The 68,126-nt window shown below is 42.0% G+C and overlaps 1 protein-coding gene and 1 long non-coding RNA gene across 2 annotated transcripts; both read right to left on the bottom strand.

The window, feature by feature from the left end:
- Positions 1–8,039: 8,039 nt before the first annotated feature.
- Positions 8,040–21,407, bottom strand: LOC113018123 (NLR family CARD domain-containing protein 3-like). Its single transcript, XM_026161180.1, has 8 exons — positions 21,297–21,407; positions 20,475–20,566; positions 19,787–20,025; positions 18,779–19,494; positions 16,006–17,087; positions 15,339–15,512; positions 10,130–10,303; positions 8,040–10,046 (listed from the first exon to the last, which is right to left on the bottom strand). Exons 1-8 carry the CDS (start codon positions 21,405–21,407, stop codon positions 10,043–10,045), a joined length of 2,592 nt encoding a protein of 863 aa, XP_026016965.1. The 3' UTR covers positions 8,040–10,042.
- A 17,562-nt stretch (positions 21,408–38,969) lies between these two features.
- LOC113018124 (uncharacterized) lies at positions 38,970–40,279 on the bottom strand. Its single transcript, XR_003271713.1, has 2 exons — positions 39,849–40,279; positions 38,970–39,297 (listed from the first exon to the last, which is right to left on the bottom strand). It is a non-coding gene; the product is annotated as an uncharacterized LOC113018124 (long non-coding RNA).
- Between the last annotated feature and the right edge of the window lie 27,847 nt (positions 40,280–68,126).

Here is a 68,126-nt window from a genome sequence, read left to right as displayed (position 1 = left end):
ACTGGCAACCCGGTTCGCTCTCTCGTCTCCCTGGTATTTTGCATCCAGCTCAGCATGTCTAGTTGTGTAATGACGTTTCAAATTGTATTCCTTGTGCAGCGCAACTTTCTCTGTGCAAATAAGACAGGTCGGGGTGCCCCTGTGCTCAACAAAGAAATATTGCATTTCCCACTTTTCCTGAAATTGTCGGTGCTCATCACCAACCTTTCTCTTCACCGCAGGCTTTGAAAAAGACATGTTTGGGGCTATGTGACATTTATAATTCTACTTGGTGTCACTGTCGCATTGAAGTTTCAATCAAGCGTTTAGCCGACGGACGGGGAACGTCTCAACGCGTAGAGAACGTCATTTCTGCTTCTTTTTCTTGCAACCGTAGCACGGCGATCGGCAGATAAAAAGCCGGTAGCAGTCTCCTTTGTTTTTACGCTCGATGTTCATGTCTTTCATGACGACACGAACACCGTGGCGTTTGCAGATGGTAGAAAGTGCAGGGATAGCGAGCGCAAAAAAGGCGACTGCTCACGGCGCCGGGCTGTTGTTACAGGAGAAAGAAGCGGAAATGACACCGTGACATATAACAAATAACATCAGCTGTTTCTGATGTTAGTTGTTTTGACTGCTTTTACATTATATTGAAATATATCCCACCCTGATTGGTGGGTTAATTCAGCTCCGCCCACAACACTGTAAAGTGTCATACATTATCAAACTAACATTACATTTTCATATTAAGGTGGGGCCAAAAACTATCGTCCTACGGGCCGCAATTGGCCCGCGGGCCACGAGTTTGAGACCCCTGTGTGTAGGAGGACACCTACTCTGTGTCTGGTTAAGTATAAGAGCCCTTTGTTAGGGGACCACTGGACTCTTAGCACCAGCTTTGGTGGTCACGGTCACATCTGGAACACATAACACACCACCCCAACACCCCACACACAACCACCCACCACACCACAACACACAGCACACCAGACACCACACACACACAACCACACACACACAGACACACACACACACACACACACAGCACACACACACACACACACACACAGACACACAACACACACACAGACACAACACACACACACACACACACAGACACAGACACACCACACAGCCACAGACAACCACAGACACAACACACACAGACACACACAGACACAGACACAGACACACACACACACAGACACACACAGACACACACAGACACACAGACACACACAGACACACACACACAGACACACACAGACACACACACACACACACACACAGACACACACACACACACACACACACACACACACACAGACACAGACAGACACACACACAGACACACACACACACACACAGACACACACACACACACAGACACACACACACACACAGACACACACACACGCACACACACACGCACACACACACTATGCACAGACTGGTACTCTTTGTTCATACCTGTGTAAGACGTCATAATGAACTTGTGCATATTCATGTAAGCTCAATAAAGAGCAGTGTTACGAGGGAGCAGACGAGAGCGACTGAGGTCAAGTGAAGGAACGGCGCTGTCACAGTTCTCTCCCTCATCAATTGTCTGGTTCCAGCGGTGGGTCTGTGCTAGACGACCCATCACCAGCTTTTTCCACTGGTTACCAGTACGTGGTAGAATCCACTTCCAGATCTGGTTGTCTTTAAATCTGTGAATGGATTGGCTCCATCTTATCTCTCTTTAACAAAAGAATCCAAGTGGAGCCCTCAGGTCTGCAGATAAGCAGCTTCTGACCAGAACTAGACGTAAAAACAGAGGTGAGCTTTATCGATGGCTGCAGCCAAACTCTGGAACAGTCGCCCTTCACATCAGGTCGTCACCAACACTGGACATTTTTAAAAGCCGGTTGGAAACACATTTGTACTCTGTAGCTTTCAATCCTGACCAGTCTTTATAGTCATTACTGTGTATGTTTCCTATTTTCTCTCTACTCTGTGCAGCACTTTGGCTCAAGCTGTTTTTAAATGTGCTGATAAATAAATGTAGATTTCTTTGAATAAAACAGTGGAGCCGAGCTTTGAGCTCAGTGTGTAACAGTGTGTGTGTGAGAGCCATGTAATGTCCATGTGTGCATGCTGACTGTGCTGCTCTGACCCCCCTCCTCCTTTCAGGGTGGAGCCTGCTGGAGTCCGATGGTTGAGACCAGGTCTGAGGAAGTGTAAGTGTGTTTTTAATGGGATTCATGAAAACAAAGCAGCACACATTCAACCATCTTCATCATGTCAGGAGTCATCATCAAAGTGTCAATCAATGAACAGATGATGGATCAATAACTGCAGCTGGATTGTGTTTGTTCTCTCCATCAGATTCCTGTCAACTCACAATCGACACAAACACAGTGTACACAAAGCTCCAACTGTCTGACAACAACAGGAAGGTGACACATGTGGAGGAGGTTCAGTCATATCCTGATCATCCAGACAGATTTGATGTTCGTCAGCTGCTGTGTAGAAATGGTCTGACTGGTCGCTGTTACTGGGAGGTCGAGTGGAGAGGAGACGTTTATATATCAGTGAGTTACAGAAGCATCAGAAGGAAAGGACGCAGCTATGACTGTTGGTTTGGAAACAATGATCAGTCCTGGAGTCTGATCTGCTCTGATGATGGTCCCTCGTTCTGTCAGGCACAATAAAAGAGAACATCCATCTCCTCCTCCTCCTCCTCCTCCTCCTCTGTCTCTAACAGAGCAGCAGTGTATGTGGACTGTCCTGCTGGCACTCTGTCCTTCTACAGAGTCTCCTCTGACACTCTGATCCACCTCCACACCTTCAACACCACATTCACTCAAACTCTTTATCCTGGGTTTTGGTTCAGTCCCTTGTCTCGTGGTGCCTCAGTGTCCCTGTGCTGAGTGGAGTGTAAAGAGTGTCTCCTGTTACAGAAACACTCTGACTGTTGAACAGATAGTTCAGTCTGTACATGTCTGTCTCTTTCACTCACAAACACGTTTTCACATTCATGGATTCAATCAGTTGATGTTTGAAACTCTTCTAAATGATTCCTTGTAAACTTCTTCAGTCACAAACCAAACAGGAAGTGATGTCACATGTTTCCTGTCCACACAGCAGAATGAGTCCTATTGCTGACAGTGATGTACAAACAGAGTGAGCATTTCTGAGGCCCAAAATAAACTGAGTAGTTCACTGAATGAACAATGGACTGTGAGCTCAGTTCCTTCATCATTAGTATGGATTATATATGTATATGTATTATATTAGTATCATATATATCAGGTGCTGCTGCTTTCAGTCATTGTGCAAATGTGCTGTTTGTAAGCTTGTAAAGCTGCAGTCAGCTGAGACTGAAGAAGTCACCTGATCAGTGAGCAAACGTTTCTGAAAACGTCCAGATGAACAGAATCAACCTTTTGGGATCAGCCAGCAATGCAGCATCATTGTTGTTCAGCTTCAGAGTGTTGCAGAATGAACTGATGACCAGAAACAGCTGCAAAGTCCAAGAAAAATACCAGCTGGAGTTCAGCTGCATTTGAAGAAGTCAAAGAAAAGTAAGGATGGCAAAGGGCGACGTTTTTCTTCCAAAGAGCTGCAAACATGGTTGACGCCTCATTAGAAGAATCATCTGGACATTTGTGAGGAACTCTAACCAAGAAAGCAACGTCACACAGATCCAACGACAGTTTCCATGACTGCAAGTGTTGAGTGGAAAAATGCTACATTGCATTATTGCATCCTCTCACCACAGGAGGCGCTGTTGGCACCACTGATTGCTGATCAGCTGTTCTCTGATGATCTGATTGATACTGTGAATAACGGGACTCACTGAACTCTGTGACACAGTTAAGATTACAGAGTTTAACTTCACCCTTTAAGACTGACCACAGAACCAAGTCCGCCAGAGCTTTTGTTATATTTTTACAGCTGTGGAGCCATTTGTGGGAGCATTTCAAGTTGCTATACATCAATACAACTGTTATAGCCCTAATTTTAAATAATATGTATGCATTAAGTCCATAGTAAACTACATAAACTGCAAAACAACCTCTGCTCATCCACTCTTGTGTGTATCAGGATACATTTGGTTCATAATACACAGAAAAATCAGAGTTATTACCTGTAATAAATGTGAAAGATTCCTGCAGTGATAACCAGGCAGGACTGAAACACATCCAAAGCTGTCACCACGGTAACAGCACCGCCCATCCACAGGTGAGGGAGGAGCAAAAAGAGGGACTTGACCATTTTATACTAAAAACACTCAACTAATGTTTCTAATATGAAACAAATAAGCCCACATTAATGTGAGCGTTTATTAAATAAATAATAATGATGAATCTCTCTTCCTTTTCTTTTTTTTTCCAGTCTTAAAACAGATCTACTGAGGCAGCAAGATTTCTCCAAGAAAGCAACCAAAGAGAATAATGCAGCAGTCGGAGCCACGTGGTTAGTGAGATGATTGCTAAAGCAGGGAAGCCATTCACAGAAGGTGCATTTGTCTAAAAGTGCATATTGCAGGCTGCAAATATAGTCTGTCCGGGAAAGAAAGGTCAGTTTAGCAACATCAGCCTTTCTGCCAACACCGCAGCAGATCGCATTTCTGACCTGTCAAGTGACATTTATGACCAACTGTGTGAGAAAGCCAAATGTTTCAGTGTAAACTCAGTCGCTCTTGATGAGACCACAGACATCACCGACACTGCCCAGCTCCCAATGTATGTCCGTGGTGTTGATGACAGTTTTGAAGTGATGGAGGAGCTGCTCACAGTAATTCCAATGCATGGCCAGACCACCGCTCAGCAGATATTTACAAGCTGTGTGATGCCATTGAGAATGTTGGTTTGTCATGGAAGAGGTTTGTTGGAATAACAACAGATGGAGCGCCATCAATGACAGGGAGGAAACATGGACTGGTGGCACAAAACAAACTGGAAGAGGAAGGCGTGGAGGAGGCCATTGCTCTGCACTGCATCATCCATCAGCAGGTCCTTTGCAGCAAATGCCTGAAGTTTGACAATGTGATGTCTATTGGCAAGGCAAGGCAAGGCAAGTTTATTTGTATAGCACAATTCAACAACAAGGTGATTCAAAGTGCTTTACAGAGACATTAGAAACAAGAACAAATAAAAAGCATGATTTAAAATTGATTAAAACAAGCAAATAACCTAACTAACTAATTAACAAACAAACAAACAAACAAACAAAACAGTATATAAAATCAAAACAGATAAAATCAGAACAGTAGATAAAATCAGTAGTTAAATGTAAGTTTTGAAATTTAAGCTTAAAGTGTGGATTTGGTGCTTTATTCAAATGCAGCTGAGAACAGGTGAGTCTTCAACCTGGATTTAAATAAACTGAGTGTTTCAGCTGATCTGAGGCTTTCTGGGAGTTTGTTCGAGATATAAGGAGCATAAAAGCTGAATGCAGCTTCTCCGTGTCTGGTTCTGACTCTGGGAACTGATAAAAGACCGGATCCAGATGACCTGAGGGATCTGGATGGTTCATACTGGGTCAGGAGGTCATCAACCAAATCAGATCCAGGGGCTTAAAGCACCGAAGGTTCGGTGCTTTTTTAGAGGAAATGGAGTCAGAATATGGGGATGTGCTCGACTTCACTGAGGTACGTTGGCTCAGCAGGGGAAATGTATTAAAGAGACTTTTTGAGTTGAGAGCAGAAGTGAAGCCTTCATGGAGAAGGATGGAGTTAGTGTTCCTGTGCTAACTGATCCCAAATGGCTCATGGACTCAGCTTTTCTTGTTGATATGACACATGAGCTTAATGTACTGAACAAGACGTTACAAGGCCAGGGGCAACTTGTCAGTGCTGCCTATGACAACGTGAGAGCATTCTCCACAAAACTGGCGCTCTGGAAAGCTCAGCTCTCTCAGACAAACCTTTGCCATTTCCCAGCATGCAAGGCACTCGTGGATGCAGGCACACCATTCAGTGCTGACGAGTATGTTGATGTCATTTTGAGGCTACAGGAGGAATTTGATCACAGATTTGCTGACTTCAAGACACACAGAGCCACCTTTCACATTTTTGCGGACCCCTTCTCCTTTGATGTGCAAGATGCCCCTTCTGTGCTTCAAATGGAGCTCATTGAGCTGCAGTGCAACTCTGAACTCAAAGCAAAGTTCAGGGAGGTGAGTGGAAAAGCAGACAAGCTTGGACAATTTTTGAGAGAATTGAGCCCTAGTTTCCCTCGGCTTTCCCGAATGTTCAAGCGGACCATGTGCCTTTTTGGTAGCACATACTTGTGCCAAAAGCTCTTCTCCACTTTGAACTTCAATAAGTCCAAGTACAGGTCCAGACTTACGGATGATCATCTTCAAGACATACTGAGGGCCGCAACTGCTTCCTCCCTCAGGCCAAATCTGGCTCGGCTATGCGAGAGGAAACGCTGCCAGGTCTCTAGTAGAGATGGACCGATCCGATATTACGTATCGGTATCGGTCCGATACTGACCTAAATTACTGGATCGGATATCGGAGAAAAATAAAAAATGTAATCCGATCCATTAAATATCACGAAAGCACCTCACAAAACTTGCAACACGCCGTAACTCACCTCAGAACGTCGGAGCAGTATGCATCACGTGATAGAGCGGCTGTGGCATGCGGGACCTGTCGGTGGTCTGGATAGCATGTGGAGCTTCGCTAGCAACCCGGCATTTCATCTCCGACAAAGTTATCCCCGAGAGAAGTAAAGCAAGTGTGTAAGTCCATCTCTGAATGTTTGTAAAGCATTCCCACGTTAAGCTTAACGAGCGACTGCCTCTCGCTCTCCGGCTGCTACTTCAATCATGAAACTGCTCAATGATCAGCTGATCGGCTTTTCTGTCGCGAGTCCGTCTCTCTTCTTTGTTTTTGGTCCACTTTGCACCAGAAAGAGGAAACCAGCGGCTGAACAACAGCAGCACGTTTAAACTTGATCAGCTGTTGTTACAATTTATTTAATATTACTTTCTACATCAGGATCTTTTTCTACGTAGCTGACGGCTGGTAACTGTGCAGGGGCGGATCTAGCAAAGTTTAGCCAGGGGGGGCCGATAGGGCATGAACAGGGAAAAGGGGGCACAAAGACATACTTTTCTTTCTTATTCTCATTTAAAATGTCAAGCTTTTAATAAATAATTATCTGACACCCAAAGTTTTAATTTGATGTAAAATGAATAGAAGTCAATTACTGTATATAGTGACTATTAAGTCTAATATATATATATACCCTAGTAAGCTATAGTACATTTTCCTTTGGGAAGGTACCATCTGTGCAGTCTGCAATTTTGTTGAAGAAAGATGTTGAATCTATTTAATATTTCTTGAAAAATAATTGATTTCTGTGCATTTTTTTTCACACTGCATCAAATTAAGGTTGATTACGTCGATTAAGCATCATGAGGTGGAGCGTGAGGGGTGGTTCCCTATTTTTTATTTATTTATTTTTGTTGTTGCTGGGAGTTGGAACCCTATTAGTTAGGTTGCTTAATATTTACGCTAAGTACTCTTTAAAATACCAGAATAGGGAGGATGGTGTAGGTCTAAGTTTATTAGATTGATCAGTATTGCTGAACTATGAAATGTTTTTTTTGTATACAGGTATAACAGAATAGCTTTAGTGTAGTTGTTGTTTTAAACTTGAGTATGAACTTGCAGACTTGCAAAATGCAGCAAGATATTTTAAAAAACAGTTTTGTTGATTAAAAAACACTATATCGGATTCATATCGGTATCGGCAGATATCCAAATTTATGATATTGGTATCGGTATCGGACATAAAAAAGTGGTATCGTGCCATCTCTAGTCTCTAGCAGCAAGGAGTAGGCAAGAGAAGCCATGTTCAGAAGAACAGTTCATTTTCTACAGTGTTCCATTCATGTTCAGAAGAAGGTTATAGAACTGTTAATACAGACATTTCAATCTAAATACAGCAGATATAGAAGACTGAAAGAAACACACAAGTTCACTGACTAAAAACATCTTATTATTATTTTATTTATGTATTACAGATTGATTTATTTTCTTATTAATTCTTAATTTGTTTATTTATTTTTCATATTTTGTGTTAAAAAATAAAAATAAAGAGATTTGAGAAGATTGGAATTTTTTAACCATGCCTTTCTTGTGGAAAACCTAATGCGGCCCAGCCTCACCCAGACTCTGCCTGCAGCGGCCCCCAGCTAAATTGAGTTTGAGACCCCTGTCCTACACCATAAATCAGTAAGAGAGGGTACGACCTCTCTCATGGCCCCAAGTGGTGTGTGCATGCCAGAGCACTCTGGAAGGCACACAAAGTCTTTACAGACTACTAAGGATCAAACCTCTATCATCATGCAATCGATTATACAACTCTAAGCATATATGAGTAAATATTTCTAAGCATCAATCAACAATATAAACCTTACAGCTGGTTTTAATAACAGAATTCATTTGTTTCTCAAATGAGAAAGAGCTATCGAGAAACACTCCTAAATCTTTAGTTCTGAACTTTTCCAGTGGGCCAAGGTCAACATTATTAGATAATGCTAATTCTTTTCCCTTACATTATAACAATGTGAGGAGTTAATGCTAAGTATACTGCCATTAGCGGCTAATTCTAATTAGGGGTGAATAATTATTAGTAGCTAATGCTAATATCGTTTTCTCTTCCCTTTTAACAATGTGAACAACTAGTGCTAGGTAGGCTGATGCTAGCAGCTAATGCTAATTTGACGTGAATTAGCATTATATTAGTGAGGAGTTAATGCTAAGTAGGCTGCCATTAGTGGCTAATGCTAATTTTAGATGAAAAAGCATTAGCAGCTAATGCTCATATTGTTTTCCTTTGCTTTGTAAGAATGACAGCAGCTAGTGATACGAAGTCTACCATTATTAACTATTGTTAATTTGATGTAAATTAGCATTATCCGATAATGGTAACCCTTTTCCCCTGCATTATAACGATGTCAGGAGTTAATGCTAACTAGGCTGCCATTAGGGGCTAACTCTAATTAGGTGAATAATTATTAGCAGCTAATGCTATTATTGTTTTCCCTTTTAACAATGTGAGCAGCTAATGCTAATTTGATGTGAATTAGCATTATATTAGTGAGCAGTTAATGCTAAGTAGGCTGCCATTATTAACTAATGCTACTTTGACGTGAATTAGCATTATGCGCTACTGCTAATACTGTTTTCTCTTACTTATTAAAAATGATAGTAGCTAATACTAATACTCTTTCCCGTTGGGTAACAACGATGTGAGGAGTTAATGCTAAGTAGGCTGCTTTTAGAGGCTTATTCTAATTAGGGCTGAATAACTATTAGTAGCTAATGCTAATATTGTTTTCTCTTTCCTTATAACAATATGAGCAGCTAATGCTAATTTGATATGAATTAGCATTATATTAGTGAGGAGTTAATGCTAAGTAGGCTACCATTAGCAGCTAAAGCTAATTTGAGGTGAATAAGCATTAGTAGCTTATGCTAATACCCTTTTCTCTTGTTTTATAATGATGTGAGACGTTAATGCTAAATAGGCTTCCATGAGTGACTCCTTTCCCTTGCATTATAAAGATGTGAAGAGTTTATGCTAAGTAAGCTGCCATTAGCAGCTAATGCTAATACTGTTTTCCCTTTCTTTATACAACTTGAGCAGTTATTGCTAAGTAGGCCACTTTTCTCTGCTAAAGATTTCTGTGACCATGATAGAAACTCTGATAAGCTAATGCTGCTAAGCTAATGCTGTTTATGGGCCCTGTTAGAATCAATATTTCATTCTCATTCTGTTGTTTGAGAACAATAACAGAAAAATGTGCACTTCAGAACAAATTTATTGTGAATTCAGCTGTGAATGTACAGTTTGTCATTATTTAAGCTTCCATTTCCAAATGTTAGCTGACACTTTATTAGGTACACTGGCATCTATATCAGGTACACCTGTGACCTAAATGTTCCTGCAAACAGACTCCTTGGAGACCCCTACATAAATATCCATGAACTATCCAGCTAGACTAGTGTGTCTGTCCCTGAAAATATTCCTGCATGTGTGATTGTTCATGTCTCATCTGCAGGAAACAAACAGGAAGTGAGTGAAAGACACGGGAAATGTTTCCAGCTCTTCCTCCTCTATCAGATTTTCTCTCCATACCTGAGAGTGTCCAGTCTCCAGCCTGGATCCTTCAGTCCAGCCGACAGAAGCTTCATTCCTGAGAGACCTGGATGATTGTAGCTCAGGTCCAGCTCTCTCAGATGGGAGGGGTTGGAGGTCAGAGCGGAGGCCAGAGAAGTACAGCCTTCCTCTGTGATCAGACAGCCTGACAGACTGCAGACACACAAAACAACAATCTATCTGTCAACAGTTGTTTTCTCTTTGTCACAATAACATCTATCCATTTACATCCATTCAATGTAACTTTATTTATAAGTGACAATACCCAACAGACAACAACAGTCATCTGAAGCTGTTTAACAGTGTAAGGTAACCGCCACCAGTGTGAGCAGCACTTGGTGATGGTGGGAAGAAGAACTCCCTTTGACACAAAGATCCTCCCAGTGAAAACAGGCTCCAGGAGGAGCATCTACCATGACTGGTTGCAGGGTGAGGGGAAAGAGAAGAGATGAGCTCAGAGAGACAAGAACAAAACAGAGAGACAAAAGTTAAGGACATGCAGTAGTGACATATAAAAGCATCAGGAGTGAAAAGAGGGGAGAAGAAAGCAGAGCATCATGGGAAGTCCACCAACAGCCTGAGCCTATAGCAGCATAACTAAGGGATGGTTCAGGGTCACCTGATCCAGCTCTAACTATAAGCTTTATCAAAAAGGAAAGTTTGAAGCTGATCTTCAAAGTAGAGAGGGCGTCTGTCTCCTGAACTCAAACTGGGAGCTGCTTCCACACCCAGTCCAACATAGCCAGGCTTTCTTTGCTGCTTTGACAAAACCTCAAATCCCAGTCAGAGATGATGAGCATCATCACAGTGATGATCATTTCTCTGTAACCCAGGCTTTCTGCTTCAGGATCTGTGCACGCTCACAGAACAAGGAGACCTTTAAACATCATTTCACTAACTGGATGGACTGAGCTCAGCCTACAGATGAACTGGTGCCAGAGATCATAAAGAACATCAAACAGTCAAATTCAACACTTTAATGGAAATATGAGATTAATGCTGCAGACAATCATGAACCTGCTGAATTCATGAACATCAAGAATGCAGCGAGTGGTAAAATAAAGATTTGACCTCAGTGTGCTCAGTGTTCCTGTCTATTCCTAACATATTCCTAACATGATAGCTGCACTTTAGAGCTCTAAAACTGGAACTGACACATGTTTAAACTCTACATGTTACTCAGTACATTCAGTTCTGACACTCGCCCACAGTCCAACAAAGGAAACATGGAGATCACATCAGTTTGTCATCAAAGTCTAATTATTAGGGCAACTTAACCTGTTATAATCTCGTTAACTCATTAACTGATTAACGTCAGCAATTATTTTAATCACAGTTTTTAAAATCATGATTATTGTGAAAGTGCTCACTGGCTCTGAATATAAAAGCCATGGGTCACAGGAGGGATGTTGATCAGTGCTGGCTTGAAATGGGCGTCATTATGCGTCTCAGCCAATGGGAGCATTGAGGGTGGGCCTAATACTACTGCAGCGCTCACATGACCCAGGACAGAAAGAAAGGGGCGGGGACAGAAACATGGAGACAGGTACAGATCTTTGACATGTTCATTTTAAACTGTTCCAGGAGGCAGTGTTGATACAACTAAAGTTATCTGTTGTTGAAGAAGTCGGTCTGAGGAACGTTCTTAGGATCAACAAATGACGGCATGTATGAGCCTCAAGACGCAGCATCACAAGAAGAACACATGAGCTGTAGAAAAAGGAGAGACTACGAAAGCCACGGTGTTACAACATGAACCAGCTGTTACAGATGTAACACATGAGCTGCTATTAAACATGATGTATTTCTCAGTGTCCTGTCGGTGTGTGAGAGACAAACAGCCTCTGTATGTGTGTGTAAATACAGCATGAATATGTAGAGGACATGTTTGTGGATATAAGTAAATGAAAGCTCTGCGTCATTTGAATCTTCTTGTTTCTGTTGCAGGTCTGTGACTGAACTTCTGGGAGGAGAAACGTTGGTTTCATGCTCTGTGATTCTGTGTTTTGTCATCTCTCTCAGGTGATGGACAGCTCAGATGATGACCCCGCCTACGTGGTCAAATTCAAGTCTACATTCAGAACAGACCTGGAGACACGCAAGCAAAATGCCAACATTGTATATGTGAAAACTGCTGCTGGAGCCAGATTCAAGGAGCTCAAGTGTTTACCCAGATCTTACTGAACTCACTGCAGGAACAGAGGGTTGTTGGAGGGAAACCTGTGGAAGCAACAACATCCGAGCCACCAGAGAAGAAGTTGGCCCTGTTGGTGCTTCATCAGAGTGTGAACAGGAGGAAGACTCAGCTGAGAACAGTGTGGTGGATACAGAGCAGAGCCCACCATCAGTACAGAGGCCTGTCCATTAGAGTGCTGCTCCAACATGCAGCACATGTACTTGGCCACAGCTGCAACATCTGTACCTGTGAAAGCTTCTTCTCTGTTGCTGCTCATATTGTGCAGAAGAAGAGAGTTTCTTTATCATCAGAAAATGTCAATGAGCTTGTGAGTCTTAGCAGCTGGCTCGGTGCAGAGGAGGAAGAACATGTCAGTCAGAGGAAGATAAATGCAGTTCATGTTGTCAACTCAACCTGGACTGTTGAAAGAGTTTTTCTTTGTCTGGTTTCTGACTGAGATTCTCCAAAGGAAATCCAGCACAAACACACACTTCACACACTCAAAGTCCTGCACAGTAAATGAGCTGATGAGCGTTTGTGCTGCTGCCTGATAACAGAACAATAGTTCTGCTGCTTCCTGTTCTGCAAACACATATTTATAAATGTTCACTTGCTGTTGATCAAAGGTATGTTGGTGGCTCTGGACGCTGAGGGAACTTTGTAAAAAACTAGATCAAATGTTAACGTCCTGGCAGAGGCAAAGAACTTTGATTTGATCTTTGATTAGATTCATGTTTCAGCTCCGACTGACAGAAATATTTGAACTGCTGCTGTGTTAAAGGGAACACTGCTGTTAGAAAGCACCTGATCTGTTTGTGCACACTGAATGTTGCACTTCTCATACTGCAGTACTATTAAAATAAGTACACAATGCACTACTTTTGAACTCATGATTGAATGTTGCTGTAACAAAGCCATTAATGTGATTCAAAGGTTTCCCAGCACAACAAATGATTGCACAAGTGTGACTGATCCACTTTCTAATGTGTGTGTAGCCCACACTGTGTGTCACTGTGTCACAGGTGAGTCTGTGTGTCCAGGTTCTATGAGGACAACAGGATATAGTGACTGAGTCCAGCAGCTTAAAGTCTGACTCCATCCTCCATTTAAATAACTCACAGCAACAACTGAATAGCTTTGCCTTTGTGTAGCTGACACTTCATTTTAATGTCCTTCTATTCTGGTTCATCTGGTCTCAGTTTCTATAAGCACACAGGTTTCATCAGGACTCTGTGACCTCAGTAATCTTTGCTGGGCCTTAATGCTCTGAACAAAGCTGCACATCACAAGACTAAATAGAAATGAATCAGTCTTTCATTCTCACTGCTGTTTGACTTCAGCTCTCAATGTCCCACCATAACCCATGGAAAGAATTACTGTCCATCCAGGCTGCTGAACATGAAGCTGAAGAAGGTGGAGTATTGTGAGGGCTGATGGAGATGATGAATCCAGGAGCAGTGGGTGGATGGCAGCATCAGCATGAAGGATCAGTGTGAGAACACATCATCATCCACAAAGGAAACCAGTCTGAGTGTCTGACGCTCTTGTTAGAAAGACGCAGTCCCAGCAGTTAGCTTGTCTGCTAGTTAGCTGAGAGCTAACTCACTTGTACATTGAATACCAAACTGTGTAAACCAGGGGTGTCAAACATATGGCCCGTGGGCCAAATCCAGCCCATGAGATAATTTCATATGTCAAATATTGATGAATTTTCAGGCTTGCTGATAATCAATGTGAGCACGGCTGAGATGTTATTCTGATGAGCAAACCATGTGGCCAAACACTTTCAGAGACAGACTGGGATCATACCATTATGTGAAAGAGGACATGTCCCATAGACAGCAAGGGTAGTGGTAGAGACCAGTACACAGAGAAATGGGAGCTGTACTGAAATGCAAGCGTGTCAGGAAAGAGTGAAAAGGCAAAATGAGCAGCATCTGGCTGCATTTCAGTGATATTGGAGACCACAAAGCTGAGTGCAACATTTATACAGGAGATATACAGGAGACGCTGAGAGCAGAACTGATAAAATTAGGAGCTGGCTAAAGTGAGACCCACTTTTATTTCCACCCATTTTCCATTGTGGAGGACAAAAGGTTTCAAACTGGTCCAGGTCTTAAACCTCACGTGTTCTTCCTAATAGCAGTAAATGGATAGAAATAAGGCTTTTATGAAAACACTGAATAAAACTTGCTGCCTTTAAAAAGACTAAATGTACAGTTCAGTATTGAATACTACATAAAATAAACTATATATAAAGTGTGTCTGAATGGCAGAGATGCAGAAATATGTGCATGTAGCACAGAGCCACGGCTCAGTGTCTGAATGAGTCTCACAGACCTGAATGTGCTGTTGAAGCCATTTATAATTATAACGTAATTCTTTACTCGTTTGATCTGCTCCTTACCACAAGCCACCAGACGTAGAAGGTTTTGGACTTTTAACTATATTTTCTGAAGTTTTACAACTTTTCTTACTGTTAAAAACCTCGTTATGGCCATTCATGCTGTACAAAGTAATTAGACATGTGTGGTATCTACAGAAACGTCAGAATCTCAGCTAAAAGTTCACAAAACCATCTCAACAACCACCAAACAGCTGAAACAGCAGGTGAACAGATCACACAAAAAAGATGTAAACACAAATCCCCCTGATCATCTGTTTTTTAAACATGAAGCGTCGTTTTGGACGTTCATTTACTGCTGGTTCAGTGAATTTTGGTTGGACAGTGATGAAACCTGCAGCCTCAGAATCTGTGAGAAGTCTGCTTTCAGCACGCAACTGCATTGTTGTGTTGTGTGGATCCACCTCTGCAAACTCATCACTGTTTCACCATCATGTTTCTACTTAGACAACAACAAAGGAAGCAGTTCCCAGGAACTACTTCCTGTCTTGTTAACATAAGAGTACGTTGCCCTTCAAAGCACCTCCACTTCTCCTCTTATTAGAGGACTGCCTTATTATTAATCTGCTAATTCTGTCAGTTGATGAAAGAAAAATGCTTGATCTCACCTGAGAGTTTCCAGTGTACAGTGTGGACTCTTCAGTCCTTCAGACAGAAGCTTCACGCCTGAATCCTTCAGGTTATTGTTACTCAGGTCCAGCTGTCTCAGATTAGAGGTCTGAGAGCTGAGACCTGAGGCCAGAGCTTCACAGCTTCTCTCTGACAGGTCACAGTGACTCAGTCTGAAAAATAACAGATAAACAATTACAAAAATAAAACACTTATGTTGAAGCGTAATGAGATACTATTATATTTAGCAATATTTCATCTTGTTTTGTCAGGAAACTGAGCACTGATGCAGAGCAACATGTGGAGAGAATCAGAGGAGAAGAAGTGAAGAGAGAACAGCAGTAAAACAACACTGAATTGTTCAGTGTGCTTTTGATATCAACAGAATGTGTCAAACTTCTTTATTTTGTATTTGTTTTAGTAGAATTGATGATTATCACTTAGATAACAACCACAGGCCAGGTCTAAATTGCACTTTGGTGACAGTTACACCCAGAAATATTTCAGAAACGTGGACAATTTGTGCTCCATTGTATTCAGTATTGAACAAACTGAGTACCGATGACCACTTAATATTTTTGATAGTTTATTTGAGTTGTTCCACCTGATCTGTGTTAACTAGAATAAACATTTAAAAACTAAAGCTATGATCACATATGTACTTACAGAGCTTTGTTGGAGGCTTTGACCACTGGCAGCAGCCTCAGAAGAGCCTCCTCTGAAGCAGAGTATTTCTGCAGGTCAAACACATCCAGATCTTCTTCTGATGACAGTAAGATGAAGACCAGAGCTGACCACTGAGCAGGAGACAGTTCATCTGTGGAGAGACGTCCTGATCTCAGGGACTGTTGGATCTCCTCCACTAGAGAACGATCATTCAGTTCATTCAGACAGTGGATCAGATTGATGCTTTTCTCTGCAGACAGATTCTCACTGAGCTTCTCCTTGATGTACTGAACTGTTTTCTTATTGGTCTGTGAACTTCTTCCTGTCTGTGTCAGCAGACCTCGTAAGAGAGTCTGATTGGTCTGCAGTGAAAGACCCAGGAGGAAGCGGAGGAACAAGTCCAGGTGTCCATTTGGACTCTGTAAGGCCTTGTTCACAGCACTCTGGTGGAGAGATTTTAAATTATTTTTCTTTTTAAATAATTTAGACCATAATTTTGCTCGTTGTTGTTCCATCAGATTGAGCCCAGAGTTGATGAAAGTCAGATGGACATGAAGAGCAGCCAGAAACTCCTGAACACTCAGATGAACAAAGAAGAACACCTTCTTCTGGTACAGTTTTCTCTCCTCTTTAAAGATCTGTGTGAACACTCCTGAGTACACTGAGGCTGCTCTGATATCGATGCCACACTCTGTCAGGTCTGATTCATAGAAGATCAGGTTTCCTTTCTCCAGCTGATCAAAAGCCAGTTTTCCCAGAGACTCCATCATCTTCCTGCTCTCTGGACTCCAGTGTGGATCTGTCTCAGCTCCTCCATCATACTTGACCTTCTTCACTTTGGCCTGAACCACCAGGAAGTGGATGTACATCTCAGTCAGGGTCTTGGGCAGCTGTCCTCCCTCTCTGGTTTCCAGCACATCCTCCAGAACTGTAGCAGTGATCCAGCAGAAGACTGGGATGTGACACATGATGTGGAGGCTTCGAGCTTTCTTGATGTGGGAGATGATGCTGCTGGCCTGCTCCTCATCTCTGAACCTCTTCCTGAAGTACTCCTCCTTCTGTGGGTCAGTGAACCCTCTGACCTCTGTCACCATGCCAACACAGTCAGGAGGGATCTGATTGGCTGCTGCAGGTCGTGTGGTTATCCAGACGTGAGCAGAGGGAAGAAGATTCCCCCTGATCAGGCTTGTGAGAAGTACATCAACTGTGGTGGGCATCGTAACATCAGTCACAGTTTTGTGGAAGTCCAGAGGAAGTCGACACTCATCCAGACCATCAAAGATGAACACAACCTGGAAGTCTTCAAAGCTGCAGATTCCTGCTTCTTTGGTTTCAGTAAAGAAGTGATGAACAAGTCCCACCAAGCTGAACTTTTCCTCTTTCAGCACATTCAGCTCTCTGAAAGTGAATGGAAATATGAACTGGATGTCCTGGTTGGCTTTGTCTTCAGCCCAGTCCAGGCTGTATTTCTGTGTTAAGACTGTTTTCCCAATGCCAGCCACCCCCTTTGTCAGCACTGTTCTGATTGGTTCGTCTCTGCCAGGTGAGGCTTTAAAGATGTCTTCTTGTCTGATGGTTGTTTCTGGTCTGTCTGGTTTCCTGGATGCTGTTTCAATCTGTCTGACCTCATGTTCATCATTGACCTCTGCAGTCCCTCCCTCTGTGATGTAGAGCTCTGTGTAGATCTGATTCAGGAGGGTTGGGTTTCCTGCTTTAGCGATGCCCTCAAACACACACTGGAACTTCTTCTTCAGCTTAGACTTAAGTTTACGATGACACTTATGAAGAGCATCTGAATTTAAAAAAGCAGATATTTGTTAAGGTTTTTTGAAAAATGGTCCATTGACTTCCAGCAGGTATTTTTCCACAATAAAAGTAGAGACCATTTTTGGAAACAAATACTATTAAAAAATAAAACCCTGAAGTGTTATGCTGATATAAAATGGACGCAGGATCTGTAATCTTGGAGTGATACATTGAAGAATAGAGTATTGGCTACTTAAATCTTTTTTTCAAAAGTAAATAAAAAATTTAAATCTTGTCAAGTCTGTAGACAAAAATAAAGATAAAGTTCATGTTGTAATACATTTTTTTAGAAATCTGAATAATTCAGTTTGTCCTCCAACGTTACCTAAAGCTCTGAAACTTTGGCTTCTCTTTTAATTTGATGAACTTAATTAAAAATTGTAATTGTAATTAATTAATTAAAAACATTAAAAGTTAAGTCCAGGGCATAAATATCAGGTATCTGCTGTTAGATCCAGTGAAATAAGTTAGAAATATTAAACCAAAGAGATATTCATTCATTAGAGCTCAGACTTTACTTGTACTGCAGAGCTGAGGCTAGAGACATATCACTTTACTTAATAAAATGTGAATACATTTCTAAAAGCTCTGGTTTAAAATGTAAACCATGAAGAGTGAAGGTCTAAATGTATCATAAGGCCTTAAAGCATGTCATGTATGACTATTTCTGAGTCCAAACATGTTAGATGTTTTTCTAGATTTCTTGTCATCTGCAATGAACCATCCTCACATCTCATCTAAAGCTCTGTAACCTCTGTCCTCTGTTTTAACGTTGTTTGCTGTTACATGCGGCGAAGTAAAGTTAGACATTATTAAACCAAACAACCTTTCATTTATTGGAGCTCTGACTTTAGTCATACAGCAGAGCTACTACATGGAAACAACCAGAGCTCTACTTGGTCAGCTCAGGTCTGTTTCTGCCTTATTGATGTTTTTAGAGACAAACAAATGAATTCGTACCTCTGACCTCTGTCACCATGCCAACACATTTAGGGGGGATCTGATTGGCTGCTGCAGGTCGTGTGGTTATCCAGAGGCGAGCAGAGGGAAGCAGTTTCCCCCTGATGAGGTTTATCAGCAGCACATCCACTGAGGTGGACGTTCTAGGGTCAGTTAGGATTGTAGTTTTGTGGAAGTCCAGAGGAAGTCGACACTCATCCAGACCATCAAAGATGAACACAACCTGGAAGTCTTCAAAGCTGCAGATTCCTGCTTCTTTGGTTTCAGTAAAGAAGTGATGAACAAGTCCCACCAAGCTGAACTTTTCCTCTTTCAGCACATTCAGCTCTCTGAAAGTGAATGGAAATATGAACTGGATGTCCTGGTTGGCTTTGTCTTCAGCCCAGTCCAGGCTGTATTTCTGTGTTAAGACTGTTTTCCCAATGCCAGCCACTCCCTTTGTCAGCACTGTTCTGATTGGTTCTTCTCTTCCAGGTGAGGCTTTAAAGATGTCTTCTTGTCTGATGGTTGTTTCTGGTCTGTCTGGTTTCCTGGATGCTGTTTCAATCTGTCTGACCTCATGTTCATCATTGACCTCTGCAGTCCCTCCCTCTGTGATGTAGAGCTCTGTGTAGATCTGATTCAGGAGGGTTGGGTTTCCTGCTTTAGCGATGCCCTCAAACACACACTGGAACTTCTCCTTCAGCTTAGACTTAAGTTTACGATGACACTCATGAAGAGCATCTGAATTAAAAAAGCAGATATTTGTTAAGGTTCTAACAAACGCGATGAAGCCTCCTGAGCTGAGGGACTTCCTGTTGGAAGAAAGTGCAGCTTGAATCACCAGTTGGTCTCTTTTATAATGAAAACCTCTATAGTTTCAAAATAATGTAATAATAATATTTGTACTCATACATTGAAAAGAAAAGAAAAATTTAGAAAGTCTCAGTTTAATACATTTCATACAATAAATTGTGACAATGTGGTGTCTGCATATCACACGGAGTGTTTCGTGTTTCTTTTTCCTCTGACTGACCTTTATTCATTCTCCCTAAAATCGACTGGGCTACCTCCATCACACGGTCTGAATACACCTGCTCCATCACATCTACTGTTTTCAGTCTGTCTGCGTTCTCCAGCTGGCACTTATAGATTTTGGTGATGTCACCTCCAGGTTCATGCTGCAGGTAAAAGTGGAAAACCTTCAGCTCCTCTTCTCCCAAATTTTGCAACATTTCCAGGAGCTGCACTGGTGAGGGCTTCTCCATCTTTGATCTGTAAACCATGAGAACGTGACTCAGAAAGTGAGTCTCATCACATGTTCTATCTACTTCTTTAGCAGAGTACCGTATTTCCCGGACTACAGAGTGCACCTGAATATTAGCCGCACAAGCTAAAATCAGGGGAAAATCCTGTTTTGTACATACATTAGCCGCACCTGACTAAAGGCCGCAGGTGTTTCAATGTTGACTTATCATATGTAAGAGAATATGCACAAAGCGAATTGTCAGGAAAGAGATGGCTGTTTGGAGACACCTGTTTCACCATCATGTTTCTACTTAGACAATAACAAAGGAAGCAGTTCCCAGGAACTACTTCCTGTCTTGTTAACATAAGAGTATGTTGCCCTTCAAAACACCTCCACTTGTCCTCTTATTAGAGGGCTGCCTTATTATTAATCTGCTAATTCTGTCAGTTGATGAAAGAAAAATGCTTGATCTCACCTGAGAGTTTCCAGTGTACAGCGTGGACTCTTCAGTCCTTCAGACAGAAGCTTCACGCCTGAATCCTTCAGGTTAATGTTACTCAGGTCCAGCTGTCTCAGATTAGAGGTCTGAGAGCTGAGACCTGAGGCCAGAGCTTCACAGCTTCTCTCTGACAGGTCACAGTGACTCAGTCTGAAAAATAACAGATAAACAATTACAAAAATAAAACACTTATGTTGAAGTGTAATGAGATACTATTATATTTAGCAATATTTCATCTTGTTTTGTCAGGAAACTGAGCACTGATGCAGAGCAACATGTGGAGAGAAGTTTTTAAAAGTTTTTAAAATCATGATTATTGTGAAAGTGCTCACTGGCTCTGAATATAAAAGCCATGGGTCACAGGAGGGATGTTGATCAGTGCTGGCTTGAAATGGGCGTCATTATGCGTCTCAGCCAATGGGAGCATTGAGGGTGGGCCTAATACTACTGCAGCGCTCACATGACCCAGGACAGAAAGAAAGGGGCGGGGACAGAAACATGGAGACAGGTACAGATCTTTGACATGTTCATTTTAAACTGTTCCAGGAGGCAGTGTTGATACAACTAAAGTTATCTGTTGTTGAAGAAGTCGGTCTGAGGAACGTTCTTAGGATCAACAAATGACGGCATGTATGAGCCTCAAGACGCAGCATCACAAGAAGAACACATGAGCTGTAGAAAAAGGAGAGACTACGAAAGCCACGGCGTTACAACGTGAACATGCTTGATCAGAGTGTGATTGTGAACAGGAGGAAGACTCAGCTGAGAACAGTGTGGTGGACACAGAGCAGAGCCCACCATCAGTACAGAGGCCTGTCCATTAGAGTGCTGCTCCAACATGCAGCACATGTACTTGGCCACAGCTGCAACATCTGTACCTGTGAAAGCTTCTTCTCTGTTGCTGCTCATATTGTGCAGAAGAAGAGAGTTTCTTTATCATCAGAAAATGTCAATGAGCTTGTGAGTCTTAGCAGCTGGCTCGGTGCAGAGGAGGAAGAACATGTCAGTCAGAGGAAGATAAATGCAGTTCATGTTGTCAACTCAACCTGGACTGTTGAAAGAGTTTTTCTTTGTCTGGTTTCTGACTGAGATTCTCCAAAGGAAATCCAGCACAAACACACACTTCACACACTCAAAGTCCTGCACAGTAAATGAGCTGATGAGCGTTTGTGCTGCTGCCTGATAACAGAACAATAGTTCTGCTTCTTCCTGTTCTGCAAACACACATTTATAAATGTTCACTTGCTGTTGATCAAAGGTATGTTGGTGGCTCTGGACGCTGAGGGAACTTTGTAAAAAACTAGATCAAATGTTAACGTCCTGGCAGAGGCAAAGAACTTTGATTTGATATTTGATTAGATTCATGTTTCAGCTCAGACTGACAGAAATATTTGAACTGCTGCTGTGTTAAAGGGAACACTGCTGTTAGAAAGCACCTGATCTGTTTCTGCACACTGAATGTTGCACTTCTCATACTGCAGTACTATTACAATAAGTACACAATGCACTACTTTTGAACTCATGACTGAATGTTGCTGTAACAAAGCCATTAATGTGATTCAAAGTGTTCATGGTTTCCCAGCACAACAAATGATTTTAGAGTGCACCTGAATATTAGCCGCACAAGCTAAAATCAGGGGAAAATCCTGTTTTGTACATACATTAGCCGCACCTGACTAAAGGCCGCAGGTGTTTCAATGTTGACTTATCATATGTAAGAGAATATGCACAAAGCGAATTGTCAGGAAAGAGATGGCTGTTTGGAGACACACCCCTTTTATTAATATCTTGAAAAACAAGTTATGGGTACATATTTGCATAACTTTTTAGGTATATGTGCAAGTAGCGGTAATTACAAGTAGGAAACATGTACTGTGCTTCATAAATGAGTAACAAATGTAGTACATAACAATAACCTGCAGCACACCAGAAAAATAGATTCAGACTACCTTTTAGGCTCAGGTGCAGCAACACGGCTTTAACAAGAAGAAAAGTCAGTCATTCACCACCATCTTTCTCTTCTTCCTGCACTAAAACCACCAAAGTCCTCTTCTCCAGTGTCGGATACGAACAGGCTCAGGGTGGCTTCGTCATCCACTCTCAGCTTCTTTCCTTCGTTGTCACTTTCAAAACCAAAGAAATCCTCGTTGTCAGTGTCAGAGTCGAACACCCTCAGAAGGGCCGTGGCGGTGTCCTCCTCTCCATCATGCAGCAGTCCAGCCCTTCGAAATCCGTTGGTGATCATTGATGTTTTCACACTTTTCCACGCTGTCAGAATCCAATGGTGGAGTTGGGCATAACTTGCTTTTCGCAAGTTTATCGCCGCTCATCATCCACGACTCCCGCTGAACGTGTAGCGCTACTTTGAAGTTTGTTTTTCGCGCTACTTGTATGGCACTATGTTGCCTGGCGGATGGACACGTGACCAACATACCACTCTTGAACCCCGATACTGTGTGTCTGATCACATGCCCTTCTGCCAGGCAATGTAGTGCCGTACAACAGCGGATCAAACAAAACAATTTGTCTTATGATATGACAAAAATCAGGGACAATCCACAGAAAAGCCGCACCTGACTAAAAGCCGCAGGGTTCAAAGCTTGTGGAAAAAGTAGCGGCTTATAGCCCGACAATTACGGTACATCTTTACATCTCGATTATTTATAAGAAATTATTTTTTACTGTGATGGGAAAACTATCACACCTCAAATGATACTGAATCAGTAATGAGTGTCATAAGTGTCACTGTGTTTATTTTGTCAGATGACCAGAGTTGAAAAAAGCAAACATAAAACACAAAAATGAAACTGAAAACTTCAAAGTTACTGAAATCTATAAGAAAAAGAATTTATACTCTAGAGATAAGCGATAACTCTTCATTGCACAGTCATACCTAGTTCAATAGTACAACGAAACTGTCCCACGTCGGCACTACGCACAACTAAACACAACACAGTAACTTAAAGTGGATTTTTTTAAGTCCAAGAAAGGTATAAGCAAAAGAATGAGTGCATGTGGACATTGTTGATGTTGCTGTTACCCCCCAAAACGTCCAGGGGAGGTAGCCTATCAGGTCAGCTGAACCCTGAAGTGCCTTTTTGTGTGCCATGGTGCAGCTGGACAACCATACACATATGCAGCTAAAGTCAACAAAGATCAGCCTGGCATAACACCCCTGTTGTTCCAGGTGACAGATGGTGTTGTGGAGCGTTGTAAAATCTTCAGTTGATCTGTTAGCTCTGTATGCAAACTGGAGCGAGTGAGGGTGGCAGGCAGGACATGATGAGACATCGCACGAAGCACTTCATTATAACAGGGGTTAGAGCAGCTGATCGGTAGTCATTGAGGCTGCTAATGTTGGTGCGCTTTGGCAGTGGGACAACTATGGCCGACTGGAGGGATGCAGGACTTGGACAGTGAAGTGTAGAAGATCCTAGTGAAGACCTCAGCCAGCTAGTCTGCTGTAGGTTTTATCCAATGTGTTTTTCCCCCCTTGTTGCACATTTAATATGCTGTTCAAATATGTGGTCAGCATGGTTGAAGTCCCCAGCTATAATGTGCACTGCATCAGGATGGGAGTTCTGCTGACTGCTTATTGGCTTGTGCAGCTCCTGCATGTCTACAGTCCTTGTGTTACAGGTGGCCTTCAGATTGAGAGCGTCCTTTGCAAACATCTCCAGTGGCATCAGAAAACTTGCGCATTTCACATAAAATTTCACATAAGATTTCATAGTGGCACATAAAGCTCAGCCTGTAAATAAATGTACAGAGCAATCACTTCACTTGTAAAATAAACACATATTTCTACTAACAAATTGTTTCTGTATCCCATTTGTACAAAATTAAATAAGAAATTCTTCACAGAATACGTGAACTTTGGGGCTCAACAAGTTAAGGACAGAAACATGGGAAAACTCAACACTCTACAAAAAGTAACATTTATAATAAAATAAAAATATCAGTGGCAATAAAATAAGCACGGGTTACACTCTCCCTCTCTTTCCATCATGCGTGCTGTCCAAATATCAGCTGCTTCTTTCTGCTTCATCTCAGTGTCAGCTGAGAGAATGACAAACTCACTATGTGTCAACATTTGATGGATGATGACACAGAAATGTGAAATGATATTGAACTAAATGTGTCCTAATGATAACGAGAAGCTTTGATGAGTTGTGACTGTCTGAGGTATTACTAGGATGTAGAAACACTGGGGCTCAGCCCAGCCCTGACATCTTTGCTGTTTTCACTTCATAACAGCAGCTGTTTAAAGTTATTAAGTGTATTTGACAGTAAAGTGAACGCCTCCCTCCTCTTTCTTGGGTTTCTGCTGCCTGAGGTACTCACTGAGCACGCTGTCAGTTGGGGCCATCTTCGTGATGTATTCTTGGATGTTCGTTGTCTCATCCTGGACTGTGGTGCTTCCCTCTCTTTGTTACCATTCGACTACACTTCTCCAGTCCGAACGACATTCCAATGTCATTGCTGTATAGCCTGGTAGCGTGGATCAGTGAATCGATGTCTCGTTCACTCTTGGCATACAGCTTGATGTCATCCATGTACAGGAGGTGGCTGACAACTGCTCCGTTCCGTAGTCGGTATCCGTAGCCAGTCTTGTTAATGATCTCACTGAGGGGGTTCAGGCCTATGCAGAACAGCAGTGGGGACAGAGCATCTTCTTGGTAGATCCCGCACTTGATGGTGACTTGTGCTATGGGCTTCAGGTTGGCCTCTAGTGTTGTACGCCACATCCCCATTGAGTTCCTGATGAAGGCTCTTAGGGTCCTGTTGATCTTGTATAGGTCTAGGCATTCCAGGATCCAGGTGTGGGGCATTGAGTCATAGGCCTTCTTGTAATCAATCCAGGCAGAGCACAGGTTGGCCAGCCCAGTTTTGCAGTCTCGGGTGACTGCTCGGTCTACCAGTAGCTGGTGTTTTGCGCCTCTGGTATTCTTGCCAATCCCTTTCTGTGTCATGTATTGACCCATGTGCCTGTTCATCTTAGCCTTAGCTTCCATGTGGTGCTGAGGCAGGTTATTGGTCGGTAGTTGGATGGGACCGGTCCCATGAAACGAAAAAAAGAAAAAAAAAACGAAAAAAAAAAACCACCCAGCACGCCCCTGCGGGCGGTTTATTCTTCAAGCTCGGGTCCTCTACCAGAGGCCTGGGAGCTTGAGGGTCCTGCGCAGTATCTTAGCTGTTCCCAGGACTGCGCTCTTCTGGACAGAGATCTCCAATGTTGTTCCCGGGATCTGCTGGAGCCACTCGCCTAGCTTGGGAGTCACCGCACCTAGTGCTCCGATTACCACAGGGACCACCGTTACCTTCACCCTCAACATCCTCTCGAGCTCTTCTCTGAGCCCTTGGTATTTCTCCAGCTTCTCGTGTTCCTTCTTCCTGATATTGCTGTCATTCGGAACCGCTACATCGATCACTACGGCCGTCTTCTTCTGTTTGTCTACCATCACTATGTCCGGTTGGTTAGCCACCACCATTTTGTCCGTCTGTATCTGGAAGTCCCACAGGATCTTAGCTCGGTCATTCTCCACCACCCTTGGGGACATCTCCCATTTTGACCTCGGGACTTCCAGGTTATACTCGGCACAGATGTTCCTGTACACTATGCCGGCCACTTGGTTATGGCGTTCCATGTATGCCTTGCCTGCTAGCATCTTGCACACTGCTGTTATGTGCTGGATTGTCTCTGGGGCATCTTTACACAGCCTGCACCTGGGGTCTTGCCTGGTGTGATAGACCCCAGCCTCTATGGATCTTGTACTCAGAGCTTGTTCTTGTGCTGCCATGATTAGTGCCTCTGTGCTGTCTTTCAGTCCAGCTTTGTCCAGCCACTGGTAGGATTTCTGGATATCAGCCACCTCCTCTATCTGCCGGTGGTACATACCGTGCAGGGGCCTGTCCTTCCATGATGGTTCCTCGTCTCCATCCTCTTTCTTGGGTTTCTGCTGCCTGAGGTAACTGAGCACGCTGTCAGTTGGGGCCATCTTCGTGATGTATTCTTGAATGTTCCTTGTCTCATCCTCTCGGCTGATCATGGGTAGGGCATCATATATATATATATATATATATATATATGTTTAAATAAATTAACAATAAAGCTCAACGCTACACCAGCTTCTAGCTTTGATTGACACAGAGTCCTGCATAATTTAAAAATCAGCCTAATTCTGAGGACTCACTGCATGACACTCACAGTCTTTGTCATTGTTGATTCTTAGCTCACAAACAGTTCTTATAAGGACTAACCAGTGCTGACAGTTTAACTCTTCATAAAGTTACAGGAGGATAAAATAAACATGAGATCGTTGAAATAATCCTGTCTGATCACACGTGTGGACAATAAACGCTGTAACACAAACTGAACAGTAATGTAACGACACTCATCTCTCACGTCTGCACTAAACTAAAACGTCACTACTTCCACATCTAGTTTGTTTTAATGGAGGCGGAGTCTCCCTGCCCAGTGTGCGCTCAGGATAATTAACATGTCACAACACAGGAAGTGAGCGCATGTAAATCAGAAAGTGTCAGGTTGCCTAGCAACCATGACACTAGCGTCTTGAAACGCACTGAGGGAAATGAAGTGAAAGATCTTCGTTTTAACTGACAGGTTTCACTGACACTCAGAGGACCTGCAACAACATGAAAACACATCACTGTAACACTCAAAACTGCAATCATATGAAATCATAAGTGAAGGATTGTGATGATATTGTGTTATGGAGTGTCTGCTGAGTTCAACCTCTAAGAATTACGAGTCTGGACTTTAATGATTAATGATTCAATATTCAGACATCAAAGTTTCTCACATTACAAAATCAGATGAACAGACATGAAGGGATATTTGTGGTTTTATGCAGAGAGTCAGAATCAGAGTCAGAGGTGTTCCTCATGATGTTTGGTGATGGAAACAGTCTCATCGACGTTTCCATCACCAAACTAGAGAAACTAGTAGCTGCACGCAGCAGAGTTTAGCACAGCTGATCTCTGTGACACATCAACAGGAACAACATGTTGTTAAACAGGACTGTATAAAGACTCAGAGTCTGACTCACACCTGAACAATGAGGCTGTGCAGCATCGTCCTGTCACACCTGCTAAACCACTCGTATCAGTTTGAGCCCGAACAGTAACACGGTCACATGACCGACGAGGCCAACGCGCCCAGACGAACGTCTTCCTCGTGGAACTAACTTGTTCCTGTTATCAGATTTGTGAGCAGCAGCTGAAACTGCCACACGAATAAATGTTCTTGAAACTGTTTGATTCCAGCCAATCAATAATCTATAATCATGAGGATTCAAACACAAGAGCTGAACGTGTGGTTACATTGTAACCTTGGTTCTCTGAGTGAGAGACTCTCTCCCCTCTGTCACATATGGAACAGAGGGGAGAGAGAGTGTCGGTGTGATGGAGAACATCAGGTCCAAACATCACAGAAACAAACAAACTGTTAAAGGAGGAAACAAAGCAAACTTACAGTTTCTTCACACAGAGACACCAACAACAAGCTCCACTGTCCCACTCTGATCCTGTCTCCTCCTCTTTTATTCTTGCTCTGAGCTCTTTTTGGGTGTGTGTTTCTGTCTCCACCCACAGGAATGCATTGATACACTGTTGATAACGACACGAGAGCAGACGTGTGACAGAAAACAGAAAAATAACCTAAACACCTAAATAACGTAAAATAAACAGAATATTTATTAATATGTTTAATTGATCTTTAAAAACTTTTCTGCTCCTCAAATCCTTTGTTTAAGTTCAATCTAAGGAAAGAAAAGCGTCTTCTTTAAGTTTCTCAAAGAAGTCCACGATCTGTAGGCTCATGGAAATTCATTTTGTTGTTCTTTGAGCAGAAACACCAGAGTGTAGAGCAGGAAAACGATCCCAGCAGGACGTCTCTGTTGGGGAAATATCCCAGTTATTCCCCTGAGCCTGGTTAGTGAACTGAGTCAGAGCTGTTCATCGATCCTACAGGTGCTAACATACAAACACGATCAGCAGCTTCTCTCATATGGAGAACACACTTCAACATCTGCAGCAAATCCTGTGTTTTATGTTGATGTGACCAACATCTTGTGTTGAGCCTTTGAAGATGAGGAGCCAAACACAGACAGTGGATCCAGAAGGACTGTTTATTCAGGGCTTTAATACGACTGAACTGATGCTTCACATCCTGTTTAGAGACGATCGACCAACACAGGCTCAGTCCTCACTCATCACACGGACTTCAGTCACACTGGGATCAACAGAGGAGACTGTTCACCATCACAGTTCAGCAACAATAATCAGAGCTTTTCTCTCTTGGTGAGGATCACATGTTCTGACACACAAAATATCTTCTGCTTTAACTCGTCTCTCTTTTTAGTTTGGTTGTCGTGTTTTTTACTCTTTGTTCCTGTCAGTGTCAAATATGAGAGCAAACTGTTTTGTGCAGGAGCCAAACCAACACCAAGCTGACCAAGAGAACCTATAACACCACCAGAATTTATTATCCAGACTTTACTGACAGATTTATGTGCAAGTAAAGCTGTTTTTTAAATTATGTTCACTGCTTTCAGCCAAGGAAGCATTGGTTCTTGGAAGTTCACCAAACTAGTAAATCCAGTTCAGCAGAGTTCCAGTTTGTAGCACAGCTGATCTCTGTGACGCATCAACAGTAACAACAGTAGGGGTGGGCCATAGAAACGATATACGATAGAAACGATATAAATTTGGCCAAAGATAGAGATTGTGACTATACCGCATGTTGATGATGTCATCAAGCTGTGCCTGTTTTGGTCGAAAGCATCACAGCGGCTACAACCATTATCATCTGCAAATTATGGCGGGCGACAGTCACAGCAAAGAGATGAAGCACTTTTGAAATATCGGGAAAGCCAAAAACTGCGCTTCCTCCACCTCTGTAACATTGATTCATTAATGTTGAATTCTCTCGCAGCTGCTCTGTTCCCATGTTGTTGCAGTATATTAATAACTCACGTTAACTTTTATCGAGTGGAAAAAAAGTTGGCGTTCATCCTCCAGCTTCACTGTGCTAATGTTATGCTAACATAGCTGTGTCGCTAGCAGTCACGTAGCACAACATTATATACCAGGTAGTCCAACTTCAGTAACCCTGCAAACGCCACTGCTGTTTAGTTTTCTGTCTTCATTTATGTTGGAAGTGATAGCAGAGCTGTTTGAATTTGTTTCAAAAATCTCTGTCAGAACATGGTATGAAATGTTTAGGTGGAAACTAGCGAGCCAACTTCCTGTTAACTTCTAACTCCGTAAAATTTAATAAATTCTGTTTTCATGGATGCCTGGATGTTAAACTTAATTGTTACACCTGGTAAAGCAGCAACGCTGATGATTTTATTAAAGATGAAATAATTTAGACCGTTTTTAACTCTTAGTGTTCGTTTGACTTTGGGACCTGAAGCTGATGGAGTTTAGGACCCAGATTCCTCCGCGAAGCTCCTCACGACAGCCCTAATGCTCTGACAATCCATCAGTACCAAAGTTGTACTAAAACGTTTTTTAACAGATTTCTGCAGCCAAAATCAGTTCGAGGTCAGTAAGCACAACCAGAATTCATACATACATAAGGCACACTCTCGATTTTTGAGAATATTAAAGGATTTTAAGCCTTATAGTGTGGAAAATACGTTATACAGAACAAAAGAATATATCGCGATATATATCGTTATCGCACATGCTTCAAATTATATGGATTTTAGAGCATATCGCCCAGCCCTAAACAACAGGTTATTAAACACATCAGTTTGATCTACAGATCAGATCATACATCAGGTTTACTTCATGTAAAATAAACGTCTCACTCTATGAGCTCCATCAGTCTGTGTACCTCCTCATTGTCATTTCTGAGCAGAGTTTACCTGCACACTTCCTCATGTCTGACAGTGTCACAGTGTGTGTGTGTGCCAACATTAACCAGCTTATCATCAGCTCCTTGTGCTTCATGAATAACTCAGACTGACAGAGTGATGAACAGAGCACAGAGGGAGGCTCTGCTCTGGTCCATCAAGCAGGATTCACATAGTAACATGTTTTTCCTTTGAACACTTCATTGTGTTTAACTTGAAACAGATTAAAAAGTGTTCGATTGTGCACTTCACACAGTCCTGAGTCACAGAGGCTTAAATGTGTTTGATTCTGAGAGGCTTTACTCCTGCATCAACATCAAGTATATGTAGGATTTAAACCGCAGTGAGAACATCCTTAAATATTGATGGTGTGTGAGAGAGTCTGTATTTACTTCTGATTATCTCTGTTTGCAGTGACCCTGAACTGAGCTGGAGCAGCTTCATGTTGTTTTGACGTCACTCAGTAAAACCTGAATGTCGGCTTCTGAAGAACAAACTGGTTTCATCTGTTTCCAGTTAAAGGGACGATCATTGTTCCACCAGTGATGTTGGATCCAAAGTTTCATTCAGATCGTTTTAAACTGTTTATCAAAGACAAATGTTTGAGTGCAGAGTTACTGACTGATAACCAGAGTGGATTCAGCCAATCATCAAATCATCTCATTGGTTTTATTTTATGTAAATACAAACGTCTCACTTCCTGATCTGCTCATAAAGTTCCTAAAGACAAACTGTTAAAGGAGGAAACAGAGCAAACTTACAGCTTCTTCACACACCAACAACAAGCTGCACAGCTGCACACTAAACACAGACACACAGGTGATTCCTGGAAGGAGGCGGGGCTTCACCTGAAGCAGGACAGGTGGAGACTTGATAGGAATTTTCCCCGTACAGGGAGGAGGCTGATCTTCAGATGAGTTCCTGTTAAATCTGACGAAACAAAGTTAAAAGTGGACTCAGTCTTGTCTGATTTCACTCTGTTTTTCACTGAGCAGGTTTAAGTTTTATTAATGAAAATCAGCAGAGCTTGGTACTGATGGAAGACCCTCCTCTAATCGTTGTCATTCAGAGTGATCCAACCTGTTTGTGAATGCAGCTCACAGACTCTCCACATTTCCACACGACTTAACAGACTGATGGTGTTTTTCCTTCAAACAAACTTTACTGAGAACTCTCAGTGACACTCATGGACGCTCCAACAGAGTGAAGATGGTGATCAGGATGAAGAAGACTTTAGAGAGTTCTCAGAGCTGCTGAGCTTCTCACAGTGGAGACTCAAAGTCAGGACTTTAACCTTTTTAAGCATCTGTATTAAAGCAGATATAATATTAAACAGTGCTGTCATATACAGGCTCACCTCCAGGAATAAACATGCAGACACATAAACTTGTGTTCATGCTGACATTAAATAGGAACATACAAAATGATTTTATCAACTCTTACAGTTCAGATCAGGCAGAGTGGAGCTGTTTATAAAGACCAGTCAAACCTAAGATAAGATCATGAGAGGTGGAAACAAAATCCCCAAATGACTCGTTTGTATTTTAATGTCACAATAACTCATGTGTTGCTCACCTAAAGTATAGAAAATGAAAAAATCAATTGAGTTTAATGTCATCAAATTAATGTTGCAGTTCATTTTCACTGCAGTGAGATAAAAAGGTTTAGTATCTACGTGTTAGCTGGTGTTTGTTTGCTTACAGCTGTTCAGTTTTTAATGTTTGTCAACATCTACAAAGATTTTAGTTTTCTATTATAATCATGTAAAATACTATTCTCACCGAGAAAAAGCAACGATTGAATGTCACAGCTCAAAGTCTGACTTTTCCTACTAAAATAAAACGTGTGAGTGATACGTGTCAGGCACGCTGTCCACAGGGTTCATACACCTTTTTCAGGGTGAAATTCAAGTACTTTTTAAGCACTTTCAAGGTCCTTTTTCAAGCTTTTTTGTTCATCTCCCTTAAATAAACAGGCAGCCTGTAAGTATGAAATATTCATATACAAACACACATAAATGTGTGTACTGTCGCAGTGGCTGATTGTGCCCCACAGGCCTCAGTGTGAGCTTGAAGACATTTATAATCTTTAAGTAGTTTGATGTGTCGGTGCTGATGATAAACAGTTTGAATGAAACTTTGGTAGCACAGAAACAAGAGGCTATTCTTTGTGACCATATAGATCGGTCACATTACCGTTATTTCACCCAAAGGCACCAAGTTAATGCTCAAAGAAGCTGCAGCTGTACACACGAATATAAACAGTACTTGGTGACAACTTTGCTTTTAGCCTCTAACCCTCTGGGGTCCAGGCTGTAATTGGCCGTTTCTGACTACTTTTGATTTGTTCTCTAGATTTCACCTTTAAAACTGTTATTTTCTCATTTTGACAAACTGTAAATATGTAAATATTGTGCTTAAAACATGAGTAGAAAGTGATATTTTTGACTGTAAAAACCAGAAGCATGTTTAACAAATCATTTTCGTAACTTGAAATGCAAATAGAAATTGTGCATTTTTAAAAAATATGCACAAGTTTTGCAAACAACAAAGTTATTTGGTACTGTTGAGCTAAAAATGCAGCCGAGGCTCAGACGTTTTTCATATAACCATTTCAAACTATGTACAGAACAATCAGCTGTTCTGCATCAAAGAAGAAGACACACGAATGATTTATGCAACTCCAAAAAATAGTTTGTGTCACTGTGACACAGAGGAGAACAGCACAGGGATAAACCTGCAGGTCTGACAGCAGCTGTGTCAGCGCTTACACTGCAATCTGCCTTTGGTGGCTTTAAGGCAGCAAATGTGACATTCACTAGTAGAACTGACACACAAAACAACAACTACACACTAACTACACAAGACAACACACTAACCTGAGACTCCAAACACGGTAAACGTCACAAACCTCTCACCTATCAAATCTCTCTCTCTCTCTCTCTCTCTCTCTCTCTCTCTCTCTCTTCCCAAACAACCACATGCCACATGTTGCCATATCATTTTTTGATTGGTCCATTTTTCCACCAATAGGGAAGGAGTGTTTTTTCTTTTTTCACTCACAATCAAAGCGTGTTTGCTAGCGCTCTCCTTAGAAAACGCCGTTTTTACCGTTTCTTCCCGGAGGAAACGCCAGTTTTATTCAGAAAAAACATCAGTTTTACGAGGCCTATCAACACAATTTAAAAGCTGGTACATAGTTTGAAGTCCGCACGTTCGACCCAAGTTGAAATGGAGACTCTGGGTCCGTCGACCCCAGAGGGTTAATCAGAAAGCCTAAGTTAGCTAGTTATGGTAAATGGTCTGTATTTGTATAGCGCTTTACACTCTACACAATCATCCACCTATTCACACACACATTCACACACTGATAGTTATGTATCGGGCTAATGTTTAAAGCTTTCACTTGAGTAAATTAACTCATATCACTGCTAAGTGATGTTAGCTATGTTCACAGCATATTCCATAACAGCGCTGCCACACTGCATCACACTCAGTGCATTTCGATCATTGCTCCAGCGAGTTTGATAGCAACATAATAATCATAATTTTTTAAAAATAGCGTGTGTAACATACACATACTGGAAAATTATTTACTAGCACTCACCTATCATGACTGGAGAGCGCAAACTCCGCCATTTGTTCCATCAAACACTCATTAAAACAGCGACCTACAGGTATGTTAGCGCACTCATCCCCGACTGTCCGACGGAGGGGCGGGGTCACACGGTGAAACAGACGCAAGGCAGCCAGGCGGGGAAATTTTGCTTTTACATTTTGCGACTCATTTTATTTTTATATCTGACAAGAAAAGTATTCAACCAGATAGTTATTTGTGGTGAATGAAATACAGTTACACTTTTAAGCACCACATCTGAAATTCAAGCACTTTTCAAACCTTGAAAAGACAACATTCAAGGATTTTCACGGATTTCAAGCACCCGTATGAACCCTGTGTCCGTCTCAGCTGAGTACATCAGTTTTGTTAAGTGCTATAAATAAATAAATAGATCAAATAAAGTAGCAACATCCTGAGATCTCGGTGTTAGAAAAACTGAATCCTTTTAGAGGTGAATCGTTGTATCTACAGCCTCCAAGGAAACCGGTGACTTCACTTGTAATTAAGCACATATTTCAATCAACTGATGGTTCCTGTATCACATCTGTACAAAATGCAATAAAAGTCTAATTTTGCTGTGGTCTTTGTCTCCACATATCTTACATCTGTGCAGTTCTTATTGGCCATAACAAAATACATTTGAGTGCAAAGGAACCATGGAAAGTGTCTCACATGGTGTGTTAGCTGAAACTAACAACACAAGTTAGCCCAGGGAGCACATGTGGATACGCTAGCATCCATTCACAGGCTAACACAGCTAAGAAATCATTAGCAGCTTCTACAATCACATTTCCAACAAAACGTCGTATCCTGACTGGTTTTAGAAGTCAGACACCGGACTGTGAACCACAATTCAATTTGCAAATAAACGAGATTCACCAGGATCTTCTTCACAGAATAAACTCTGTGGTTCAACACGTTACTGGACAGAAACTTTGACAACAGCTTTGTGCATCTACAAAACAAAATCAGTGCCTCGTTTCATGGAGCTAAAGAAACACAGGCTCTATATACAGAGAAACTCACCCTGCTCCATGCAGACAGATGCAGTGAAACCATGAGCAGCACTACGGTGCATTCATGGTGCATGGGGAAACTCACTGCTCTACAAAAAGTAACATTTAAAATAAAATAACCAGAGATTACACTCTCCCTCTCTAAACAGCATGAGTCCCTTCATGCATCGTTGACCAACGTGGACGTGGTGGAGTAACAGTTGTGGAGAATGCAACAGCTGAAGTTTGAGAAAAGGAGCTAATAGCCAAGGTCAGCGGCTCTCCTACTTCCTCATAAGGAAACTTCTCAGGTGGATGTCTTTCTCTGTCAGAGCGCCTCCACCTTACTGGCTGTGGTGCAGTGAGATCTGAGTCAGTCTTGGTAGGAGTCAAGTCAGGTTCATCAATCACAACATGGTCTGAAGACCAAGCACCTGAGTGAACATAGTCAACACGACTTGTGCCAAAGACTTCAGGTGTGTCAGGTTGGTGGGTTTGCCAACCAGGTAAGGACATTTCTGGTATAACAGTGTCAGAGAAGTTCTGACGTGCACTGTTGGGCTTCCTGTTAGACTCTCTTGGTAAACCTCAGAGCCTGACGTCTACAAACCAACTGTCCTTTGACATTTTTAGATGTGGGGTCAAAAGCAGAGCTGATCGAGGATTTCAGTGATGGCTCCAAATATCTAACCTGCACTTTTACATAGCAGCTGCTCCGTCTGTCAGTAATTTAAAAACTTTTAATAAGCTGCTGTTTCTCACTGACCGTCAGCTGTAGCTGAGCAGGATATCATTGCATTTGAATCCTCCTCGCTCTCTTTAACCCGAGTTCCTTCTGATTGGTTTCCTGGTTCTACAAAGAGAGTCTGCTGCCTGAGGGCCCCAGCTCCTCCTCCACCTACTGCTGTGGACATTTACAAAACGTCAATCCAAGAAAAATTGTCTGGTTTGTAATAGATAGTCATTTTTTATTAGAGTCTACAGCAGGAACCAACCTGAACCTTGTTATGAGCTGAATCAGTGCTGGACTGTAGAAATGCTGTTTCAGTGGCTGCTGCAGGAACTAACATGGAAACGTGTTCAGCAGCTTTCCAGCTCTAATATAGGAAACACAAGATCAGAGTTTGGACACACTGGAACCAAACAGTTTTGTCTCGGACTTTTATTTCAGCATCATCGTTTGGGTTGAATTAAAACCTTTCAGCAACGCTAACCAGACTTTACGAGGTAAACATGTATCTCCAAGAATGTCTTGCTAAGAGTCGCGTGTTCTGGGAAACAACACACAAATCAGTGGCGTCAATAAGGTTGTGTTTCATGTAATACTCTAGACTTTACTGTGAGACCATCACTAACATGCAGACGTCACAAAGTTGTTCACGGATCACATTAATCCAGAGTCACAGACATGCAGAGACACTTCCAGGTATAACATATATAATCCACACAGTCAGTCACAGCTGAGCTCTTTACTGAAGTCAGCATCAGCTCTCTGCTCGCTCTCACATCATATTCATGACAATCAGACGTGTTTCAATGATGCTGCTGTTTTCAGCCAAGCACACAGTCTCCATGGAAGTTTAAACTGGAAACACTGGTAACTGCAGCAGAGTTTCATTTGGAGCAGACCTGATCTTTGTGACGCATCAACATGTCAACACAGTATTTAACAGAACTGCAGTTTGCATCAGATCATACATCAGACTGACCACGTTTGTAATTTCATCAAACCTGCCATTAACATATTCAACAGTACTTACACTATCTTAAACATGTTTTCTTTTTAAAATGTTTGCATATTTATTAAATATAAACTGTGCAGTATTTCATTGATGGAGGCCAAGAAAACACAGTTACAGGAGAAATGTATTTAAGCTTGAAATTTAGCTGCACTCAGTAGAATTGAGCCAACTGGTTGTCTTCATTTTCAGTTCTGATGAGCTCACATGTTTAAGATCATCAGTTTAAAAAACCATAAGGCCGTGGATCCTTAAGGGTTTTATGGTTTGAGTTTACAGTGAGAGGTGTTGATAATGATGTTGGCTGTTTTCAAGTTGAACAATCTTCCAGGGAAGAACATTTAAACCCATTTCCTGTATATTCCAGCACATGAAATAAAATAATGTTTTGTGTTTCCACTCCGGAGTGGGGCGGGTGGAGGTCTGCCCACAGCGGTCATGTCAGTGGGAGGATCCGGGGGTTTCTCTGTCAATGTCACGTTCCCATGGCAGCGTGCTTGCTCAGATCTGAAGTGTTATGGTCCTGGGTGGGTGGCCCAGTGTTTTTTGAGTTTTGTACTTTTGGTTCCTTCTCATGGTTCCTTAGTTTTTTAGTGTTTCCTGAGTTCTAGTTTTAGGGTTTGTTATGTGGCTTCCTTCTGCATTTCCTGTTTTATTGTGAAGGTCTGTGTCTTATGCCAGAGTGTTCAGTTTGCGTTTCCCCTGTCTCGTCTTGTCAATCAGAATCGGCCGTGCCTCCCTCCTGTGTGTAGTTTCCCCTCTGTGTATTTATAGTGTGTGTTGTCTCGTGTTCGTCGCTGGTTCGTCTGTGTCGTCTCCTTCACGTCTCCCTGCATATCTTTCTAAGGATTTCAGGTTTGAGGTTAGTTTTGTTTAGTGATGGGTAGATGAGGCTTCGTGAAGCGTTTCAGCACATTCCCCAAACAGTACCGATACTGTGTCGACACAGTGTTGCTGTTTTGCTCCATACTGACACCTGCTGGACTTTAAATATCATTGCAGGCAACTTACTTGAGACTCAACAGACACCTAGTCATACTTGTTTACACTGTAAGGTACAGTGGAACCCCGACTTACCAAATTAATTCGTTCCCGAGGGTCTTTCGTAAGTCGAACATTTTCGTAAGTGGAACATTTTTGTAAGTCGAAGCACCCATTGCGCGTTTCGAGTGAGGCGATGCTGAATGATAGGCTATAGGCTAACAACAATACTCTAACTAGAACAACAATACATCAGTGGAACAGCGATGCGCAAGTACGGAAGCCAAGGGGTTGTCTCCGAAAACATTAGAGCACTTTTGCAAACATGTGATGTCTTCAGGGGCGGATCTAGAAGGGTGGCATGCATGCCACCCTTCTAGATCCGCCCCTGAAGACATGGGGTGGCAAGTGCCACCCCAAAATGATCTCTTGCCACCCCAAGTGCCACCCCAGTTTTGCATATGACGGTGTTGTTTATTAAAATAAGATCGCATTAACAGTTTGAGCGTAGTTACAGTCAGCAGTGAATATAAATGCTAAAACTGAATATATTCCCCGGAAAACAACCCTCATAGGAGCAGGCCAGCAAGTCTCGCACCAGTTGTGACATCACATCCTGTGTCGTGCGACACAGTCGTTGTGGTGCGTTGGTCAGTATCGCTTAATTTTTGTAACTTGATCCATTGTGCTGTGGTCGTTGCAATTTTCCCACCATTTTAATGATGATCCTGCACCGAAGCTCAGAGACACACGAACACACAGAGTGAGATGTTGAAGTAGTTTGAAAATGTGAATTTGTGGAGAGAACTTTGCAAAAAACACCCTCAACAAAGTCGTGGCTTCCAGGTTTGGCTTCTCCTTATCAGCTCGTGTGACGTGAGCATAAGTCTTTGCACAGATAATGTTCATATGTGGATTCCAGGTTTTCTGGAGTTAATTGTGAAAGCAAACATTAGTTCACAGTGATGTTAATTAAGGCCCAAAGTTTAGGAACGAACGTCAGCACTTCACTAATGAATGTAATGCCGATTCATGTGCTTGTTTTGTAATGTGCATGTTGTGCGTTGTGTAACACTGGTGGTGCAATACTAGACCTGTTAGTGCTACTTCTTGCCTTCTTTGCATGTAGTGCGGGCAGTATAGTTACCTTTAACCACAGTACGCGGACAGAAGGGAAATATGGACCAGATCAGACAGGTTCTAGATTCGTAGGAGCCAAGGGTGTATGACAACAGAGGACTTGTACACAGTAGGTGTAGAAAACACAATTGCATTTATTAGCAATTATTAAAGTTGTGCACATTTAACAAAAGTAGAGCGCGCTTCTTGAAAACAAAATAAAATAAACCCCACAAATGGTCGACCTAAGGATATATTGTCTTTTGTGTCTTTTTTAAAGTCAATTTCAGTCTTTCAATGTTCAGTAGTCATTCAGTGTGTTTGTAACCAGTCGGGTTACAATCTACCAGTTCATCCGGCTCTTTGGGCTGGGCTCGCCATCCAGTACTGGAAAAGGGATCCTCGATTCTTCTCAGGTCCTCAAAACCAATCCAACCCAAATAAGCAAAGGAAAAAACCTGACCTGGGGACCAGGCCAGAACACAGTAGTTCAACATTTAAGCTATCATGCCTGTAACTTATTATTACTACTGGTTGCTTGTAGTGCTTCTAAATTTTCTTCAAAATATTCTATGTTGTACAACAAATTATTCTCATTTCAAAGGGAAAAAGTGCATAGGAAACACACATTTAAAACAATACAAAATAGCTCAGCAGCGCATTAAAAATACACATTGGCTTGAGACTTATCAAGTTTGAGCTAAGTACAGTGCAGGTGAAGGCACTTAATTTCACGTTGCTAATACTTAATTGTGCAGAACTATAATTAGCACCATGAGAAAAGTGAACATGTGCTAACATAACGTCGCACAAAACCATACATTATACATCAATACCACAGTAATGTGACATAAACCTTTAAAGAACATCTCGTATGCAGTGCAGCAGACTCAGTGCTAATTGCTTTAGCCTCAGAAAAGGCACTTTCATTGCAAAATGGCTAACAGAAGTTAGCATCGGAGCTAGCGGCAAGTAGCATGCTATGCTAGCGCACGTGTACTGCCTGGGACTTACCATGCAAAGCAACAAATGCTACACGGGGCTTCACAGTGCTCACGTTGGCTCACGGCCTCTGGAATACAGTATCACTCTTATTATTCTCGCCGAAAAAAGGACTTTCACTATCCAGCTAGCTTCTTCGCCGCACGGGTAAACTGCTCTTTCACCGTCTGTGTCTCTGGCGTATCTTACTGGCACACGAAGGCACGCACAGGTGTCTCAGCAGCGCACAGACTGGGGGGAGGGTCAGACCGGCCAATGATTGGTCGCTCAGTGGATCTGACAAACACACTCTACAGGACTAAGTCCTGCCCCCACACCATCTATATACCACATATACATATGTACATATTAAACTTATGTTTACATGCTTTTTATCAGTATTTATTATAATTAATTTTGTTTTTATCAATATTTATTCCCATCGTGAGAGTATGAATATTTATACTTTTAATCCTGTTTTTAACACTGGGTTACACTTGCTATTTCCCATATTCTTTGGCACTGATAGATGAAGAGTCTCAGGCAGGACCGAGGCTGCCAGCTGCTGACAGTGAGCAGGGAGAGAGCAGCAGAAGCTGGGCAAGAGCAGGGCACCTTCAGCCCCCTTCATCAGTCAGAAATCATTTGGGTGTCTGTGTGAAATGTCTGATTTTTAAAATCTTTTTGTAGACATATTTATTAAATGTTTAACAATTATATAGAAGAAAGACAATGTAAAGAACAAAACATGACAAAACAAAAATGAGTTGAAGTTATGAACTGTTTCTGAGAGACAAATAACACCAGGATCCTTTTTGTGTAGCTGACAGCTGGTAACTGTGCAGGGGCGGGTCTAGCAAAGTGTTGCCAGGGGGGCAGGTAGGGCATTAACAGGGAGAGGGGGGCACAAAGACATACTTTTCTTTCTTGTTCTCATTTAAAATGTCTCACTTTTAATAAATAATTATCTGAATCTTACAACAAACGTTTTCATCTGATGTAAAATGTATAGAAATCCATTATTGTACATAGTCATTTTTTAGGGTCCCATCATAATTTCTTCAGAAGTAAGTACTGCATATGATGCCAGTGTTTCCCACATTTTCTAGATTCTGCACCAGTACTGTGTGTAAAATGCATCAAAAAGTCAGTTTGATTCTTTCTCAGCTGTCTTTCTGTCTCCTTTCACTTTTTAAAGGTTGCCATGTTAGAAAACATATTTTGCCCTGCCGTGCTGTTTATTGATGTGGCAAATGAAAGGTTTATGAAAACATATCTAAATCTGTCATCAGTAATCAGCAATGATCATGTCTCACCTCTAGTCTCTGTCTTAATGTCAGGTTTCCACCGTGTGTTGTAGATGTTCAGGAGGTTAACTCGACCAACAGTCTACTTCCTGTTTAGAATACCAGGACAGGGAGGATGGTGCAGGTTTAAGTTTATTAGACTGATGCATGTATACCAACAAGACAGCGTCCATCACTGTGACAACAGCGTTTGTTTTCATTCAAAGGCTTCATGGTTTTTCCTTTAATACCTGGTGGGCCGGTCTCCAGTCAAAATGCCCGGGACCATTTTTTTCTCCCAGTCCAGCCCTGGTCAGGAGTCACAGTCAAGTGTGAGCTGCATGGCCCCTCTGTGAACATTGTGGCTTTCCTAATGGCCCCTGTTGAGTCTAATTGTTGAATGTGTTTCTTAAATTTTACAGGTCTTAGTTCAATCTGTAGGATCAAGACATTCCTTTGATCCTGACCACCTCTCCAGCCACTCTGTGCTGGGGGAGGATTATTGTCGACACATCTCTTGTGAAGATTCTGTTTCTTGTGTGGTCAGCTTCCTGCCCTTTAGTGGCTTCACTGTGTTGTGCACGGTGCACAACCAACCAAGCTGAGATAAACAGTCTGGAGCCCATTTAGTGCTTCATATGAAAGTGTGAGGATTTGAAAGCAAATCTAAAATCAAGCAGGAGTCAGTGTGAGAATGATTTGTGCTTTTCCTCAGTCAGATGCTGGGAGTTTCAGTTCATCCATGTTCAGCGTGCTGTGCTTTGTGTAACAGGAGAATATGACAGTATAAATCAAGTCTTCATGTCACTGAAAGCCTCCACAGTCTGCTATGGAGGTGCATCAGTTTGGATTTACAAGAAGAACATTTCTTAAACCTGCCACAAGATGGCGCTCCAACAGAAGGGATGTCCACAGTGTAACACAGACACACACATACTGTGTGAATGTGTGAGTGAATGGGCTTTCAACACAAGGCTTCTGCTGCTACCTTTAATGACATAATTAGCTAACAAGAACAAACTGTTAATTACCACCAAAGAACGGCTCCAGATTTTAGCTGCTGACCATTTTGTGAAACGTTGATTACATCAGCTTATTGTTGATTTTTCAACCTTAATATCAGCTGCTTTAAAGGAGCCTCGTTCTCTGGCAGTAACACTTTTCTTCACTAGATGCAGTGCAGGCACAGTCTGTGTTTCTAAACTACACACTAATGTTCATTGTTGTGCAGCTAAATCCTCCCTCTGGATGGGAAGAATCCCTGTCAGGCTTCAAACACCTGGCTTGGTGTTCTGGAGCTAATGTGTCACCTGTGAGGACTCTGAGATGAACACACAGCAGACACTTCAGTTCTCCGTCTGTGTGTCCTCAGTTTCCCAGCATGCCTTGGCTGTGGTGGTGGAGGTGAATGAGGGGGAACATGCTGCTCTGTCAGCACTCAGGTTTCATACCTGGTGATCTCAGAGGACAAAGCGGCGTTACAGCAGCGCACGTTGATGAGACCTGATGCTCTGAACAGTTCAGACTTCAGCCTCACTCTGAGAAAACAAACGACTGACTGTCAGCAGCAACTACACCTGCTCCATCAGTGACGGAGAGAAGAACTGAGACTGAGAGACATACAGCTGCAGGTCAAAGGTCAGAAACGCCCGCTCTTTGTACGGGTCAGGAGTTAGTACTGCAGAGGTCAGAGGTCAGCTTGCTGACAAACCATTTGAAACAGTTTGGAGCTAAAAGCACAACAGCAGAGGAAAGAAGAGACACTGCAGAGATGATGCAAAATATTGTGTTTTGTTCTCAGCTGTCAAAAAGTGTAACACACGTGTTCCAGCACAGCCTTTGTGTACTTTCACTTCTCCATACTGTCCATTGGAAATCCTGTTTGTTACTTTTTGATTTCAGTCCATGTGTCCAAAGCAAACTTCTGTCCCACACTTTCTCTGCTGACTCTTCACCGATGCTCAGATGATCTCAGATGATTTCACCAGAACTCATCAAAATTCGGGCTCCACAGAAACCCAGACGTCACTAAACAAGCGTAACAAGCAAAGTGAAAACTGGTCGTTCAGCTTTATTGACCAAAGATAAGCTCACATGTCACCTCATGACACAGACACTTATTTCCACAGCATGCACGAGGACTGACAATAAGTGTCTATAAAGCCACTTCTATCTGCCACACCTGTGCTTCTGTCATGGTTGCTCTCCTCTCACTCTGTCATTTATCCACAGTCTGCCTCCCTCTGCTCCGTCAGCTGACGTCCTCTCTACACCACCTGCTGTGTTTTATCCTGCAAAAACACATTTAAGAAGCGTTGCACCGAGTAACGGGAGGAACTGCTATAAAATCCATTTAAAGGAGGTGGTGCTGAGTGCTGTGACTGGGGTCCCACCACTGACATCACGGGTGGAGGACATGTTGGAAAACTGCTACAAAGTGCTGTGCAGCCAGCAGAGCTTACAGTCTGTCCTGTGTGTCATACAGGCTCTCACACTTAGTGTTTCTGTGACACATTGAAGAGAAGTTTGTGTTGTTCACAGTTGTGCTTGTACTGAGTGACAGCTGACATGACCTAACAGGAATAATGTGTCTGTGCTGAATGAGAAGTAACACACAATGAAGTCTTGATGCATCTCAATCATCCAGGAAAGTGAGTCTGTTGCTTCTGTTCATCTGGACGCAGCGTTTTGTGGGAGAAACGTGTCGTCATCATCAGGTGACGTCTTCAGTCTCAGCTGCAGGTTTCAGTCTTACAAACAGGACATTTGCATAAAGACTGAAAGCAGCTGCAGGAACGATGGGCTGGGAGCTCCGTTCCTTCATCTTAATTATGCAGATTCTCAGGACCATTGATCAACAACCACTGATCCATGTCCATGAGTCCCATTCACAGAGATGTGGGAATGGCTGCAGTCACAGCATGTAAGATGGAAATAAATGAGAAGTATTTAGCTGAAGTGGATTTGATTTATGTTACTTCTTTTTTAACTTGTAGTTCTACATTGGAAGATTATTGTGATATTGAAATATAAAAATACATTTATATTCTATTATTTTCTCAAAATAAGCGTCACACTCGTGGAAGCCGGTGTAGCCGCCGAAACGCCTGCATTTATGGAGACTTTCAGCCCCAGGTAGGCCAGTTATGGATCTTGGGATCCACATTATGTCAGCAGCTGTTCTCCACCGTGAACTGTGTTCAAACAAACACGCTCACGCCTCACAGACGACAGCTTACAGTCTGTAGAGATAAAGTGACTTCGTACAGCCCCGACCTGCAGACGCTGTGCGCAGAGGTTCAGGAGCAGAAGTCCCGTTGTAAACATATCACGGCAGACCCGACGATGTTTGCATGAACGCGCTTTTTTTAAAAGTCAGGTCAAGGCTCCAAAAGCCCAAAGGCGATATAACAGTTTGTGTTTGCTACATGGATCATTGTAGTTCAGCTTTCCTTTGTTATATTTCTTTAAGAGCTCAAAATGTGTTCATTACATAAATAAAATGTAATGTAATGTAAGCTCAATGTCCTTACAGCATAGCGTCTCTTTGATAGAGAAATGCCCAGAGTTACACCATCTATCGTTCACAAACACAGCCAGACCCCCTCCTCCCTTCTTACCACTCTCCGCTGTTCTGTCATAAGAGGCTCAGCAGCTAAAGCAGCACACCTGGGTCTCCCAGCCTATTAAAAGCAGCCCTTTGCTTCACCTGCTTCACTAAACATTATTATTTTAAGCAGAGTGGTGTGATTTATGTAGGCATTGCTGTGTGACAGGATGACTTTTCTTGCACACCCACCAAATGAGGGCGCACATGCTTCCACGCCCACTGGTGACTGCACACATCCTTTCAAGGAAGCATTTCATTCATCCCTAACAAATGGAACAAAACACTGTGCAGCGTGTTCAGGTTTGAACGTGGCCCTGGCCTCTCTCTGCATCCACCTGGCACATGCAACACACATCCACTCCCTGCTGAACTGCTTGTATTTGATGTGTTGAAGTTTTGGTAAAGTTTGAATAAATTCCACTTTATTTATAGGAACATTTCATCTGTGGACTCCTGCTTCCCCTCTCCTTGAGCCAGTTTGTGACGGGAACATGACATAAGAAAAGTAATTTATCCCTTTTTGATTCTGTGTATCTGGCGCTCATCCAGTGAGTTCACACTTGGCAGAAACAGACTGAATTTGTCTGGAGAACTTTGGCTTCAGCCAAGTTAGATAAACACACTGTGTCTCTGTCAAAACAGCAGTGTAGTTGTGGCACCCCTGTGAGGGAATGACCACATGAATATTATTTTGTGTAAAACACTCATGTAACGGGACATTTTTCATTGCTATATGTATTTATTTTCAGTTTCTTTAAGAGGATAGAAAATCCATGTAACAGGGATTCATTTTATGTTAGAAAGCAGTGAGGGCGGAACTTTGGTGCTTGCTCCGGGGTTTCGGGGAGCAGTAAGTGGAGCCCACCTTCCGCTGCTTCCTCAGACACGTTCTGGAGGAAAGCAGAGACGCATCGTGTCTTCCTTACTCTGCTCTTCACCTGCTTTTACAGGTCGGTACACGGTGCTCGCACCGAAAATGTTGTTTATTGTCACCATGGTTACCCACGTTAATGTGAATGGGAGAGTTAAGGCGGTCCGCCAAAGTTATTTATATGTAAACACGGGAGAAAACCAGAGGAGTGTCCCGCGCGACCGCACCGCGAGCCCGCTCGTTAGGTGGAGCGCTCGTGAAGCAGAGTCAGTGCGCTCCTATGCTCTGTGCAAACGTGTTGTAATGCTCCAATCAAATCAGTTCTGTGAGATGTGAATGTTAATAGTTCTGTTAAAGTGACTGAGTAGATTAGCTAGTGTAACACAAGCACTCTGAGCAACTCTGTGTAGCTAACAGAGGCATTCATGGGTTGATTCAACAAGCTGTGTTTCATGATGCACTAAATAGTGATTTTGCCAGTAAATTACTGGAGGGAACAAATGTAATGTATTTACCAATGCTGTTATTGAATAGAACTGTTTAGCCAGTAAGACACTGCAGAAGACAATGTGATGTGTTTATTGATATGATAAAAGGATGTAGCTGTTATGGAAAGAAGTGTGAACTTGAGAAACTGAACCAGTTAAAAAGAGTATATTTCACTGATGTTGTGAAATAAGTAAATGTAATTGATGTGAATGAGGAACCAGCTGAACAGTATATTGAAAGCTCATGTTTAGTGTTTTATAGCATTTATTTGTGTGAAATAAATCAGACTCAGACACGTTCTGGAGGAAAGCAGAGACGCATCGTGTCTTCCTTACTCTGCTCTTCACCTGCTTTTACAGGTAACATATTTGTCATCGAGGTCTTCATCCTTGGGACCCGTAACATAGTAACTTCTTCATTGTTATACTTCTATAGTTTTCCCATTTTGTGAGCTGTGGATGTGGAAAGTGTCTCAGTGACACATCCACATGAAAACGGCGTTACCTTCGTTCATTTGCACGTCAAATGAACGAGCTGTTTGGACTTTAACGTCACAGCTGATGCTTCGATACTCGAACTCAAGAGTTCAGCTTCCACTCAGAGGTACAAGTACACACAGCAAAGATAAACGTGTACACAAGGTTGAACCCACAAGTGCACAGCTCCAACCAGAGATGGGCAGTAATCCGATTACTTTTTTCAAGAAACGAGTAAAGTGAGGGATTACTATTGCAAAAAAGGTAATTAGATTACTGTTACTTTCCCGTAAGCACGCTGCGTTACTGCGTTACTAAAACCGCAGCTGTGTGCAGATGAACAATGGATAATCTATCGAGTGTGGAGAGAGTGTGAGCGTGCAGCGTTTAAAGCGTGGAAGCACTGACCTTACTTTGAGTTTGACTCTGTAAAAAGTGACAGAAACATTAGCATCCGCTGTTCACTGCGTGGGAAGACAACATGCTCACTCACTATGTGTTAATGGGCATGCTTATTTATAACTTTGATAAAATGTCATAAAAATAATTCCATGCCAGCTCACCATTGGTGATCAGGTAGTTTCTGTTCCAGTTCCAGTCCCATAAATCATGAAGCTTGCTGCCAGAAAAGCTTCAAATCTCCTTTGAAAGCTGTTTGTGGTCTTGATTGTGGGAGCTTCAGTTGTCTGACTCCAGCTGCCACACAGTGCTCACTGATATCATTTGCAAAAACCCCAGTGTGACAATATTTATCAGTGAAGCAGAAATCAGGAAGTGACGACTTTTCTTTGAACATTTGCTCAGGCTAAGCTGTGCTTTCTACCACAGTTGGGAATTTCCTGGTTTACAACAAATTATTGTGTCAACACCGCATAAGATTTCAAACTACAGGAAAATCACTGGAGTTATAAGAGGCAGACAACGACACACACACCACATGCATGCTGTTGCTATTTATTGTGGATTAACCTGTCAAGGGCAAGAACAAAAGAATTCTGCCTCAAATACAGGAAATCATAGCTTTCCTGTATTTCCTCCATTGTTGGCATGCTGGTTAGTGCTGTTGCTCCACAGTAAGAAGGTCCTGGGCTAAATTATCCATGAATGTAAACGGCTGTGTGTTTCTATCTGATAGACTGGTGAGCTGTCCAGGGTGTACCCTGCCTGGTAACCTATCACTTCAGGGTTATTTCCCAGCCCTGCTGCAACCAGGATAGAGATAGGAGGATGGTAGTTGTTGTAGACCCATTCAATTTCAATTGAAGGATTAAAATGTTCCAGGAGCTCAACTTACTCCATCTGAACATGTTTCAATCGTGTTTTATGAACACAACATGCAGGTTTACTGAATATGAAAAGGTTGTGTTGATTTAACTCAGTTGTTTAAGTTTCTGCCAAAGCAAAACCTTTGTGTGCAACCAGTGTCCACTATTGAATCAAGTAAATCCAACATGTTTTTGTCAGTGCAAAAGGAGTTACGGTGCCTGTATTCCTGCACAATATTGTCCCGGGAGGGAGGAAAACTTTCTGGTGAAGTTTTGGTTGATTTTTGGGTTTTGCTTGACACTAGGTTGATTTTATCAGTGAGGTTTGGATTGTTTTCTTTCTCTAAGAGAGAGAAAGATGGTTTTATGCTTGGACATGTTTGCAATGGGCCCCAGTATTTGTTACTTTATTAGTATTTTATTGGTTGCGTTTGTTTGTGCTTTTGTTACAGTGCACTGAGATAAGAACATCTGAGAGGTGTGATCCACCGGTGGTGATATTTTGGTATTTTGTGAGTTCCCGATTTAACAAATCAGCTCTTTAATCCAGACCTGAGAGGTTGAACTTTAAAGCGCTATAAAATATTCTTACTGGAAACAGTGGCAAAGTGTTTTTCTCCATGATTATAATGGGCTTGGGAGAAATTCACTTATATGTGACATTGATCACATGAGAAGTCCTGAGCCTAAAAGGATTGCAGCGAGTCAATCCAGTCCAAAAACAAGGAGCTGTTTTCCTTTAAAATGATGACGTCATCTTGCTGGTGATGGAGGCTCGAATAGGCTGCGCGTGAGACTCCATTATCAGCAATATCTGGTATGAATGTGTGTGGATGTATGCATGTGACTGGACTGTGATGGACTGACGACTAAAAGTTTAACTGACTTGATACTGAGACAAAAACGGTGCCGACTTTAGGATTAGTGAATGTCCACAACAATTCACCCAGCCTGTAGAAGAAGGGTGGAGGTTTTGTCTTGCTTTGTTTGTGCAGGAGCAGAAGGATGACAGAGACTAAAGGGGGAGGCTGTAGCTTCACATGAGTGTGAGCTGCAGACTGAACCCTTTGGTTGCTAATGTTGAGTCACTGATGTTTGCATTAAGAAAATTGTGTTTTATTAGCTGTGTTTTAATTAAGGTATCACATTATATTGTTGGGAATGTTAAATGCTAAAGTGAAGAAAAGCTTTGATTTCACTCATGACTGAACATGTTATTATTAACCATAGCAGGCCACTGTAAAGAGTCAATTAACTGTTATAGAGGAAAAAAAGGCCAAAAACTCTGTTAATACCTATGAATAACAGGCAATGATAGACTTGTCACATTCAAAATAGAGATATGTAATAACAAACACGGGTCCGTGTCATTTAGGTTCTCCATTGAAATAGTCAATCATTTAGAAAAGTAGAATATATATATATATATATGTCTCAACGCTGTTTCTCAATAATATTAAAAACCTAAAAACTATTGTTGTGGAAGATAGAAGTCACTGTGACAGCCCTCTGACTGTGGAGGACGTTTGTAATCCTATTTCTGCACTTAAGGCCAACAAATCTCCCGGCACAGATGGTTTAACTGCAGAGTTTTATGAATCATTTTCTAATCTCCTGGCTCCGTTCTTACTGCAGCTTTTCATAGGAAGTGTAGAGAATAACATCCTCCCTCCTACTCTTACTCAGGGTCTCATAACACTTATTCCAAAGCCAAACAAAGACTTACTTCTTATTGATAATTGGAGACCCATCTGTCTGCTCAATGATGACTATGAGATTATGGCTTTAGTACTTGCTAACAGAATGAAAGAGTTCTTGGACACAATTATCGATGAGACACAATCAGGCTTTATGAGAAACAGACACCTTTCTAAGAACATGAGACTGGTTTTAGATCTACTTGATTACTCTGATTTGGTATCTGACTATAGCTTCATTCTCTTCCTGGATTTTTAAAAGGCTTTTGATACAATTGAACATCAATTTATTTTACACTCTTTGGAAAAATTTGGCATTTTTCTGTAAAGCTATCAAAACCTTGTACACGAATGGCAATAGCTCAATTAAAATGATTAAGACTCCACCCCGAGATTTGACCTGTTATACAAGGAATCAGCACAGCTGATAAGGAGCTCATCATCAGCCAGCTAGCTGATGACACCACACTCTTCTTGAAGAATGCAAATCAAATCCGTCCAGCCCTTAGTGTTATTAGTGATTTCTCTGAGGCATGTTAATACTTTTAGCTATTTTATATCCATAAATGTAAGCAGTGGGAAAAATCTGCTTTTCACAGGAACTTGGTAACAGCAATAAGAGAATACGTAGTTTATTACGGCGGGGAGTCTCTGGCTGGCTGGAGCGGCATCTAATAACCAACTCGCAAAACAAAATAAAAACAACACAACAAACAGATATTATGATACAGAGTTATAATCTGCACCAATGTTTTTTCTACATTCTATAAAGTGAGTGCGAGAGCCCTCGGTGCGCCTGCGCGCTGCTGAAGTCAAAGTAAACTTTATTGTCATCTCCGCTACAGACAGTCCAGCATATAGAGAGACGAGACGACGAGGCTGCAGTTACAGCGGTGCAAGTAAACAAACAATAAATATAAAAAGAGTAAGAAAATAAATCTACACTTTAGGACTCGGGGTAAAGGATCAATAACAATTTAAATTTATAATTTACAGTTTGATGATTTAAAGTCTCACACAACCCGTCAAAAGGGGCGGGGCCGGCTGCTTCCACGTAGAGCACATTTCATTTATAATGATGTAAATCCAAGCCCATCATGGATTCACGATCTGAATCCTGGGTTGTGTGAAATCCCAGAAATCAACCTTAGACAAAGTGAATCTGTGAACTAAGGTGTAGGTCTGTTAGGTTAATTGTGCTGATCCTCGGGTTGGGGGATTTGTGTTTGTACTGGAGCGCAAAATTCAAACCAATGGAAGATGGACAACAAAAGTTCAAAGCCATCAGGTGCTCAGTTTATGTATTTATTTTTGGCCTACATCAGTAAGAAATGCCAAATTATATACACAAAGTTACAGGAATCACCACTCCTGTTATTCATGATGATTTCAGTAACATCACATAATAACATGTAACGTTATTATGTGATGTGCGTACTGTTAATGCTGATACTGTGGTGAAATTCTCTGCTTCTTTTGTGTATTCTGCATCTATTACGTCAGATTGTCTTACCCCTCATATGGTTGAGAATTTTGCCAATACCCTGTTAACTACATGTTCCTCCATCCTCGACACTGTGGCACCTATTAAAATGAAGCGCCCCAGAACTTACTCACAATGTTGGTTAAGTGACTCTGTTCGCGCTCTACGACGTGCGTGTCGGCGGGATGAGAGAAGGTGGAGGAAAGATAAACTCCAGGCATCTTACGACATCCTACGTACTAGTCGCTTGAAGTTTCAAACTGCTGCCAAAATGGCTAAAGCAGCTTTTCTTTCAAAAATTATCTCTACCAATGGTAACAATCCTCGAATTTTATTTAAAATTTTTAACTCTGTGGTCAACCCCTGCCCCACTATGCCGCTGCCGTGCTCCACGGTTCTTTGCGAACAATTTTTAAATTATTTTTTAGATAAAGTCTCATCTCTTAAATCTGCTCTTCCTTTAATGACAGGCCCTGCGTTTACCCCTGACTGTTCCTCTTCCTTCTATCAGTTTGAACCCGTTTCACTCCCTACTCTTAAGCGTCTGGTTGAACAACTGAACAATACTAATCTCGTATATGATGTTCTTCCATCTCGTATAGTTAAGGACTGTTTTAGTGCAATTGGACCTAGTATATTGTCCCTTTTGAACTCTTCTTTGCTCTCTGGTTGCGTACCATCAGCCTTTAAACATGCTATAATTCAGCCTGTTCTTAAAAAAAGGAACCTCGATTATAATGATTATGCGAACTATAGGCCGATTTCCAAGCTTCCGTTCTTGGCCAAAATTCTTGAGAAGATAGTGTTGCTTCAACTCCAGGCCTACCTGGATGAGAATAGCATTAATGATAAATTCCAATCGGCCTTCAAACCACATCATAGCACTGAGTCAGCGCTGCTCCGAGTTCTCAATGACCTTCTACTAATGGCTGATAATGGGCGCTCCTCGGTCCTAGTGCTATTGGATTTATCGTCGGCTTTCGATATGATTGATCATAAAATCCTATTGGCGAGACTTGAGCACGCTGTAGGCATCAAGGGTGTTGCCTTGGATTGGTTTAAATCATACTTGTCCAATCGGCTCTCCTCGGTTCACTTGGCCACTTCCTCTTCCTTCGCTGTACCTGTCTGTTGTGGTGTCCCTCAGGGATCTGTGTTAGGCCCTACTCTGTTCTCATTGTACATGCTTCCATTAAGCGCTATCTTTGAGAAATATCACATCGCTTTTCATTATTATGCTGATGACATTCAGATCTACTTTGAGTTAAATGATGACCTAGCTTTGTCCTTGAATAGTTTTCGAGAGTGCATGTGTGAGGTCAGGCAATGGCTCCTGGCAAATACTCTTATCCTTAATGATAAGAAAACTGAAATTGTGGTCTTTGGCAGTGACGTCCTTCGTGCCAAACTTCGTGATGCTTTTGGTTTTCTCACTAGCTCCTTTTCCGACACTGTTAGGAATTTGGGCGTGTTACTTGACAGCTCATTTAAACTTGATAGACAAGTGTCTGCTGTTGTTAGATCGAGTTTATACCAACTCCGCCTTATTTCTAAGGCCAGGCAGTACATCCCGCATAAAGACCTGGAAAAACTCATCCATGCCTTTGTAACTTCGAGGCTGGATTACTGCAATTCACTCTATTTTGGACTCCACTCTCCCTCCTCCATAGTTTACAGACAGTCCAAAATGCTGCTGCAGGCATTCTAACCAAAACTAAGAAGTTTGCCCACATTACTCCCGTCCTAGCTGATTTGCACTGGTTGCCTGTGAAATATCGTATCCAATTTAAAATTCTGCTGTTTACTTTTAAAATCACTAATAACACAGCACCGAGCTATCTTAAGGAACTCTTAAGCTTATATGTCCTGCTAGGGCTTTAAGATCATCCTCACAGTTACTGTTGGTGCAGCCTAGATCTCGGCTGAAGTCTAGAGGTGATCGAGCGTTTGCCCTGGCCGCACCAGAGTTGTGGAACAACCTTCCCATTGGCATTCGGGCGTCTGACTCTATTCAATCTTTTAAATCACGGCTTAAAACGTATTTGTTTAATCTTGCGTTTTCTACTGGTTAAATGCTGGCCTTGTCTGCAGTGATTTATTTTACTAATTTTCCTATCTTGCTTTTTATTTGCACTGTGTATGTCTTATCCCCATTGTGTGTTGATGGCACAGTTATATTGTGCTATAGCTATGTGCTATAGTTATATTTTTTCTATTGGTGGCTTTTTCCTGTGAACATAATTCTACACTTTTATTTTTATGACTCTGATTATACTTGTGTTAATTTGTTTTATGTTAAGCACTTTGGCATGCCGTTGGTTTTTAAATGTGCTCTATAAATAAAGATTGTTGTTGTTGTTGTCCTGTAAGCACAGTCTGCCTGTGTCTTTTCTCTGCAAATGAACATTTTCAGCCAATATAGGTAATACATCAACATGGCTGCCGTGGCTAAGTTAGGAATATTTATAATGTCATTTCCAAAACTTGCATATGATCTGCAATTTGTAGCAGATCTACTGACTGTCACAGAGCAGCTGGAGCAGTCTCAAATGCAGGTCAGTCCACTGCTGCCACCTGTGGCCAAGTGCCATAGCTACTGCTGGATGAACTCGTGACACATGTGCACCTGTTTCTATGAACACATTGAGTCTGAGTGGCTGCACTTACACTGGTGCATTCAAACATATTGAAAGATGCCAGCAATGTGGATTGTCAAGACTCAAACCAATCCACATTGCTGGCGTTGCATCTTTCAATGCCAGCAATGGGAGGTATCAGTGCTCAAACCTTTTGTGTTTGTTTCCAACAAGTTGCCCACCTCGGGAAACAAAAATGTGTTCTTTTACTTGTCAGATGAACATATGAGACACTTTGACTCTTCAGTGCAGTGTGGAGCCTAACAAAGATCTGTTTTGTGTCCCAGCTGATCAGCAGGAGGAGGAGAGTCTGACGGAGCAGCAGAGGAACATTTTCAGCTACTTGGACTCAGCTCAGCCACTACAGAGGAAACAATGAGCTCAACACAGAAGGTGACAGACAGAGCAGGACCATATGACCAAAGATATTTATCACCATATACATCTGAACATTTGCCATAACGATGTAGCTGACGATAGAATTGACACCAGACAAAATACTTTACAGCTGCACAACTTTATTAAAAACCCATCAATGTATTTTCACTGAAACAAGCAGCTGTTGTTTATGTGTTTATGTACTAACAGCTGGAAACGTTTCATACAGCTTTGTTTGACAGAAATGAAGGAGAACATATTTAGTTCATTTGTTTCTACATGAGCTCTGTGTGATTTGATGAGTATCTGAGGCTGAGACCACAGGACTGTAAACGTGATTGTTGGGCTTCATTTCTGTGCTGAACAGTCGTTTAAGATTAGCTGTAAATAACAATTAGCTGATGTTGTTCATGAGACTAAAGTCATCTCACTGTGGTAATGTAAATATAATATGGCCAATATTATAGTTATTATATTGTTGGCATTACTAAATTTGGCTCAATGCTTACATATATGTGTAAAAAGCAAATGTAGGAGCTGTGATAACTGTGTCTGATAGAATGAAGAGTAGACTGATATATGAAATATTCCTTTATTAGGTGAGAAAATCAGACCATGTCATAACTGCTTTAAGTCACACAGAATAGATATCAGAGCCTTAAACAGGCTGACTTCTGCTAAATGGGTCAAACTGGGCAGAAAGTCTACAAACACATAACATCCTTATAGAATATGATGTAACACTATAGATCAACTTAGCTCAGAATATATAAAGCATATAAACAGTTACAGCAATATGATGCAAGAAACACAGCAGCTGCTGATCCAAAATACTCAAAGCTTCATAGTCAAAGGAGCTTGCAAAGAAAAGCGTCTGGACTTCTTTAAGTTACTTGAAGACGTTTCACCTCTCATCCGAGAAGCTTCTTCAGTTCTAAGGTCAAATGGTGGAGAGTCCCAGATATAAACCTAGTGGGAGTTTCCCCCCACAGAGGGACAAAAGGACCCCCTGATGATCCTCTAATCGCCTGAGCCAAGGTGTGAAACTGGGTGTGGGTCCCAATCAGCCAGAGTTTCGGGTGAGTTCATTGTGAAACCTGGCCCCACCTTATCATGCGAATTCCTGAGATCAGATGGCCCAGGATGTGAGTGGGCGTTAAGGCGTCTGGGAAGGGATCTCAAAACTGGATTATAGATGGCAGAGAGTTGGTGTCGTAAACCCCGCCTCTGTTCAAAGATGGTCGCTCACAGTGGACATAGATGGCTTCTTTCACTCCTCTTTCAAACCATCTGTCCTCTCTGTCCAAAATGTGAACATTGGCATCCTCGAAAGAGTGTCCTTTGTCCTTAAGATGCAGATGGACTGCTGAGTCTTGTCCTGTGGAGGTGGCTCTTCTGTATTGTGCCATGCGCTTGTGAAGTGGCTGTTTGGTCTCTCCAATGTAGAGGTCTGGGCATTCCTCGCTGCACTGTACAGCACACACCACATTGTTAAGTCTGTGTTTTGGCGTTTTATCTTTCGGGTGAACCAGTTTGTGTCTGAGCGTGTTGCTGGGTCTGAAATGCACCAGGGATGTCATGCTTGGAGAAAACTCTCCTGAGTTTCTCTGATACACCGGCTACATAGGGGATGACAATGTTGTTGCGTCTGTCCTTCTTATCCTCCCTCGCTGGTGTCTGGTCTTCTTTTCTTTGCCTCTTTGCTGACTTTAAAAACGCCCATTTAGGATAGCCGCACGTTTTGAGTGCTTCCTTTACATGTGTGTGTTCCTTCTTTTTTCCTTCAGGTTAGAGGGAACATGTTCTGCCCGGTGGTGTAGGGTCCTGATTACTCCAAGTTTGTGTTCCAGAGGGTGATGGGAGTCAAAGAGGAGGTACTGGTCCGTGTGTGTGGGCTTCCGGTAAACTTCGATGTTGAGGTTGCCGTTCTCTTCAATGTGCACAGTGCAGTCCAGGAAAGGCAAACAGTTGTCCTTTGTGTCTTCCCTGGTGAACTTGATGTTTTTATCCACAGCGTTAATGTGTGTGGTGATGATATGAGAGTTGCTACTCTGAGTAAAAGCTCTGCCACACTGATCACAGCTGTACGCTTTAACTCCACTGTGGATGAGTTGGTGTTGTTTTAGGGAACGCTTCCAGGAAAAAGACTTTCCACACAAGTCACAGCTGAACGGTCTCTCTCCAGTGTGGATGACCTGATGCTGTTTTAGTGAAGCCTTCAGAGTAAACTCCATCCCACACTCGTCACAGCTGTATGGCTTAATTCCAGAGTGGGTAACTAGATGCTTCTGTAAGTGGCTACTCTGAGTAAAAGCTCTGCCACACTGATCACAGCTGTACGCTTTAACTCCACTGTGGATGAGTTGGTGTGTTTTTAGGGAACCCTTGAAGGAAAAAGACTTTCCACACAAGTCACAGCTGAACGGTCTCTCTCCAGTGTGGATGACCTGATGCTGTTTGAGTTTAGCCTTCTCAGTAAAAGCCTTCCCACACTCGTCACAGGTGTGTTTTTTCTCTCCCTTTCTTCTGTGAGGTTTGTCGGCCTCCTGAGAGCGCTGACTTCTGGCTCCATGTTGGTCCTGCAGTGACAGAGATACAAACAGAGGCAGTGAGTGAAATGCAGTCGTGGAACAAACTCAACCTTCAAACTCCATTAACACTAGTTTTAAACCTGAAGGTGGAGCGTGGCACCAAACACCTTAAAGGTCTCTTATCCCCACCTGCTGGTAGTTCTAACACATTACATCCAACCTGCTGTTAAAGATAATTCATGACTGTTCAAACACTAAAATCATGCACACACACACACACACACACACACACACACACACACACACACACACACACACACACACACACACACACACACACAATTTTATAATTTAGATTATTTTGTTGTTTCCTATTACATATTTCTATAATTTGTATAGATTTATACATAATTATTCAGTGATAATAAATCCTATGTTTGTTTATTCTAAAGGAACCCCGTTAGCTTCCACAACAGATGTTGCTCGTCTTCCGTCAAATACTCACATAAAATATTACACAATGAAGTGGATTCAAGATATCCACATAATTTCACTCTTACATCCACAGTGAGGTTTCACAATTGTTCAAATATAAGCAATCAATAATAATAATAATAATATTTCTCTGTCAGCCTTCTCGGTTACGAATCGTCTTCTGCTCCTCTGTCATGCGGCGTCCCACAGGGCTCAATTTTAGGGCCACTGGGTTCTATACTTAGAAGGCATGGGATCTCATTTCATTGTTATGCCGATGACTGCCAACTTTATTTGACACTAAAACACATGGATGGCATCTCCATAAAACCTCTCTTGACTTGTCTAGATGACATTAAAGCTTGGTTGGCTCTAAACTTTTTAAATTTTAATGAAAAGAAAACAGCTGTTGGTGTTTGGACCCAGTGGTCCCTGTGAGTCCTCCCCTGTTGTTTTAGGATCCCTGGAAGTCTATTTTAAATCTGTGGTTACTGACCTTGGTTTTAAGTTGGACAGTGATTTTAAATTGGACAACCAAATCAGAGCAGTGGTGAAGTCCGGTTTTTATCATTTAAGGCGACTGGCAAGAGTAAAATCTTTTCTTTCGAGGCAGCACCTTGAAACAGTGATCCATGCTTTTATTTCTTCCCGCCTGGACGACTGTAACTCACTTTATGTGGGGGTCAGTCAGTCGTTGCTCTCACGTCTGCAGCTGGTTCAAAATGCGGCTGCACGACTCCTAACAGGGACTCAAAAAAGAGAGCATATAACCCCCGTGCTGGCCTCTCTGCACTGGCTGCCTGTGTCTTTTAGAGTTCATTTTAAAATTCTTATGTTTGTTTTTAAATGCCTTCACAGTCTTGCCCCGCCTTACCTCTCTGAGCTTCTTCATCCCCACACACCCTGTCGGTCTCTCAGGTCAGCTGACCAGCTGCTCCTGGAGGTACCGAGATCCAGGAGGAAGCTCAGAGGGGGCGGGGCCTTCTCTATTGTGGCTCCAAAGTTATGGAATGATTTGCCCATGCACGTTAGAGAGGCCCCTTCACTGTCCACTTTTAAATCACGTCTTAAAACCCACTTTTATTCCTTGGCTTTTAACCTCAGTGAGACTTAGTTTCTTTTTTAATTGAAGTAGTTATTTAATTAATGATTTCACTCTTCTTTTATTTGTGTTTTATTTATATCTCATGTAATTTTATTTTACAGTTCCAGTGTACAGCACTTTGTGTCAGCTGTGGTTGTTTTAAAGTGCTTTATAAATAAAGTTCATAATGTTGATGATAAATATCAATAACATTGAGGTACATTACACAAATTTCAAAAACAAATCATGTCTTACAATATTTACAACAACTAAAAGCTCTGTAAATCGGCTTTTAAGTGTTCATTGAAGTTTTGAATAATTCTCTAATTTTTTAAGGCAACTTATTCCACTTAAAAGTTGCTCTAAATGTAACAGTTTTACAAAACGTTACTTTTAACTCGAGCATTAACTAAATTGCAGCTTGTTGAAAACTGTGTAATATGATGATGTATTTCATCTGGATACTGCAGCTGAGCAGAATAAATGTGGTGTGTTTAACAGAATTGCTTTCTTTAGAACTACAAGTAAGCCATAGAATATTTTAGCCTGTACAGGAAGCCAAGAAAGGTTATTATGCATTTGATCAATATTAGTATAGTATGAACATCTTCACACTAATCTGGACGCCTTATTCTGGACTAACTGAAGTCTGTTAAGATCTGTCTTATTAGCTGCTGACCAAATGATTGAACAATACTGCAGATGAGACATTACTAGTGCATTAATGACATCTTTCATAATGAAGAAGTGATACACAAAGAGCATTTCATAGCCATAGCTATGCCTTGTCGGCAGAGTTATGTGACATTAGTGATGTTTGTACTTTCAGCGTTAACTTGGTTTTAAAGCCTTTAAAATATACGCCGTTCAATAGTCGACCTTCATCTGACAGAGAATGTGATGATTTTGTGGATAATTAAAGTCAGTCATATATCCACAAACACAACAAGCTGAAAGTCAGTGATGCTGCTCGGTTTGCAGTCCTGAACATCACGGCACAAGCAGGATTCACTGCACTGTTAATGTTAGCTGTGTTATATTGCTGCTTCTGTTCGGTGGTGTCGAGCCAAACGCACTTTAACGTGTGTTTGAACGAGCTGACGGTTCACTCGTTAAGCTGAAAGAAAGATGCTTTAATCACAGCAGTCACACATGTGTCCACTGCACCATCTGGAACTCTTCTTGTTTACACTCGTAATAACACAAACACTAAATCCTGCTTCTCTGGTGCTGTTGTGTAGCAGTGTGTACACCTGAGACTGTCACCTGTCTGTCTGTCCTGCACTCTCTCTCTGTTTCTTTCTCTCTGATTGTGGAATAAAAGTATGAACATGTGTTTATAAGTTACACTTGTGTTTGAATCCTGCAGCTTATCACACATTTGATTTCCATGTGTGACGACTGCAAGTGTCCAGAGTGAGGACAGACTGAGGGAGCCACTGCTGCACATCATCTGTGAGGCTTTGCAGCCCTGATGATCCACCAGGACAAACTCAGCAGTGTGTGAGGAAGAGGAGGAGGAAGAGCCAGCAGCAGCTGACAGATGGAGAGAATAGACAGACTGTTCCCTGTTTGTGAAGGACTGCTAGGAAAGTTTAACATAACTGTCTGTCCTGAATCAGTGTTGGTCAAGTTACTTGAAAAAAGTAATCAGTAACTAATTACTGATTACTTCCCAAAAAAGTAATCCCGTTACTTTACTGATTACTTATTTTCAAAAGTAATTAATTACTTAGTTACTTAGTTACTTTTTAAAAACACGATTCTACATAATCCATCATATAAAATGTAATCAAATGGAAAAGTCTCTTTTTAAAACTTGTTTTATTAGTTTTAATCTTTTAACTTTATGCATCAAGCAAAAATTTAATTATATGCAACATTCTGACTTGAATAAATTAGTTTAACATTGAAACCTATTTTCTGCACATTCCAGCACATAAAATAAAATATTTGTTGTGTTTACACTCAGTCTTTCAAATAGATGCAAGTAAAACACAGCAGAAAATAAATAAAGTCAAAGACTCAGCGGTCCTGTTGCTCTATTTTCACCTGTAAAGCAGGAGTTGGGTAGGCGGAGGTTTACCCTGGTGCAGGTGTGCCGCGGTCAGTGGAAGAATCCGCAAGTTTCTCTGTGAGTTTCCCATTACGTCGTTGCGCACTTGGTGCTTGCTTGGAAGTTTAGGGTTTTTTTTCCGCTGTAAAAAGAAGTTTTCTTCCCACGCACGATGGACGCTAATGTTTTTGTCACTTCTTATGGAATCAAACTCAAAGTAAGGTCAGTACTTCCACGCTTTAAACGCTGCACGCTCATACTCTCTCCCACAATCGATATATGATCCAATGTTGATCTCCACACAGCTGTTGTCACTAACGGCGCACTCGCTTACGTCACTGTCGTGAGACATTCTCGCAAAGAAATCACGGTTTTAGTAACGCAGCGTTCCTACGGGAAAGTAACGGTAATCTAATTACCGTTTTTGCAATAGTAATCCCTTACTTGGGTTACAAGTAACACGTTACTGCCCATCTCTGGTCCTGAATCAGTCTTATTAGGTAATGTTCAAATAATGTGATCATCCCAGTGTTTTCAGTGTGGGAGAAAGTACTCAGGGCCTTCAAGTTACACACTATGAAAGGCAGCAACAAGTTTAATGTTCAGAAACCTAAAGTCTGTATCAGCAGCAGGATGGAGCTAAAAATAAATGTTGGTTTCAGTTCTATGAAGCTTTGAGTATTTTGGATCAGTAGCTGCTGTGTTTGTTGCATCACATTGCTGTAACTGTTTATATGCTTTATATATTCTGAGCTAAGTTGATCTATAGTGTTACATCATATTCTATAAGGATGTTATGTGTTTGTATACTTTCTGCCCAGTTTGACCCATTTAGCAGAAGTCAGCCTGTTTAAGGCTCTGATATCTATTCTGTGTGACTTACAGCAGTTATGACATGGTCTGATTTTCTCACCCAATAAAGGAATATTTCATATATCAGTCTACTCTTCATTCTATCAGACACAGTTATCACAGCTCCTACATTTGCTTTTTACACATATATGTAAGCATTCAGCCACATTTAGTACCAACATATTAAATGAACAATATTTGTCCCTTATATATGACACATCTATATACACACTGTCACAGATACTTGTCTGTGAGTGAAGTGATTAATATAATAACTATAATATTGGCCATATCATATTTACATTACCACAGTGAGATGACTTTAGTCTCATGAACAACATCAGCTAATTGTTATTTACAGCTAATCTTAAACGACTGTTCAGCACAGAAATGAAGCCCAACAATCATGTTTCACAGTCCTGTGGTCTCAGCCTCAGATACTCATCAAATCACACAGAGCTCATGTAGAAACAAATGAACTAAATATGTTCTCCTTCATTTCTGTCAAACAAAGCTGTATGAAACGTTTCCAGCTGTTGGTATCATAATTTTTTATAATAGCAAAATGCTATTATAAAAACTTAAGCAGCAACTTCTCCAGGTTCCAATATTTATGCAATTCTCAAACCTTTTGGCCACGACTGTATAACCTCTTCTGAAGTTTAGTGGATATTATACATGGTTATGCTCAGGATGTGTCGGCCAGTTTCCACTGGAAACGCCTTTTGGTTAAACTGTCAGCGAGGAATTTGCATTTGCACTGTTACATTTTTATATAACTTTAATGCACATAAACAACAGCTGCTTGTTTCAGTGAAAATACATTGATGGGTTTTTAATAAAGTTGTGCAGCTGTAAAGTATTTTGTCTGGTGTCAATTCTATCGTCAGCTACATCGTTATGGGAAATGTTCAAATGTATATGGTGATAAATATCTTTGGTCACATGGTCCTGCTCTGTCTGTCACCTTCTGTGTTGAGCTCATTGTTTCCTCTGTAGTGGCTGAGCTGAGTCCAAGTAGCTGAAAATGTTCCTCTGCTGCTCCGTCAGACTCTCCTCCTCCTGCTGATCAGCTGGGACACAAAACAGATCTTTGTTAGGCTCCACACTGCACTGAAGAGTCAAAGTGTCTCATATGTTCATCTGACAAGTAAAAGAACACATTTTTGTTTCCCGAGGTGGGCAACTTGTTGGAAACAAACACAAAAGCTTTGAGCACTGATACCTGCCATTGCTGCCATTGAAAGATGCAACGCCAGCAATGTGGATTGTCAAGACTCAAACCAATCATCAAGCAAAGACAACAGGGATCAAATGTACCGCATTTTGATCCGGGACGTACTCTGCATGAAAACAAGCGCTCACTCTTCCTGCTCAACAAATGACAAGGGCGGAGCCTTATACCACGTGATACAGAAGCTGTGCCGTGTGATGCTAAAATTAGCAGGGAAAAAACAACGGAGAGCACGTCAGGGATGACGAGAAAGTGACAGGAGAAAATCCGTCCCGGTCAACCACCCAAACATCAATAACGGGAACCTTATACAGCGCTTCCCTATACACGTCGAACTCCCGCAGGCACAAAGACATCACGGAGGCTATCACTTATCACCTGACCAAAGATATGGCTCCATCAACACTGTGCAAAACGAGGGATTTAGGAAAACGATCAACACCCTAGACAAACGCTACACAGTGCCGTCCCGCAACTATTTTTCTATTGTTGCACTACCTGCTCTGTACACGCAGCGTCGAGCAACGGTGGAGACGGAATTTCAAGCAGGACAACATTTTGCTGCAACAACAAAACGAGAGACATTTGTTGTTTTATGTTTATTTATTGTTATGAGAGAATCATGATCTCAATTCTAAGCCAAAAAAATCGTGATTCTCATTTTATGCAAAATCGTGCAGCCCTAACATTAACACAAAACTGTTGTTTCACCAGAGAAACACACATGAAGAGAGAGAGAGAGACAATAACAGCTACCAAACAGTCGTCATAATTCGTCACACAATGAGAAAAGGACAAATCAACAAGTAACAATGACTAATTAATATTAAAATCTGTAACATAATGTATTGTTTGGAGTTTAGTCTGATTGGTTCAGGATGAGCTGCCATTATCCAATCACACGTCTGCTTACCTGCATCTTTTCTCTTTTTTCTAACCTGAGCACCTGATGGCTTTGAACTTTTGTTGTCCATTGTTAAGGTTCGAATTTGAGGAAAAGACAAACGACTGCATGGTCTCAGTAGATGTCAGAATAGTGATTTTTATTATACATATTGTGAGCAGGAGATATTTTATTTTGTATTCTCACAATCAGTTATCATTGATTATTCCTTTACCATTGTTGAATCTGTTGACAGTATAATCTTTTAATTATATCTGTCCATTTATATTAATCCGCACTGACTGTTTATATAAAATTGTTGCACGTTAGAGCAGAGCAGTCACACCATACAGACCCACGAGTCCTGTTGGGCCCTGGCAGGCCTGCGTGTAGTTCTGCACGTACGCCGGGCCGGCTCTACTTACATGCACGCACTTATGTAACACACGCACGGTCACCTACACACTTAGTAATAATAGGAGGGTCATCTGAGGACAGTTTTTCTGATAAATACACTTTCACAAAATGCACAATGTAATACACACTTGTTTTTCTCTTAAGAGTAGCAGTTCATGTCTATATAAGGGAAAACTTTGGGATAGGCGGGGAATTGTTATCATTTGAGATCATTTCCAGTAAAGATCCAACTGTGATGTCATAAAGGCAATATAAGGAGACTGATGCTTCAGTTGACGAGAGGATTCGATTGCAAATTGTCTTTTCCCACTCTTGTGCACAGAGTGTAATAAAGATCACTATTTTTGACACCTACTTCGACTTGGGCTTGCTTTCTTCTCTTCCCTAACTCGAACGTACCTTAACAATTCCTGGTGCCGAAACTCCGGGTGGGGAGGAGTTGCAACCTGCAGCTCGTCGTGGAAGGTGACAAAGGGGGCGAAGGCCAGCAGCCTATCTGAGTGACGCCAGGCGACATAAGAAAAGGTGAGTGCCACCTGTTGATTTTTATCCAAAGGCGCTATATTGGAAGTTAAAACTAAATTTAATTAAATAATATTCACTCAGTCTGGGCTTCTGGCGTTGGTCCATAGTGATCTTGACTAATTAGTTTTAAAATAGGGCATAGTAGTCTGACTAAATTCATTGTTGTTCATTTTGGGGGTGAATTTTGAGTTAAGAAGTTATGTGTTTAAGTTAATACGGTTTAAGGTGTGTGGAAACAAATAAATACGGTTTAAGAGGTTTATCTGTGGGTTGACTGGGATGCCAGCCAGTCAATCGGTAGTGTAGGGATAATTTGGTTTTGATTGAGTAGCAAAAACGCGGTTTTGGGTCTCAGGTAATTAAACTGGAGGGCAGGGTACCCACAGTGAGGCTTTTAAAATAAGTAAATTTAATTGAGGACTGGGGCGTGGCCCCTAAGGGCGTAGTTCAGCTCAGCGCTGTGGCGGCGACACCTGACAGTGGACGCACCGTTAGACTATTTGCTTGGTTGGTTGCCAGGGGGATTCGGGCGCCCCGAATAAACCGAAACGGTCGAAGGGAGACCGTTTCTTTTACTGCGCCAGATTGACAGATAGAGTCGCGGACCGGCCGCTTCCCATAAAAACGTCAGCTGCCTGTCAACTTTAAGTATAGCCAAAAGCGTGAGCCAGGATTTCATTGCCTTTCACGCAGCTGGTGGAGTTCCAGGTGTCCGGCGGGGTGCGGTTTTAAATTATCTAGCGTTAGTAATGAGGCCGTTTTCAAGGCGGCGTACTTGAGACGGGTAATTGATCAGCAAGAGCGAGGCTCTGGGCTGAAAGATGCTTTTAAATTAGTCAAAAATTTAGCAACACCAGCAGAGAAATAGAGAAGTGAGATAAAGTTGTTCTGGCATATGGTGTTTTCTTAGGAATCTGAGCACTATCGGGAGGGCGTTCCCGAGGTGTGTATTGACCAGCAAGGCGAGGCCTGGGCTATAGGTGCTTTTAAATTAGTCAAAAAAGATAGGAGTAACCTCTTCTGGTATATGACGTCTATGGGGCCCGTGTATACTGTATATAAATTATTCGTGTGTCTGTGCATTTAAAAGTGTAAATTGTATAAACTGTCTTGTGTTGTTGAACTTTTTCTGTGTGGATTCAGAGTGTGAAAAAAACGAAAACGCCTTTCTCTTCTCTCGCTCTCAGGGAACAGAGAGTGTGTGTGTATCTCTCCTGAAGGAAAGGGGAGGGGTGTGTGGTGCTGCGCTGTAGCGGGCACACGCGCGCGAGTACGAGCGGAGTGTGTGTGTGTACAGCTGCGGCCCTATTTCTCCCTTTTTTGTCCTTCTGAGCTTCTTTTCGTTAGGTGAAAGGGGGTCTCAGAAGTATGGTTGAAAGATTTCAGTATATTAAATAAACTAAACCTTGTAATTCTGTGTTGGTGGTTTCCTAATGTGATTATGGTTTAATAGAATTCCATGAGTAATGATCCCTTGTGTAAAACTCCTGTAAGGTAGCAGTGCGGGGATAAATATCTTGACAAAATTTGAGAACTTTGTGTGATTGTTGGGAGATTTTTAGTTGGGTCGTATTTCTTTCTCTACCTGGAGAAGGCAGAGATCTGTGCTCTATTTGATGTTGTGTAAATAAAGCTTTTGATAGTTGGTTGAGTCTCTCGTATAAGGAGGGAAAACGGTGCATGGTAGATTGTTTGGATTATTCTTGTATGTGAAAACTTTGTAGTTGTTAGGGAAGTGAATGTGAGAGTGAATTTTCGCTGGCTTTGCGTGCTTAAAACTGTTATATTAGACGTTTGTCAAGCTTTGAGCTTGAAAGGAGGATTAGAGGGTGTGTGTGTGTGTGTGTCTGTGGGCGGTCTCTCTCTCTCTCAGGCTGGCATCCCTTTTTGAAGGATATGATCAAGGAAAAGGCTAGGACGTGTCTGATCTGTGGGAAGCACAATCCGAAGCCAGTGATTAAACCAGAGGCAGGTAAGTTCCCCATTCCAGAGAGACCAGGTGAAGAGATTGTCATTGATTTCACTGACATGATTGATCCAGGTCCAGGAGGAGTTCGATATCTACTGGTAAGTGTAGATGCTTTGACGGGTTGGCCTGAGGCATGGCCTACCAAGAGGGAGGATGCAAAAAGTGTGATTAAGTGTTTAATCAATCATTACATCCCCCGGCATGGTTTCCCTAAGCGGATTAGGTCCGACAATGGGACTCATTTCAAAAACAAAGATTTGGCAGAGGTAGAACAGAAGCTGGGGTTACAACATAGATTTGGCACAGTATATCACCCCCAGTCGCAGGGAAAGGTAGAAAGAATGAATCTAAATCTGAAGAATAAAATTGCTAAGATTTCAGCGCACACGGGGCTAAATTGGGTAGCGGCCCTGCCAGTTGCATTGATGATAATAAGATGTTGTGTTAATCAATCCACAGGTTTCACACCATATGAGCTGTTGACAGGACGACAGTTTCCAGGTCCATGGACAACAGTTCCGGCGGCAGAAAGTGTAAAAAGTAATAGAAAACATATTGAATGTTGGAAAGAATTAAAAGCTCTTGTGTCTAGTTTCACACAACAGGTTGGAGAGGGGGTGAAAGCGGAGGACAGGTCCATCCCCGATGCCAAGGCGGTGTGGCTGAAGGTCATTAAGCGAAAGTGGAGAGACCCGAGGTGGACCGGACCTTTCGAAGTAATTGCCCGAACCACCAGTGCTGTCCGTCTAAAGGGAAAAGGGGAGACCTGGTTCCATTGGTCTCAGTGTGCAGTCGCGGACGAGAGTTTGTTGGAGCTGGCTTCCACCCAAACGACGCAGGAGGGAACATAGAGCCAGAATAATACTCGTTCCCCCTGTGCTACGGTCCTCCTCAGTAGTCTACCTGAGTGAGGCAAAGAAAGGAGAGGAGCGTCACGCGCCAAGGAGTGAGGCAAAGAAAGGAGAGGAGCGTCACGCGCCAAGGAGGAATCCAGTACAGGCTCTTAAATAGGCTAGGGCTCTAGTCTAAAGTATTTGATAGTTTGAAGGAATCGTAATAGTTTTGTATGTTACTCGCATATTTTTATACTCATAACCTTATACTCTCTTTGTAACTTTATCTTTTTAGTATAGAGTAGAAGTAAACGAGCCTGGGAACAGTCATCATGAAATTGTGGGAAAATTGGAAAATAACGGGGGTGTTGGGGTTAATAAGTGTTATAACGTGTTTCTTTGTTTTTTGGCAGACAGGTGAATTGCCCAGACACAGAGGTCTATCCGCTCCTGAGCCCGAACCGATCAAGTCGTCGAAAAAAGTCAAGCGTGCGGTTGGTTCAGGTGGGGAGGATGGGTGTCTCAAAGCCAGTGGCGGAGTCGAGTTTGGGTATGTTAATGGATCTACAACAGCGTTCACATTCGATTTGTGTGAGGTAATTAAATGCTCGGGTGACGGGAATAGCTGGAGAACATATAATGTGTGGGTTTGTTATCATCCAATGATGTGTTACCCTAAGTCGGTGTGGGGCCCATCATGGGATAGTGACATCTACACCTATGTAACGGATCAGTGGTGTTCTTGGCAGGATGTGGTCGCGTGGACAGGAGTAGGATGGCAGCCAACGGTGCCACCGGCCCTTGAAGGAATAGCTATTCAGAGAGATTATTCTGTTACAAATAACCCTATTACTCTTTCCCTAGGACCATGGAGTGAACTCCCTGAACCTGGGTTTGATGGAGGTGCGTTTTATTTAGTAGTAGGGGTAGATAAAGTAGGGACAGATCCATTCGGGTTAATTCGGGTGAATTTATTTAATCCCAGGGCTAAACCGCTGGGAAATGACTCAGCATTGAATCTCACGGTGCAAACGGATCCCGTAGAGACAGTTACTTACAAGGATCCAGAAGAAAAATGGTTTGTTGCCACTGATTATACTAGGTTAAAACCTCAGGAGTTGATAGAGCGTGCCACAGGTTTTGGAGATAGGAATCTTTGGTTAGATTGGGTGGCTCAAAATGCTAAGGAGCAGAAAGTGGTTGATTGTGTTGCTTGTGCTACCGCTCGACCACATTTGTTTACTGAACCCGCTCCTCTGTAT

Source organism: Astatotilapia calliptera, unplaced genomic scaffold (genome assembly GCF_900246225.1).
Source record: "Astatotilapia calliptera unplaced genomic scaffold, fAstCal1.2 U_scaffold_40, whole genome shotgun sequence".
In the NCBI taxonomy this organism is placed as follows: domain Eukaryota; kingdom Metazoa; phylum Chordata; class Actinopteri; order Cichliformes; family Cichlidae; genus Astatotilapia; species Astatotilapia calliptera.
Note: the sequence above shows the minus strand (reverse complement) of the source record. Positions and strands in the feature narration are given on the sequence as shown.

Excerpts from the sequence above, each read along its gene's own strand:
- LOC113018123 (XM_026161180.1), bottom strand. The coding sequence starts at position 21,407 with ATGAGCAGCAACAGAGAAGAAGCTTTCACAGGTACAGATGTTGCAGCT. Across the intron at positions 19,495-19,786 it reads TTTAGGGAGAATGAATAAAG|ATGCTCTTCATGAGTGTCAT; the intron begins GTCAGTCAGAGG and ends TTTTTAATTCAG. Across the intron at positions 10,304-15,338 it reads TGTACACTGGAAACTCTCAG|TCTGTCAGGCTGTCTGATCA; the intron begins GTGAGATCAAGC and ends GTGTGTCTGCAG.